We start from the raw sequence: 72,089 nt of genomic DNA, 5'->3' as shown, positions 1-72,089 counted from the left end.
GTGCCCTATGATGGCGCGAAGGGCAGTCTGTGAGAAATTTTGGTTGAGAGTGTAATTTAACCATGCTTCTGGAGGAAGGAAGGGTGGACTTGAGGGCTGAGCGGCTGTTGTACGTTGAAATCCAATCCCATGTTGCTAGCTTCTTCTTTGCGTGTTGTGGGCGCTGGATTAACTCTTCTTCAAGTATGCCTGCTTCAGCCATAATCAAGTTTAGCTTAAGCTTCCATGCATGAATCAGTACGTTATCCGTGGATTCTTTACTTGGCTTGAGAATGTTATATGCGGGTATAGAGGAACCAAGTAGTATCTTACGTAAAGTTGATAAAGATTTCCAGACGATTGTCATGTATATTGAGTTCAGAGCTAACTCATATCTCAGTGCTGATATTGAGGTGTAATTCGGAAGATTCAAAACACGTCTCCAAAACTTTCCTTCCAAACGGCTCCAGACATTATGATCGATGTTCAAGGCAGCTTCACCGCCAAAGGTTATTGTTGGTATTACTTTTTGGAGGTAGAACATGATAACAGGCGTGATGGAAAATTTCCCATATTCAAAGTTGATTTTGGCCGCTTGAAGACTCAAGATCTTTGTTTTAGCTATCAAGTCATCTATCCAGGCAGCTTCACATAGCGAGTCATGGACCATTGCACCTAGATAGCGGATCGACTTAACGACATCTAGGGCTTTTTGCTCTATATGCCAACGGAAAGATTTATCTTTCTTTGACATGGATCGTCCAATGCAGATAATTTTTGTTTTCTGTGCATTCAAACAGAGCTCATTGGCGGAAGATGTTGGAGGCCGATTTGAGTCTGGTCGATGCATTTCAATCTTTGTCCCTCGTTCACCACTTGCTATTATACTGCTCTTTACTGGCAATAAACCCCCTTTACAATGACCAATTTTCCCCACCACTTTCCACAAAATCCTGGTGAACCTGTAACACCATGGGAAACGTGGAAGGAGGATTTTGTAGATAATGTTACTGCCATTAATGGCCCACACTTTAATATGGAGAGGCGCAGGGCCCTCCTCATGCATTGTTTGCGATGAGGGTAGAAGAATTTTGAAGATCCTTCCTAAGCATTGCTCTGACTACAAGGCTGCTGGGAAAGGGGTAGATTTACCTTCACCTTATGAGGTCATTTAAAAAAGAATTGACAAGCACTATGAAAAAAAAGGTCAGCATCACCTTACAACATTACCATTTCAGCACTAGCTAACATTCCAAAGATGAGTCCATTGAGGCCTTTATTACAGCACTTAGGGAATTGGCAAACACCTGCAATATTGTTCTGTCGTATAATGAACGCGTACGAGACCAGTTCATGTTGAAAATCAAAGAAATAAAGATAAAGGAAGAAATTTGGACAAAGGGGGACCCTTCTCTAGAGGAGGTTTTAGACATTGCAAAACGTGTTGAGCATATGTTATGTTGTGTCAAGCAATTGGAAAGTAAAGATTGTAAAGGTGTTTGTGTCACCTCCTCTGAAGATACAAAGAAACGGTGTAAAAAAAAAAAATAAGACGGTGATGAAAGGGGATGATAAGAGGTTTTCTTGCTCTGTGGCGTCAAATTCGTGAAACACCAGAAGTTGTTTCAGGTGTGGCAGTTCCTCCCAAATATCTAATAATTCCTCCTGCCAAGCGGGCAATGCCCCCGGTCCCACCAATCCACTGCGGGACACATTATCCTGCCTCGGACGCAGCCGCGACGGGATATGCACCTGCCCTGATAAAGTCAGGCAGCTTCCCAACAGAAGTGGCAGCTACAACGTTGCTCTGGCTAACGCTTCTGGCAGCCACTGTAACTTCCTCTTGCAACCCTCGCAAGGCTTACAAACCTCACCGGAAGTTGCAGTGCCAGGCCAGCCCTGATAAAAGGGTCCTGAGTGCGCCATGATGTTCAGACATGTGAACACGGTTCACACACACGCCATGTGTTGCTGCTTCTTGACTAATCTGCAGTACCCGTGAATGCAGTTGTGCGAAAGATACAGGAAAAAGACGATTTGATGTATGGTGCGGGTGCTGTTTGGGGCATGTGTGGTCTAGCGACGGTGTTAACGCCCACGCAGAGTGTCTGGATTCTCAGTTGGGCGGTGTTGTGTAGCAAAGGGCACCTGCCCCTTTAAGTGAAAACGAAACTAGGACCAGGGAAGGGAGGGGCGGGAGGAAGGGAGTGGGGGAAAGGGGAGGGAAGTCAGTTGGTGTAAGAATAAAGATGAGTAAAGACGTGCCTGTTGTCTGTGACGTTCTTTTATGAATGGGCATAGACCACCCATAACTAGCGACGAGCGGCTGCACCCGGCCTGAAGGAGGCGGACCGTGGTGAGGAACCCAGCCACAGTGCGGCACGGTCGACGGAGGCGACACGCAGCAGGCCGTAGGTGAGGGTAGGAGAAACCCTACAACGTTAGCGGTGCAGAGGACCGCCAGCGACAGAGCATGTTGAGCCTACACCATCTGGAGCCAAAGGGGAGCAGGCAGATGAAGAGGAGCAGCCCGCAGCAATGTTGGTGGAGGACCATCCGGAGCCCAAGAGGAGCAGCCCGACGCGCCGGAGAAGCCCGGCGGCGCTGCTGGTGAGGAGGGCCCCCCAGAAGAAAGCAGAGAATTCCAACATCGTCCTGAGCCCAGGAGAAGCGGTCCAGAAACCAGGGGGAGCGGTCCGGAAAGCAGGAGGGGCCCAGTAACAGCAACGAGCCAATGTCAGGAAGACTAGACAGGAGCTACAGCTGCAGCGGCAGGGAAGGAGGAACCACATGGAGAAGCAGCACGTGTCGGAGAGGTACAGAGACAGCCCGAGGGGCGGAGTGAAGCGGGAGAACACGCTCCAGCCCATGATACGTACCCGCAGTAAGAAAATCACTAGAAAGCGAGGATCACTGGCATATGAGCCTTAAAGAAAGGACTATCCAGTGGCCCATAAGTCCACTAGAAAGCGAGGAGTATCAGATTTCCCACAAAGGAAGGGCACATCAGAAGCAGCGACAAACAAATCCACTAGAAAACAAGGATCATAGGCATATGAGCCGCAAAGAAAGGACAATCCAGTGGCCCACAAGTCCACTAGAAAGCGAGGAGTATCAGATTGCCCACAAGGAAAGGGCACCTCATAATCAGTGGCCAATAAATCCCCTAGAAAGCAAGGATCACCAGGCAGCCATAAGGAAAGGGCGATCCACGAAAGCAAAGACAGACCACCCGCGCTCTGCCAGCCCAGAGGCACGCGCCCGGGGTCAGAGACCAAGAAAGAGTGAACCAATGCAAACATTTCCCAATCAGGGAGTGCGGCAGCAGATGGGGCCATACCCATCAGAGCAGGGATAACACTCACCAACCCAATATCACTGCTACGCAGACTGAACCCCTTTGCACTCGAGCCTCAAGAAAACCAAGGTCAGAGATGGCAAGAATGGATGGATGAATTTGATGAATTCATGAGAGCCATCGGAAATCAAGACGCACTGAACAAGCTAGACATCTTCACTAACGTAGTGGGCAAGGACATCAAAAGCGTCATCTAAACCATCCCAGCCCAAGAAAGAACGACATACCCGCTGCTAATTACCGCAATAAATGGACTCCTAGTGGTGGTATCAGAGACTATGTGTGATACACCGTTAACCAGTGCACCCAGGCACCCCATGAAACAATAGGCCAATTCATCCTACGCCTTCAAAGAAAAATAACAATGTGACTTTGCGAACTTCAACGATGATGAAGCCATCCGGCTGAGTGTAATAGAAGGGTGCGTATCATCCCAATTTAGGAAACATCTGCTGAAGAAGCCCTTCCCCGGCAGGAGATAGCAGAACTGGCAAGAGTGTACAAACGTGTCGATGTTCAAGCTGCCAACATCGAAAACCCGAAGAAACTAGACACGGTAGCGGCCATTACGACAAACCCACAAGGGCAACTTCACCAGTTCGGCACCTCAGCCCGACAGGACTCCTGGAACCAAGCACGTCGAACTCAACCAGAGAGACAGTGTTATCGCTGTGGGTTTGAATTTCCCCACAAAGGAGAGTGCTCGGCAATCGGCCAGATGTGCATGAGATGCAGCCAGGAAAACCACTTTCAGAGCATGTGTCGCGAAAGACCACCACTACTACCAGCATACCGGCTTCTGACCCAGGTAGCACCGTACAGACAATATGAACCAGCAAGGCCACTCAACATACGACCATACCCCGAGAGGGACAACACCAGAAACAATGCTTCCAGAAACATTACACACCTCGGATTCATCCGAGCTGTAGAGAATCTGCAAATGGAGCCAACAAATGAAACGTACAACGACCTGGAACAAATCTACCAGACACAGACCGTCCCCGATGAAGATCCAAGAAAGAAAATCAATGCCTGACACCCATACGAGAACCCTCCGGTCGAGGAACACCCGCTAGGGACGAACCAATACCCGGAATACGACTGGTACAGCAGAGAATGTGTCTGACTCGTCCAATGACAGCACAGCACCTCGAGTAACAGTACATCTGGGAGGGATCGACACACCGTTTCTTATTGACACAGTTGCGTTGCAACGGTCAATTTAATGAACCAGAAGACATACCAGGCGCTCGCCTAGGCCTACCCGCTACTGCCATCACAGGCTCACATCTTTCAATGGGGCGCAACCCTACCCCTGACATCCAAGAACCATTTCCTGTGTGACCTAGTACACAGAGGCAGAAGAGCATCAGTGGCAATACACGTCATCCACAGCCCAGTGACAGGGAGATGCCTCCTAAGCTATAAGACAGCCATTGCGCTACACCTGATAGACATTCGCTATGACCGACCAGTCAGAGACAATTCAAGGATTCCCCCCAACTGCCCAGGCCATACGGGCAATATCCCAGAGGGGGCTAGACCTTGAGACACGGATCTCCGCTTTCCCTAACCTGGTCAAGGGCGTCGGCATGTTGACGGATACTGTGATCAAACTACACATTGACCCCTCCGTACGACCCATACCACAACATCCCAGAAGAATCGGATTCCACCTACAAGCCAAAGTGACGCACGAGCTATAGCTACTCCTCGACAACGACATCATCGAGAGTGCCGATGGACCCACCCCATGGGTATCCCCACTAGTGGTTGTCCCCAAGACAGACCGACGCCTCCGCGTCGACATGAGAATCCCCAACACAGCTATCCAACGGGAGAGACACCCAGAGCCAAACATCGAAGACATGCTGGTGAGACTCAATCAGGCCACCAGGTTCTCGAAGCTGGACCTAAACCAAGGCTACCACCTGTTAGTGATTGACCCTGAATCCAGACCAATAACGTTCACGACACATGAAGGCCTCTTCCGCTACAAGAGGCTAAACTTCGTGATCTCGTCAGCAGCCAAAATATTCCGAGAGACCATTCGAAGACTGATCAGCCCAGTGACCAACGCTTTTAATTACAGCAATGACATGTTGGTCTTTGGAGTAACACAGGAACAACATGACGAGGCACTGAAGCAGGACTGCCACATCCTCCAGCAAGCAGGTCTCACACTCAAACGGCCCCAAGTGTGAGGTCAACAAACACATTCTGTGCTTCTTTAGGCACATTTTGTCGGACCAAGGCATCAGGGCAGACCCCGACAAAATTAGTGCCATCGTCAACCTAACAAGCCCGAGAGATGTGTCTGAACTGCGCTAATTCCTAGGCATGGCAGGATACTGTGCACGGTATCTTCCCCATTATGCGACTCTCACCAGCCCCTTACGACTACTCCTAAAGAAGGACCAACCATTCACCTGGGATGAACAGTGCCAACAAGCGTTCTTCACGATGAAGCAGGAGTTAGCAACCAACCGCGTCAGCTGGCATACTTCAACCCACAATGGGACACAGAAATAACGGTGGACGCCAGCCCCGTGGGCCTGGGAGCCATATTGGCCCAGACAAATACATAACAGAACTCTGAAATGCACGTGGTCGTGTAAGCCAGCAGGGCGTTGAACCCCATTGTGCAAGCCTACTCCCAGGCGGAACATGAGAACCTGGCAGCAGTCTGGGCATGTGAAAAATTCCACCATTTCATTATCAGCAGGGCCTTTATGTTGGTTACCGACCACCAAGCCCGGTTGGCCCTCTTCGGAAACCCCAAGATTAAAGATGCCGCCACGCATCGAACGCTGGGGCATCCGCCTCCAGGAATACTACTACACCATCGTCCAAAAACCCGGAGGTGAAGCAAACCCGGCCAATTACCTATCAAGACATCCTGACAAAAACCCAGACAATGAGATGCAGGGTGAAGCAGAGGAATACATCGCTTACCTGTCCCTGAACACCCTTCCCCCAGCCATCACAACAAAACAATTTGTGGAGCGCAGCCGAGCTGATCCCACGATACAGGCTGCCGTCCAGCTAACAAACACCAACAGGTGGCGACAGGTGGCCACGGAACACTTTGAGCCGGGGGAGGGGGATGAAGCAGACAGGAGAGATCTATCAAGAATGCCGAAGATACATGGGGAACTGGCCAAAACAAGCCAAGGAATGCTACTAAGAGGAAATCTACTAGTCGCCCCAAGAGCCCCAGGAAACCCCTCGTCATGATCGTGCAAGAGGGACACCGTGGCATAGCCAACACAAAGAAAGTACTACGCAACCAGGTCTGGTTCCCGCACATGGACACCATAGTTGAGGACATGCTGAGGCACTGTGACCCATGCCAGATAAATGCGGCAAGCTCACCTCCATGCCCAATCCAGACAGTTCCCCTCCCCAAGAGACTGTGGCAACGGGTAGCCCTTGACTTCTACGGCCCGCTGGAAGAAGGAGGCTACCTCCTAGTGGCAACTGATAAGTACACGAGATTTCCCCTAGTGAAACATGTACAATCTACAGCATTCCACCAAATTCTTAGCCGTGATAGATGAACTGTTCAGCGAATGGGGCATCCCCAACATCATGAAAACAGACAATGGCCCACCTTTCAAAGGCCAGGAGTTCGGGAAGTTCGCAGCACATCTCGGGTTCCACCACCAGAGGATCACGCTACTGTGGCCACAGGCCAATGGCATGGTGGAGCAATTTATGGCAAACATCAAGCGACGCACCAAAAGGCTGTGGCAGACCAAACATCCATGCCCCAAGCAATCTCCCAAATGCTGAGGAGCTATAGACATACACCCCATGAAGTGACCGGTCGGACACCGGCAGAACTGATCATCAGATAGAAGCCGCGGACCAGACTACCACAGCTGGAAGACTACACCCTGGCAGAGGATGCCGAAATAAGAAAGCGAGAGGCAGAGAAAAGAAAGAAAGAAAGCCAAAGAGTGGGCCACTCAGAAACGGAGAGCCAGAGAACCCCAAATCCCCGTCGGCGAAATTGTGCTAGTCAGACAAATCCAGAACAGGAAAACTGATTCCCGATACAGACCAGAGCCCTTAGTGGTCACGGAAATCAAAGGGCCAATGATCACAGCCAGGGAAGACCAAGGGGAAATAAAAAGAAACGCATCGTTCTTCAACAAGATGTTCCAGGAAAAACCAGGAGAAGATGAAACCCTTGAAGAGGAAGTACCCGAAGGCCAAGAGGCGCCTCCTGAAGAGCCTAAGGACCCCCCGCCACAGGCGCCGGGCGACGACCTAGGCAACCCATCATGATAAGTAAGGCGGGGATGTTGTGAAGCAAAGGGCACCTGCCCCTTTAAGTGAAAACGAAACTAGGACAAGGGAGGAAGAAGTCAGTTGGTGTAAGAATAAAGAGGAGTAAAGACGTGCCTGGTGTCCGTGAAGTTCTTGTATGAATGGGCCTAGGCCACTCAGAACAGGCGGCATAAAGTACACAGTGCTGTTTGAAGCACATGGCATGTTGCTGGATGCCTGGGCGATGTCTGAAATGCAGTGTGCTGGTGACGCAAAAGGTCTGTTGCTGGTTGCCCATTGAATCTGTCTGCTATACCTGGGTGCTTCCGGACGCAAATGGTGTGTTGTGTAATGCACCGGGATGTGGTCTGTAACACATGGTTGCTGTTTGAATCAGAGTGTTGCTGGATGCATGATGATAGTGTCTGAAATTTGAGTATTTTAAAACTGTGTGACCGGGGTGCTGTTTATCGTAAACCAGGCTGTTGGGAGGCCAGGTTGTGCTGATCGATGCCAGGGCTTGTCTGAAGGTCAGGGTGCCGTTTGAAATACAGTATGATGCTGGATACACAGTGTTACTAACTGAAGTACCCGGGTGCTCTTTTGAGCAAAGTGTGCTGCTAGATGACAATAGGTGCTAAAATGAGTACCGCGCAAAGTTTAACCCGAGAGTTTGTGCGATGTCCATGGATACCGTCTGTAGTACATGGGTTCTGTGTGAAGCTGTGTGTTTTTGAATATCCAGTGGGGAAGTCTGAAGTACGTGTGTGCTCTCTGAAACTCGTGATATTCTGGGTACCCAGGACATGTCTGAAGTACTTTGTTGCTGTTAGAAGTGCAATGTTATACCTGTCACCCAGTGAAGTTCAGAGTACTTGTGTGGTGTTTCAAGGTGCCAAGGGGTGCTGCTGTTTGAAGTATACAGGTGTTAGAAGCACAGCGTGTTGCTGAATGCCGAGGGCTGCGTTGAAGATTTCATTGGTGCTGTTTGAAGCACAGGAATTTGATGAGTGTCCTATGGTGCTGGCAGTGTGCTGTGTGTAACGCATGCTGTGTTTCTGTGTGACCAGTGCATGTTGGAGGTCTTGTTTGCTAATACAAGTACAAGGGGTTGCTGGTTTCCCAGGGGTACTTTCTGTATAACATGTGTGCTGTTTGAAGTATTGTGTTACTGTGTATCCAGGAGCTTTGCTGCCAGTGCTAAAAATTGACATTTTTCTTTTTACTGAAGATCCCATCCAGCAGGGGATGAGGGGAAGGTGAAATAGGGGCCAACACTGGTTGCTGCTAGAAGCACAAAGGTGTTGGCAAGATATGGCAAAGCAATGACAGATACTCCTGGTTAGGGAATAGTTTCTTACCTGTAACTCCATTTCTCCAGCATTGTTATCTTTCATGGATTCACATGCTTAGAATATTCCCTGTCGTCAGACTGGGACCCCTCGGTACACATATATAGCCTTTTTCAAAGGAAAAACTTTCGACACTTTTGTGTCCTATCTACGTACTTCTAGGACCCGCCTACGCATGCTCCGCAGGCCGTACTAGTATAAGAGGGCCGCCCCCGCGGCTCCCCTTCAGATTTCGGCCCCTCCAAAGTAGGAAGGGTTAAATTTATCACATACATTACATACGGGGAGGTTGGCGGGCGCATGTGAATCCATGAAAGATACCAATGCTGGAGAAATGGAGTTACAGGTAAGAAACTATTCCCTTCTCCAGCATTGGATCTTTCATGGATTCACATGCTTAGAATAGATTGTATAGCAGTAACGCTTGAGACGGCGGTGAGAATGTAATGTAACAATATATATCCTCACCCTACTACACAATGCATATCTCCCGTAGGGATAAGTTAAGTCATATAACATTGCCCACATAAAGTATATCGCCCTTAAGAGGGTAGATAACCGAATCTCCACAGGGAAGAGCTTACCTTACTGAAACAAATGGCGCAGGACAGCTCTTCCCATCTGCACCTCGTCTGCATGCTGCCTGGCAAGGCAGTAGTGGCGGGTAAACGTGTGGGGCACTGACCATGCCGCCGCGAGGCATATGTCCGTCAGCGGAATCCCAGCCCATAACGCTGTTGAGGAGGACATCGACCTTGTTGTAGAATGAGCTCTAGGATGTCCTTGTAGTGGCCTTCCGGCCTTAGAGTGACAAAACGCAATCGTCGACGAGACCCATCTAGCCAGTCCCTGTTTAGAGATTGCTTTTCCTCTCGTCGACGGACCATATGCGACGAACAGTTGCCGAGTAGCCCTGATGTCTTGTGTACGATGTAGGTAAAATTTCAGGGCCCTCTTAACGTCCAGGGTATGAAGAGTTTTTTCTGCTGCCGATGATGGAGTGGCGAAGAAAGTAGGCAGAACCACGGATGAGTGTTTGTGGTATACCGTCAGAACCTTCGGGACGAACATAGGGTTAGTTGTCAGGACTACCTTGTCCTTAAAGAATCTTAGGTAGGGCGGGTCCACGACCAGCGCTTGTAGTTCCGAGATACGTCTGGCTGATGTGATAGCTATCAGGAATGCCAACTTCCACGAAATTAATTTTATGTCGGACGTGGCCATAGGCTCGAAAGGCGGTTTCATCAAGCCTGCCAACACTGTGTTGAGGCTCCACGTCGGGGGAAAACGTTTCACCGGGGGAAAGGCTCGAAATAAACCCCGCATGAAGTGTTTTACCAGTCTGTCACTGAATAGAGGAGACGACTGCATCTTCCTTGTGAACCTCGAGATGGCTGCCAGGTGTACCTTTATCGACGAGGGGGACAATCCCTTTTCTGCCAAGAGGAGCAGGTAAGGTAGAACTTGTTCCGGCGTCACCAACAATGGTTGTAGGCCCCGTTGTCCTCTACACCATTCACAGAATCTCTGCCACTTATAGGAGTAAGATTTGTTAGTAGAAGGGGCTCTAGCCGCCTGTAGAATTTTTTGGCAATCTTCTGAAATGTCTAAGGCGCCGAACTCCGAGAAGTCAGGAGCCAGGACGTAAGGTTGAGACTGTCCGGGTCATGATGCCACACCGTGCCTCTGTCCCGGGATAGAAGGTACGGGACTTTCGGAAATGCTATGGGATGTTCCAGCGATAGATGGAGGAGGTCTGAGAACCACGGTTGCCTCGGCCAGTATGGAGTCACTAGAATCACCCGGCAATTGTATCTGCGTATCCACTGTATTGTTTTCCGTATGAGGGGAAACAGGGGAAAGCATAGAGGAACATGTCCGTCCATGGGAAGGAGAACGCCTCCCCCACCGATCCCTCTTGGGGCCATCTGCTTGCAAATTGCTCGCATTTCTTGTTGTCTTTGGTCGCGAAGGCATCCAGAGGGGGGTGACCCCATTTCTCGAACACTTTCCTCAAGTGACCCGTGTCCACTTCCCACTCGTGTATCTGGGCCATGCTTCTGCTGAGGGAGTCGGCTTGGCCGTTCCTCACTTCTGGAAGGTGATGAGCCACGAGGGAAATTTCGTGTTTCGATGCCCAATGCCATGTTTTCTGGGCTTCTATGGAAAGAGTCCTCGATCGTGTCCCTCCTTGTTTCCTCAGATAAAACATGGCTGTTGTATTGTCGGTCAGTATTCGCACTCGCGAACTCTTGATGTGTGGTAGGAACGCCTTCAAAGCCCATCGTACCGCTCTGAGTTCCAGTACGTTTATGTGTAGGAGTGACTCCGTTGGAGACCATCCGGTTAGGGACGCATCCGTAACTACGGTGCTCTGAAACTCCGGCTCCTGTAGGGGCACACCGTTGCTCAGATTGTGGGAACTCTGCCACCACTGGAGGGTCCGACGTAGCTTGTCGTCGACGGTTATCCTGTCCGACCACGATCCCTGAGCCTGTGTCCATCGGTCCGCGAGGAATTCTTGGACTGGCCTCATGAATAGTCGACAGTTTCTCACCAGATGGATGCAGGATGCCATGGCCCCCTCACTGAGATCCTGGTGTTCCGCCGTAGCCGGGCCGCTTGTTGAATGAGTCTTGAGGTCCTGTCGAGGGAAGGTTTCACCAGCCCTAACTGAGTCTCGAACTGTGCCCCCAAGAATACCAGCGTTCTCGATGGCCGCAGAGAGGATTTCTCGAAGTTTATGGCGAATCCTAGTCGTTGTAGAAGCTGCCTGGTGGCTTGCAGACTTGTGTTGGTCAACGCTGGGGAGGATCCCCTTACCAGCCAGTCGTCGAGGTATGGGTATACATGGTGGCTTTGCTTCCTTAGCCAGGCAGCCACTGGAGCCAGGCATTTTGTGAACGTTCTGGGGGAGGTCTTGAGCCCGAAAGGAAGAACCGTGAATTGGTAGTGAGTTCGCCCTATTACAAAACGTAGGAATTTCCTGTGTTTCCGACACATTGGAATATGGAAATGCGCGTCCTGTAAATGCAGGGACGCCAGGAAATCTCCCTTTTGAACTGTGCGGATCACTTCCTGCAGAGTGAGCATCTTGAATTTTAGGCTCTTTAAGGACTTGTTGAGATCGCGTAAGTCTAGAATGGGACGCCATTTGCCGTTCGGCTTTTTTACGACGAAGTATCTTGAGTAGACTCCTTGACCTCTCTGTGATGTTGGAACTAATTCTATCACGCCCTTCGCTAACATGAGTGTAACCTCTTGTTGCAGTACCTTCATATGGGACTGAGCGGTGAACGCAGGTGGAATTTGCGGAGGGTTGTGTTTGAATTGCAGAGAGTGTCTGTTTCTTATGGTGTCTAACACCCATTGGTCCGTCGTTATCCTTTCCCATTCGTCGATATATGCTGAGACTCTTACCCCCAGAACGGCGCGTGGTATGTCACTGCTGATCTTTATTTTGCTTGTCTCTCGACGACGATGGGTATGATGGTCGTTTTCTGGAAGACTGGAAGTTTCGTAGACGTTTAGCCGATTGTGAGGCACGTCGGTATCCCTGGGAGGGGTAAGCCGATCTGGCAAAGGATCTGTCTCCAGAAGAGAATCTCGAATTACCTGAAGCCCCTCTAAAGGGACGAAAAGACTTGTAACTTCTGCCACTCTGGAGGGCACCCAATGAACGTGCCGTGTCCGAATCTTCTTTCATCCCTTTTAGGGCCTCGTCCACCTTCTCGCCGAAAAGGTCTCCCTCAAAGGGCATATCTAAGACCTTGTAATGCACCTCTGGCCTGAAGCAGGTACACTTAAGCCATGACTGCCGACGCAATACCACCCCATTGTTGACTTGCTTGAAGCCTGACTCAGCGAGATCCACCGCAATGTTTATTGCGTGATTTGAGGCTTCCTCACCCTCTCGGACCAGTAGCATCGCCGCTTTCCTCTGTTCTTCTGGAAGATGATCAAGCAGCGGAGCTAATCTGTGCCACATCTCGCTATCGTATCTGGCCACAATTGCCAGAGAGTTTGCGGCCTTTACTGTGGTCGCTCCCACGGAGAGCACTTTCTTGCCAAAGGCATCTTGGCGTCTCGCCTCGTTCTCAGGAGGAGTCGTGGACTTGTGCTGTGCCTTTGCCTTCCTCGCTGCTGCCGCCGACACCACCGAGTCCAGTGCTGGTTGGGAGGATAAACACTTGGGGGTAGACTCTGGAGCCTTAAACTTTTTTTCTAGGCGTCCTTTCACTGCTGGTTCTGAGAATGGGTGTCTCATTGTCTGCAACCCCTCTTTCCATACATGGTCCAGTATTGGTATCGAGGACACCGACCTCCTTCTCTTGCCCATGTGGTCGAACAAAAAACAATCCTTTTTCTGTTCTTCTTGGGACAGACCAAATTCTTTGCATGCCTTCTCCATCATAGAATGGAATGACGCGATGTCGTCCGGAGGGGACGGGTGAGCTGGGCTTCTGGGGTTTTCCAACTCCGCCTCCGACTCCCAGGTAGGATCCCTGGAGGGGGATAATGAGATATCCGACATGGCCCCCCTGTCAGACTCCGAATCTGGCAGCTCACTTTCCTCCTGTGCCAGTGTTGAGATTGGCGTGCGTGGGTGCGTCGGTTGACGGGACGGGCCCGGCTCATCGACGAGTGACTTTGGCAGGCTTGCCTGGGGTAGTCGCTGGTCCAACGACTGCAACAAGGACTGAAGCGTGGACAGAATATCCAACGACAAAACCGATTGAGGATTGAGGAGAGGGGCAGATACCGGTGTAACGGAGGCCCTCGTCGACGACTTGTCAGCCGCTCGTAGCCCTAGGTCTGCTGGGCCAGCAACTCTCTCGTTCTCGTCCTCCGAGGACAGCAACATAGCTTGTTCTTGTAGCAAAGGCTCCGGGGGGGTCGGGTCAAAGACTTCAGGCCTCCTGTAGGATCCCCGTCGACGAGGCCCTCGTCAACGCCATTGTCGACGGGACGGTGGATGCCCCCTGTGCAAGTGGTAGGGAGGCGGTCGATGACTGGACCGCCGTCGACGACGAAGACTTCGCAGGTGGTTTTGGCGGTCCCGCCTTCTCCACACTGTGCCCGCTTTTACACGACTCTCGACTCGTGGTCGATCTGTGATGATCGCCAGAGGAGGATTTCCTTTCCTTCTCATGCTTTTTTGATGAGGATGATTTCTTTGCCGAGGAGTCTCTAGTGGAGTGACTTCCAGGCGACTCTTTTTCCGACGGTCTAGATTTCTTCGTCGGCGGTTCCGACGAGGCCGCTCGGCGCGATGTTTTCGCCGACTGTGTGGAGCCCACCTCCGAGGGGGGGTATGCCCCCGCTCCATCATTCAGCCATGCCACCAGGCGTCGGTTCCGGTCTTTGAGGGTTTTTTGAGAAAACCCCTTGCATATGTCGCAGGTATCCGCCGAATGGTGAGGGTGGAGGCAATATATGCAGTCCATATGTCCGTCCCCCTCGTAAACCTTTTTTAAGCCGCATGTCGCGCATGGACGGAACAGCGCTTTACCTGACACAGAGGACATTACTCGAAATCCAATGACGCAACCTAGTACAAAACAGTAGGACAACACGAGGAGATCCCACTACTTTGGAGACGGTTGAAATCTGAAGGGGAGCCGCGGCGTAGGCGGGTCCTAGAAGGACGTAGATAGGACACAAAAGTGTCGAAAGTTTTTCCTTTGAAAAAGGCTATATATGTGTACCGAGGGGTCCCAGTCTGACGACGGGGAATATTCTAAGCATGTGAATCCATGAAAGATCCAATGCTGGAGAAGTTGTAAAATTGTCCAATAGCATGATACTGGGGCTGCGGGTTCACTGCGGTGTAGGGTCTCATGCTAAAAGCTGATGGAAGAGATTTTGTAGGACCTCTGGTTAAACATCACAGCACACAGTATGCCCATATGTTGTGTTTATACTGTACCACACAACAAAATAAAACCTTTATTGTCCAGGTGTATAGCTCAAGCCCAACATGCTCGCCTTGAGAAAAAAAAATGACTGTGTCCCTCATCTGGCATGAAGAGTTCTATACATCACAAAATGGTATTATCATAATCATCATCATTATTACTTGGTTGGGAGCGCATTTTATGGAGAATTGTCTAAGCTGCCTATGTTGAGATCGGTGCCAGTTCAGGTGCTATGACGTTCCAGGGATTCACAGAGTGGTGGCTTATAGGTGCAGTTATTATTTTTCCACAACACATATCTGACAAATGTTTTAGGCTTGCTCCACGTCGTTAAAGCTGTGATACTATAAGGGGGAAGGCCCCATTGTTTATGTTTATCATTTGTATAGCGCACCAGGTACCCTAAGGCTTAAGGGCGCATTACACTTAGTGCTTCGAGGTTAGTGCTCAGTTGGTGGCTTTAGCAGGAATCCGTGTCTTGTTTAAAGTTATGTAGTATAGGAACATGATGAGCGACTGTCTTTTCTGGCACCATCCAATCTATTGAAGGTAGTCTGCAGTCCGCCTGAGGGGTCAAGTGTACATTCGGCGTGATGTGGCCATGCTCCGCATCACACCTAATAGTTTTGCTAAATACCTGTGATGGTGTTCCAACCTGTTGTGACAAGGGATGAGGACTGAACTACGTGGGTGCACTTGAAGTATAGTGTGTTTATAGAAGCCTAGGAGAGATTTTTCAAGTGGATAGGTCTCAGGGATAGTGTGTACCTGAATGCCAAATGGCAACTGTAGCACAGAGTGCTTTTTAAACCCCACTGTGTATTGCTGGGTGCTCATGTTTGCTGTCCGGACTCCATAGGTGCTGTTTGAAGCAATGTATGCTGGTAGATGCCAGTGTGTGTTGCTGGGTGTCCCTTCATGCACTCTAGTGTACATAGGTCCTGCAAAAATCAATGTGTTGCTGGATGCTACCCTTTTGTTAAGGGTCCAATAAATAATGACCTTGAGCGTCTATTTGTTACACTCTAAGGAATGTAGCAAGTGAACTGTGATGCGATATGCAATCAATCAAAATTAAGTTTATTCAGATAAAACCCATAAACCAGTGTAAAGCAATACAAATATACATGATTCAAAGAGATAAAATACAATATACATAATCACAGTAAAAACACATTGATTAAAATCAATATGGTTCAGTTAAAGTGTATTTAAATTGAGCATCCACCATGCGTTTTCGTCTATGCCATGCCTTTCTCAGAAATTCTAGACAACACCCAGCAACAACTATACATTCAACTCGTAGCAAAAAAATGAGTGCAGGTCGGCATTGATTAAATTAGCTTCTCTAAACAATGGGCTGATGGTCCTTTTCCTAATGTCCTCAGAGCAGGGGCAAAATGCACATGCGCCAACCCCGCCAATTTTCAGAGAAACATATGCCATGATAATCAAATTCTGACACCCGTGGAATGATTTTTTTTTTTTTTTTTATGGAACAGGGCTCCTGGTTAAGGACCTATTCTGCCCAGGAGGGCTACTTATATAGAAAAACACTTGTATAGGACCTATTCAAGTGTTTTTCTATACCCGTGGAATGATGACACCATTGCCTACCACGTTACACATTTTACTTTTTTTGCCCATCCCGTGACTGCATGCCATCACTGCCGACTTCCTAGTGTTAACTGTTAACTTCAAATTAGACATAAAGTCAGTGGAAACATCTATTAGCTGCTGGAGGACTTTCGGGGTATGGGCAATTAAGACTGTATCATCAGAGTACGCCAATACTGGAAGTGTTTTCACACCTACCCGAGGATAGTCTGCCTTGGAGTCCACCAGGGCCCTGTACAGGCCATTAATATACAAATTAAATAATACTAGAGCCAGGACAAAGCCCTGGCGGACTCCCAATGTAACCTCAAAATAACCTGTGCATTGCCCCTGTTCCCCAAAACGAACACAGTGTTACGCTCACCTGGCTCCCACAGAGGCGTCGATCGGAACTGGACAGCTGCGGTCTCCACCAATGTGACGCGTAGGGCCGAAATGACGGACTGGACTGGCCCACCTAGCTTCGTTTGCTTGGCCCGTAGGAATATTCTTCTGCAAATGGAGAAAGGGAATTAACCACCTGTGGAGTTGAGCGTAAATCCCCCCACCCCCGCTGTTCTCCCCACAGATCACCTTTGATGTCCCCTCTTATAGTCTCACCTAATGGTTTGAAAAGATGAGCTCTCCATCCTGCATTGAGCGCAGGGGCGCGTTGATAACCAGTTGCTTCACTGGCTCGAAGGAATTGGTGAGTTCCAGAACAATATTGACTCCGAGATTCCCGGCAAGACGCCGTAAGTATAAAGTTCGTAAGAGTTCAAATGCCTGACTTTCACTCTTGCCGATTCCTTGCAGGTTGCAGCTTGATCCTAATGAAGAGTTCCTTGTGGCAACCGGTAGTATTCTGGTAAGGATTTGTATTTTCCAACACAGTTCGATGAAATAATGTGAATATGTAACCTGTTGCTTTCTCCCTTATTCAGGCGCTGAGAGAAAGTATGAAGTCTCGGGGAATAATACCTCCGGCGGTAAAATCAGGTAAGTCTATTGTGGTGAGGAGGGTTCCCCTCGTTAGTCCCTTTGTTTCACCTTGCTGTCCTTTTGTGTCCCCTTAGGGGCCGGGGTTCAGCGAAGATGCAGTGGAAGCTGCGCCGACCCGTGAAGAGGAATAGTACCCCCGGTGGTAAAATCAGGTAAGTCTATTGGAGGGTAACTAATATTCCTCTGTGTATTCCCTTGGCTCAACTTGCTGTTCTTGTCTTCTCCTTAGGTGCCGGAGTGCGGCGGGAACATACAGGAGGATGCGGTGGAATGTGAAGATGCTGCGAAGGCCGGTGAGTTCAGCGCGGCGCTCCAGCAGGCGAGGCGATGCGCATAAAATAACTTCTTTCTTCCAGCTCAAAGGCGCAATGGATCGGGAATTCAGGTAAGGATTAAAGGTATTGCTCTTGTTCTAACCTTTTCTCCTTCTTTCTCCCTTTTTCTAGGAGCTCCAAACTCGAGGCGGGCGTGGCAGAAGGCTGGATGCAGATTTACAGGCACGATGAGTGTTACGCTGCTGGATGCAGAATAACGCGAAGCGTGTGCTGCTCTTCGGGCGTGGTTTAAATAGCCTCCAAAGTAGTCCCAGGTAAGTATTCCTCCCCAGCCCCGCCCGAGTAAAAAATAGTCCCTAAGTAAAGTAGTCCCTTCCAAGCCTCTTTTGGCTTGGAGCTCTTGCAGCATGGTCTGCATCAGGTAAGTTTGCAGCATGGTCTGCATCAGGTGAGTTTTAATCTATGAGCCTGGCGCCTATGGCGCCAGGACTGACTCTCCATATGAGCCTGGAGCCTTAGGCGCCAGGACTGGACCTAAATAGCCCCTAGCAGGGGTTGCTGGGCTTGCTTAGGATAACTTGATGCCTGCTTCCGGGGTTGCTGGACGTGGTCTGGGTCCCCGGGGGTAGGCATCATGACACACAGGCCCTAGTGTCCTGTGACAGACATCCGAAGAGCTCCTGGTCCGCGATCCTAAAAAAGATTACGACAGTGCATTAAACTGCTAATATAATAAAACCACATACACTTGTGGGGGAACCACTTCCCAACGCTTGACTCCGCTCCTGGAGATAATCGGAGGCGCAAAGGGTGTAAACGCAAAGATAAAAGAAGCCCCCCGGTGACACTCAAGATGGCGGCGCCCGCCAGAGAACCAAACGCTGAAGCATATTGTAGCAAGCACAGCTAGCTCGTTCAAAAACAAAGGTGCGCCGCCACAAACAGCATTCCCCTTGGGAAGGGCGGAATGCCAACTCTCCGAATCGATCAAAGACAGCAGTGGCGTACCGAGTAGCCGCGCAGCACAGCACCAAACAAACCGGAGCGGGAGGTGCCGACACTGTGAGCCGCCCAGAAGAGCTGAGAGGGGAAGGCGCTGGACACTGGAGCAGCTGACAGGGCGTTGAAAGCCTTGCTCCGCGCAAGCGATCGGACGTGCAGGGACCTGCACGTCGCATCGGGAAGGAGCGGAGAGAAGCGGCTCCAGCAACAATCGCTGAGACCGCGTGAAGAAGCTGACAGTGACCCCGGCCGAGCGGAGTGAACGAAGACCCAGCGCCCACGGGAAACAGTGAGTAAGAAAAAGCATGGGCCGCACCCCCTCCATACTGCTAATAATAAAGACACAAGGGTGCGGCTGACTCCGCGGCCCACACAGCCCTCCAGCCAGGGGGAGAACCCAGCCGGATCTGCAAGCCCAGGACCGGATTGAGGTACTTGAAGAGGAACACGAGTGGGGCGCCGCGGGCTGAAGGCCGGGGAAGAGCATTGGGCACAAGCGGAGAAGGGCGGACATCCAACATGAACCGCGGGCGCAGAGCGGCCACCGCCTAGAACGATAGTGCTACTCAAGGCAATCGCTGCGTCTCAATGTGCCTTGCACCCCAGCATTAGCAGAGCGCTAACACTTGCCCTAATCAGAGGCGGCAGAATATAGCCACACCAGGCTGTCCAGCTTTTGCAGTAACACACACCGGTGGGACTTGCAGCAAAGGGACTCCAGCTCTAGCACAAGTGCCACAAATTTGGACAACAGCCCCACCCCCACCAAATGGCCAGGGCCAACATAAGTGGACACAGGATCTCGATGTCAATAGCAGGTAGCAAGCGCGCCAAATCATGACAAACAGTGTGGCAGCCAGTTAACTTGCAACTGGCCCCAGGAACACCCACCCCCATGAGCAGACCGCAGTGAGGCAAGCAACACTAAGAAGATGACATAACGGGAGCAGGGAGCAAACAAAAGCAGTAAACGCATCAACCTGGGCCGCACCCAAGCCAATTGGATTGGGAACAGGATCAAATGAAACTAAGAAGCGCTGCCCTAATCTGAAACTGCCACGCACCCGCTAACCGAAACGGTCCACCTAGATCTATACTTGGGGGAGAGAACACCTGCAGAAGGAAACGGGACCACCATTTGGGCGATAGGAAAACTACGGCTGATCCGCCACAGTGAACTGAGGGACCTGAGGAGGGAGAGGTATGCTCCTAAAAGCAAACTGAAACCGGTGACAATGGACTCCTTCACGACAGTTAGACCCAAGCAACAACCACAATAAGATACCACAACCGTGGAGGAACTGCCACCCCAAGGAGAGGACCCTAAAGACATGCAAGTCCTACAAGCAATAGCAGCTCTCCGCACATTCATTGACAATAAAATAGAGGAGGTAAAGGCGGATATGCAGCTCATGTGCCGAGACGCCCGCAACTTGAAAGAAAGGGTGACTGTAACAGAAGCCACCCGACAGGACAATGTTGAGAGCACCCAGGACTTAAAGATAAGAGTCCAAGACCTGGAACAAAAAGTGTGGAGACTGGAAGCGTGTTCCGAAGACGCTGAGGGACGCACCCGTCGGAATACCATCGTATTCTAGGTGTTCCAGAAGATATGGAAGGCCGAGACCCAACGGAATTTATTGAAACAATGCTACAACAAGAAATTGGACCAGGGAAACTCTCCCAAGGGTTCTCGGTAGAGGAGCCCACAGATCATTACAGAAGTGTCCTCCACCAGGGTCACACCGCGACCTATAATAGCCAAAATTCTAAATGTTTGTGAGAGAGAAACAATACTGCGGTACTCGAGAGAGGGCGGGGAGATCAGGAGAAAAGACTCTACAATAGTCATGTACCCCGACTATACTCCCACAGTACAACGAGCAAGGAATTCTTTCATACCAATAAAAGCAAGGCTACGGAAACTCAACCTTAAGTACATGGAAAAGCGATCTTCCTTGAGAACCCCAGCCGCAGCAAACATGTGGCTCGAACATAATAATCTTGCGGATGGCGATGAAGAACCAATAAAGGCAGACGTGAGATAATCAAGCACCTACTACTGCGAGGAAGATCGGTCGCTCCCACAACAATAAATGGAACAGACAATTATACCGCACTTGAAATTTACCAAAAAGACAGCAACATCAGACAGGAGCTCAAAGGACCGCGCATGAAAACGTAAAGTGACCCACCCATCCAAAAACTGCAGGCGGTGCGCCTACACACCACCCGTTCCGAAAGGCCAGGAGTGGCCCAGAAGGGTCGGGATCCCCTGAGCGCTGCAAGTTGGAAGCAACTGCTAGGGACAGTTATAAGTTGTGTTATTTGTTTTCCTCATTCACCAGAATGAGAGTTATAAAAGTTGGTAAGTCTCCAAATCATACCACAGCAGAGGCGAGGGGAGCGGCGAAAGGGGCAAACATGCTAGAGCTAGGCAAGCACGCGGGAATGGCTGATGGGGGTCTGGCTGTAGCTGCAATCAACCCTGCCAAGAGACCGGGGTACCAGAACCCCCCCCCCCCGAACCACTATGGCAACTAGAATAAAAATAATGACATGGAATGTGAGGGGCTTGGGAACTTATCTCTGGAGGAACAGAATTAAGTCCTACTTACATAGGAAAGGAGTGCAAATAGCACTACTACAGGAAACACACGGTACGGCGGAATCCATGGCTAAATTGCGGGAACACTGGGGTGGGCAGGGAGTCAGAACCACCTATTCCAGATACGCCAGAGGGGTATACACTTAGATTCACCCACAACTCCCATTCCACTTAACTAAGTCGGAGAAAGACCCTGAGGGCCGGTTTGTGATAATATGGGGCCATATCGAGCAAACGGAGGTGTGTATAGTGAACTCTTATCTCCCCAATAATAACATCCCGGCGCATCTGAACTCGATGTACGCCAGAATCACGCAATATAGAAATGGTCTCTACTTTTGGGGAGGAGGCTTTAACTGAGTGCAGGACCCGGAGCTTGACAGGTCCCTGCCCCATCCAAAAGGCCCTTCTACGGCTACATCTGCCCTAACCTTAATGACGAACAGACTAGATCTTGCAGACACATGGAGGGAGTTGCACCCAGCCACACAAGGCTACTCATACTTCTCGTCCCCACACGGCCTACACACGAGATTAGATTATGTCTTTATAAGCAAGGGACACCTATCACAAATCGATGGGGCACAGTACCTAGGGAGAACCATCTCAGAACACTCACCACTTTTGGTGGAATGGAACCGCACTGGCCCTAGACCCACCATCCCTGCATGGAGAATGCCAGTTGAGGCCTTGAGGCATCAGGCGTTCAAAGATGCACTACAAGACTTCATAGATAACTTCAATGAAGTAAACATGGGAAGTGTCGACCACATGAGCACAATCTGGGATGCCCTAAAAGTAATAATAAGGGGAGAAGTCATAGCAAAAGCGGGAGGCATCCGAAAACAGCTGCGGGGAGAACTAGACCAGTGGGAGCGAGAGGTTGAAAAATTGGAAACCACCCCCATAAACACCCATCAGAGGGAAGCCAACCTTAAAATACTTAGAGATAAATCCACAACAGCATGGAACAGACTGGCCAAATATGACTACACTACTAAAACAAACAGAGCACACATGGAAGCTGACAGACCGAGTAGGCTACTGGCCTGGCTATGCAAAAAGGAACACCCCAGAAACACAATTACAACAATACTAGACACATCAGCAATATGCATCAAACGCAACAGAGCATAAATGACACCTTCAAACATTTCTACGAGCACCTATACTCCCACAAGGACCAGGTCCCTAGGGAGCAAATAATGGATACACTAGAGGAGATAGGATTGCCCAGACCATCCCCCACACAATCCGAAACACTAGACGCAGATATCACAACAGAAGATATAACTGAAGCAATTAAATCTCTGGCCACTTGCAAAGCTCCTGGGACCAACGGGCTACCCACGGAGTTCTACAAAGCATATGAGGCTTCCCTGACACCCCTACTACACGAGGTCTTCCAAGAAGCACACGAGAGAGGGATACTACCCGACAGTATGAGACCCTCGTGATCCCGATCATCAAGCCCAACAAACCCACTGACAAATGTGATTCTTACCGCCCACTAGCCATGCTCAATTATGACGTGAAAATATTGACTACAATTCTAGCTAAGAGGTTGTCTAAACTGATAGGCGATATTGTACACACGGACCAGTGTGGCTTTGTACTGGGCCGAAACACAACCATGAACTTGCGCAGACTGCAACATGTCATGAAGCAAACTGATACAAACACGGAACCATATGCGCTACTATCCCTGGATGCCATTAAGGCATTTGATTCCATATATTGAGAATGGCTGGTGGCCGTCCTTGAAGGATTCGGCTTTGGCCCGGGGTTCATTAGATGGATCAAAATCCTTTACACCAAATCAAAAGCAGGGAAATATGTATCAGAGGCATGGGACATATGCAGAGGCACCAGGCAGGGCTGCCCGTTATCTCCCATGATTTACATACTGGGACTAGAACCCATCGCCATTTACTTTAGGAAGCAATTCTTTGACGCAGGGATATGTCTGCGAGGGGTGGACCACATCATCTCACTCTAAGCGAACAATGTATTGCTATATATTAGAGATCCACATTCCAACGTGCCAACCATGCTAGACGTCTTGGATAACTACTCTAAGGTCTCAGGCATACAATTGAGCAAGGTAAAATCCTGCCTCTTTCCCCCAGCTGGTCTAAAGGGTAAGAGCATAGAGGAACTTCCTTCGGTGGGGATACAGTGGGCGACCACCTCATTCAGATACCTTGGAATCCAAATAATGCACAGACCTGAACTAATGCATGAGCATAACACGAAGGCAGCAATCCCTGCGCTGCGCAAATCAATCGTTTTCTGGGCAAAACTCCGCCTGTCAATGATGGGCAGAGCCTCAATAATTAAAATGATTGTCGTCCTCAGATTCTTATACGGGTTCCAAAATGTGCACTACTACATCAATACTCCTTTCTTTCGCCTGCTTGAGGCAATAATCCGTGAATTTCTGTGGGGGAAGGGCAGACACAAAATAGCGCTTTCCACATTAGTCCTACCATACAGACGGGGGAATCCAACTCCCAAACCTAGAAAAATATTATCTGGCAGCACAGCTCAGCTTCGTGACCAAGTGGTTAGCAGACAACACTACATCTGAAACACCCCTACTACAATCCATGAGCTCCCCGATACAACTAAGGGAACTGATTTGGTCCCCCTGTCAACTGTTGAGAAAAGGCACCCTTGTTAGCCACCGTGGGAAGGAAGATATGGCACAGAGCAAAGGCGCTTACCCGACTAAAGCACCCATACTCCCCAAAAATACCAATGATCTTGGACCTATGCAAAACAGACACTGACCTGCAGCACATCAGGCACTGGGAAAGGAAGGGGGTCTACACTTGGGGAGACTTGTATGCTGATGGCTCCTTCAAGGAGTTCACAACACTGCAGGAAGAAGATGGCATACACACAGGTCAATTCCTATGGTATCAAAAGATATGCATCATAGCGCGAAACAAATGGACAACATGGCCAGAGGAACCTGAATCAGACCCCTTAACTACATTGCTGTACAACCTGGGCGAGGAGTGGAAACCAGTGTCCCAAATATACTGCCACCTAAGTGACATTCCTAACCCACGGAGTGCAGAAATGAAAGGCAAATGGAAGACAGATGTGGGTCGAGAAATAACAGATGGGGAATGGGGCAGAGCACTAACGTTTCCTAAAGCGGTGTCCAGAAACCATAAATTCAGGCTGATACAACTAAACATGCTGCACCGAACATACCTAACCCCATGCAAGATGGCAAAATTCAATAAGCAAACGCAACCTAACTGTGCATGGTGCGGGGCAGATAGGGCGGATCTACTCCACATGTTTTGAGAATGCGCCAAGACGCAGTCCCTTTGGGACAAAATAAAACAAACAAGCGAGGAGGCTGGCTTGACCAGGTATAAATGGACCCCGGACAAATGCCTCCTGGGAACATACCCCAGACCAGCCAAAATCAAATACCTGGCAAAATTAATGGACATAATGTGCATACTGGCAAAAAGAACTATTGCAATGTCCTGGAAGAAACCTGCAGGGCCACAGTATAAGGTGTGGTACGCAGAACTAGAGCAGTAGGTGTACGCCGAAACAAAGGCATGGGAGGACAGTTTTGCCAGATCCACTGATGCTTCAAGCAGGACACTAGCAGCATGGAAGGAAATCACAGGAAATTTATTCCACCCTTCTGATGACAAGCCCCCATGAACACAAACAGTCTGAAAAACATTGATCTGTAACCAAAGCTACGACGTCTCAGGGAAGTCTGGAGACAGCCCAAATGGGACCACATTGGCCAGAAAGCCCCCCGTGCCCCTCTTGCCCGGCTACCCTTCTCATGCTAGTAAACTTGGACCCACCTCTTTGGGTCAAAGCTAGGAGACGGTTAATGTTGTTTTGTTTTAAATTTTAATGTTTTATTATGTGATGCTTATAATCCTTTAACCACTGGCATGCAGTAAGACATGCAGAATGTAAAATGATAAATGCCAATAAACTAATTTAAAAATAAATGAATCATTTGTAACACTTTTAATAACTCAGCCGGGCAGCCCATAGACCCATGCACCTGCCATAACAGCGCCCTATCCACTTTGTCAAAGGCAGCGTGCAGGTCCATGAAAGCCAAATAAATCGTTTCGCTCTTTACAAAGGCGGGGATGCCCCTACCAGGTAATGATTCAGTGCTTGATCACGTGTGCCCAAACCTGGCCTAAAACCATATTGGATCTCAAAAGGACTTATCCAGTCCTCTAAGTGTTGCAGCATAACACGTCCAAAGTCCTTGAAGGAGGTGTCCAACAATGAAATTGGCCTGTAAACTAGAGGGCTTCCAGGGTCACCCTTTTTAAATATAGGGTGAATAATTGCGCTTTTCCAAGATTGTGGGTATACTCCTGTTTCCAAATAGGAGTTAAAACAAATTGTCAAGAGTGGGGCCCACAGTTCTAGTCCATCCTTATATAAATCTACTGGGACTGCATCTGGAACTGGGGCTCGATTGTGCGATTGCTGCTTAACTGCTGTCTCCACCTCCTTTAAAGTCAGCCATATTGGCGAAAACCGATCTCCACGCTCATACCTAAATACCTGACCGTGGTACAGGGACGTGTAGTGGTCAAACTAAGTTGCGATATGCGCTTAATTATGTAGGCCAGACATTTTTTTTTAAAGGTTTGTCTTTAGGCCACGCCTATCAAGTCTTAGACCACGCCTATCAGGCAAGCAATGCCTCCAAATGAGGGGGGCCCCCTCAATTTCTTACCCCCCTAAAAGCACTGGTGGTAAGTGTGCGGGAAAGGGACACTTCACCAAGTGTTGCCACAATTCTGTGAAAAAGTTGGTAAAGGAAATACAGGAGAACACAGATTGAGGGATCTGAACAACATAACTCAGAGGAAGAATCCTCTGGGATTAGTTGGTCAGTATAAATCTTGATGTGCCCGCAACAGTTGATGGCAAACCTCACTCTCTTGTGCAGATCAATGATACTATAGTTAAAATGCGTATTGATTCTGGTTCAGACTATACAATCGGCAACAGGGAAACCTGGCAGTCAATATTTTCTAATGTTAGCTTTAAGCCATCACATGTAAGGGCCAGTGCATATGGTGGCTCAAGAATTTAAATGTTGCGTTGGTCTCTGGCAACTTTGGGTTGCAAAGGTAAAATGACAAGAAACAAGGTTTACGTCTCTGACAAAGGCAGATGCCTCCTCCTGGGATGTACCAACAACTGGATATGGGCTTAACTATCAACCCTAAAATTCCAGGTTGTGTCAAAACTTATCCTCTGCTCCACAAAATAATGTCACTGATGTATTCAGAGAATATCTGGTTTGCCTTAAGGGCAGATACAATAAGATTAAATTAAAGAAGGGGTCCAAACCTGTTACTTCTAAATTAAGGTGCGTTCCAATTGTGCTAGGGAAGAAGATTACTAAGACATTTCCAGACTGATGAAACAGGACATTATAGAACCTGTAGAAGCTTCAGAGTGGTGTTTCCCCAGTTGTGGTGGTAAGCAAGCCAAATATAAGTGTAGACCTTAGGGCACGGACCAAAATTGTGTTGTGGTCGACTGCTTTCCACTCCCAAACCTCAGAGAGTTGGTCAGTCTTACTGCTGGGGCCAAAGTGTTTTCCACCCTTGACCTAGCATCAGTTTATCACCAAATCCGGTTGCGTACCGATTCCTGAAATCTCACCACCTTTATTACACAGGATGGTACTTTCCAATTCAAAAGAATGCCCTTTGGCCTAAAATCTGCAACTGCATTTTTTCAAAGAATGATGAAAGAGGTTATTGGTGATATTCTGGGTGTGTTCTATTATCACATAATATTCATGTTATGGAGTCCTCTGCCGCAGATCACAATGCCAAGTTTAAGAATGTGTTAAATTAATGGGTTACTCACCGCAGTGACCACCTTACTCCTAGTCCATAGTCCCCTTTCCTCCATACTTATGGGACATCTCTCCGTCCTGTGCGACGGGACCGGAGCACTTTGTAAAAAGCATCCAAAAATTGTTAAAAAATGTGTCCTTCCTCTCTTTCTTGCGTGGGGCCTGGCACGCAGCCGTAACCCCGCCCACCTTGGCTCCGCCCTGCGCATCGCCCATCAGTCCTTTTCTATCGCCTAGTCAGAGACCTATTAGCAATAACAGAGGAACCTTATTAGAGGGGACGGCGGGCGGGCGTATGGAGGAAAGGGGACTATGGACTAGGAGTAAGGTGGTCACTACGGTGAGTAACCTGGTTATACTCCTACGTCCCGTCCCCTTTCCTCCATACTTATGGGAGATTCTCAAGCACTCCTTACAGGAACTAAGGATGGATGGAAATACCTCTTAGTGAAACAGGTTCTTCAGCACAGCCTGACCAAACTGAGCATCAGCTCTTGAGCGCATGTCAAGACAATAATGCTTAAAAAAAGCAGATGGGGAGGCCCAAGTAGCTGCCCTAGCGATGGACTCCCAGGGGACATATTTCTGAAAAGCAACCGTGGCTGCCTTGCCCCGCACCAGGTGTGCATGAATACCCTTAGGAGGTTTCAGCCCTTGGACGGTGAAAGACTCTGTGATGCAGGCGGCGATCCACCGAGAAATAGTCGCCTTAGACGCCTGCTTACCCTGAGGGTTACCGAAGGTCACAAAAAGTTGAGAAGAACTCCTAAGCTGAGAAGTCCTGTCAAGGTAGAACTTGAGCTCTTCTGACATCAAGACAGTGCAGAACCCTTTCAGCCTCTGAGGCAGGGTTCGGAAAAAAGACCGGTAGGGAGATCGACTGATTCAGATGGAATTCAATTACCACCTTCGTTAGAAAGGCCGGGTTTGTCCGTAGGACTACCTTGTCCTTGTGAAAGACCAAGAAAGGATGCTCCACTGACAAGGCCTGGAGCTCACTCACTCTCCTTGCTGACGTAACGGCGACCAGAAAGGACACTTTCCAGGATAGGTACTTGAGGTCCACCGTGGCCATGGGTTCAAAAGGTTTATGGCACAGCGCCGTCAGGGCTACATTTAGGTCCCACGGCGGGTGCGGACTACGAACCGGATGGTAGAGGCGTGTCATGCCTGCAAAATGCCTCTTAACCACTGGGTTACTCAGAGAATAAGAGCATTGGTCTGTAGAAAGATAAGCGGAAACCGCTGAAAGGTAAGTTCTGCATGACAGAACGTGAACACCCGACTCTGCTAGGGAGGACACGAAGGACAGCATTGTGTCAATCGTAGCCACCCTTGGATCCAACTGCTTTTCCAAACACCAATGACAGAACCTGAGCCATTTACTCCTGTATTGGGATCTGGTCGAGGGTTTACTGGCTGCCTGGATAATACACATGTTATCCGTAGACAAGCTAAGATGCTCTAAAGACTTGAACTCAGGCTCCATGCCGCCAAGCTGAGCGATTGTGGGGAGGGGTGCCACATCTGCTGTTCCCCTTGATGAAGAAGATCGAGGGTCACTGGTAACCTGATCGGCGGATACACTGACAGGTGTTGAAGTTCTGAGAACCAAAACCTGGCCAGCCACCACGGGGGTATGAGTAGAAGGGAACAGTTCACCGAGTTCTTCAGCTTCCAAATTGCTCGATGGACTAGAGCCAGAGGCGGGAAGGCGTAAATTCTCACGTTGTGCCATGAAATCTCGAGAGCATCCCCCAGAGAGGAGGCTCCCAGCGCCCCTCTGGAGGCATACTGAGGAAGCTTCTTGTTTACCACTGTAGCGAAGAGGTCCACCTCCGGTGTGCCCCAACGCAAGAAAATCCATGAGAGGACCTCCGCCTTCAACTCCCACTCGTAGCTGACCACTATCCACCGGCTGAGGGCATCCGCTGTGACGTTCAGCTGGCCCGGAATGTGCACTGCAAGCCGCCAGACACCATGAAGCACGGCCCACTCCCATATCTGGATGGACAGGTCCACGAGGGGGGGAGACTTTGTTCCCCCTTGCTTGTTGATGTAATACATTGACACCACATTGTCCATGCATATGCGGACCACCTTGTTGGCAATGATCGGTCTGAACGCCCTGAGCGCTAGGAAGATCGCCAGAACCTCCAAATGATTTATGTGCAGGAGCTTGTCCTGAGGCGACCAGAGGTCCGAGACCTGAAGAAGATCTAACGTCGCACCCCACCCCAGAAGAGAGGAGTCCATCGTGATCATCACCGTGGGGGCTGGGTCCTGAAACCCCGCACCCACCGACAGGTTGCTGAGAGATGACCAGCAATCCAGGTCCACTCTCATGGAATCCGGAATTATTATCAGCTTGGAATCCGGGTCCGCAGCCTGACGCCAGGAACTCCGAAGAGCCATCTGGGTCCATCTCATCTTGAGACGAGCAAGAGGAAGAGCCAGCACGCACGAGGCCATGAGGCCCAAAAGCCTCTGGAACCACCAGGCTGACATGCTCTCTTACTGCGCAAACATCTGACACGTGGCTAACAGATCCGCCATTCTGTCCCTGGCAGGTACACTCTGCAATCGATCGTGTTCCAGTAAAAACCCAGGAAAATCAGGTCCTGCGAGACCGTCATGGAAGATTTCCGCCAGTTCACGGACAGCCCAAGATGGAACAGGAGCTGAAGGAGAGAATGGAGATTGCCCGCTGCCAGCGGACAAGGGCTGCGTAAGAGCCAGTCGTCCAAATACGGATACACATGGATACCCTGGAGACGAAGATAGGCCGCAATCACCGACATCATCTTCGTGAAGACACGCAGCGCCGAGCTGAGGCCAAAAGGAAGCACTCGAAACTGGAAGTGCTCGTCTCCCAAAGAGAAGCGGAGATACCTCCTGTGTGGGTTCCAAATCAGGATATGCATGTACGCATCCTGAAGATCCACAACGCTGAGCCAATCGCCCATCTGCAAGGAGGAGTGTATCTGGCTGGGCGTGATCATCTTGAATTTCTCTTGGGGTAGGAAAAGATTGAACTGGGAAAGGTCTAGGATGGTGCGCAGGCCAGCCTGGTTGGGTTTGGGCACCGTAAAAAGCCGGGAGTAGAAGCCCTACCCTCGCTCCCTAAAGGGAACGGGTTCCACAGCTCTGAGGTCCAGAAGTTTCTGAACTTCGGCATTGAGAGAGTGCGAGCATGACAGCTGGAAAGAAGGGTTGAGGGGTGGTGTAGGGGGTAGAAGTAAGCGGAAGCCCGCCCGAGCGACTGACAAGACCCATCTGTCTTCTGTGATGGTCCGCCACGCCTCCCAATGAGAGGCAATGCGTCCTCCCACCGGGGTCTCGTGCGAGCGCAGAAAACCCTCATTTAGTAGGTTTATCGGTGGCGGTGCCACCTGAACCTGAGGAGGGGGCTGAGGAGCGGGAGAAAAACCACGTCCGTTGTTGCCTATGGCGGTTATTCCCCGCCGGGATCCACTCCGCGAGATTTGCGGTCGAGGAAGCCCCTAAAGCCAGAGGAAGGTCGACTTTGCGACACCGGTCTCTGGGTTTTGAAAGGAGCCTTAACCAGGACAGACAATGACTTAGCTGTCTGAGTGCTATCCTTCGGCTTGGTGAGCTCTACATCCGTTGTAGAATGAAAAAGCTCCTTGCCATCGAACCGAAGGTCCAACACCTTGTCCTGCACTTCTTTTGAGAATTTAGTGGCATGCAGCCACGCCTGCCGTGAGGCATCAACCTCCAGCATGAGGCCCAGAGCCAAGGTGTCTACATGATGTGCCGCAGCCTCCAGGAGATCCTGGGCCAAGACCCTGGCGTCGGATAGGCCCCCTTTAAAGTCTTCCAGCTTCTCGACCGGGATAAACTCCTCAAACTCCAACAGATCTTTCCACATCCGCATGTTAGCTCCCGCTAATATCAATTCAGCGTTGGCCTGCCTGAGCTGCAAGGCCGAGTTGGCGAAGATTTCAAGGGAGTCTAGGAGCTTGTCCTCCTTTCCCAGAACCTGAGTAGCCGTCGTGGAAGAGGATGCTGCAGGCTTTGACTGCAAAGTGGCCGCAGCCACCACTGTGGAGGAGGGGGGCGGACTAGACGACAGGGCCACCTCTTCTGACGAATGCAGCCTGTATCTCGCGGCAATTTTCTTATTGACAAAAAGTCCAGAGTGTGGCTTTTCCCAGACTCTGCAAGAACAGGCCGGTACGCTCCAAAGGAGACAGGGTGAACGCCCCAGAAAGCACGCCTTCCTGCAGAGCGGGTGCCTCAGGCACTGGAACATCTAAGAAGCTCATCATGTCCAGTACCCGGTCATGAAAAGCTCTGATAGAGCGGGGAAGGTCCTCGTTGTCCTGATTGCCTTGGGCGTCATCTGACAGGTCAGGATCCTGCTGAGCCGTGTCAGGCGCTGCCTTGTCCACCGGGGACAATGGAGGCAAAGGTGGAAGAGTCGGGGGAGGCACCGTAGGCAAGGGAGGCACCGGCGGAACCACCGGAGGAACGGGTGGAGCCGGAGGCGCAGGTGGACATATCTCCCTGAAAAGCCCTTTTAAATATTCCCACATGGGGTCGGTACGCATAAGCGTTTGAAATTTACCGAAAAAGGAGTCCTCAGGAGACTATTTCGGAACCTGAGGAGGCCTCTCATGAGGTGGACAGATCCAGGGACGTAACGGGGACGGGTGCCACACTGGCCCCTCCACTGACGTATCCACATAAATCAACGGTACTGACCCTGCAGGCAACAAAACATTGTGCGGAGGAGGCATCCGGGCGTTCCAATCGTAAACTGGCCGATAAGGATGCGCACAAGGGAATCTATGTTCACCCAAGGGACCAAGCCCTACACCTGAGGCCGATGGTGTAGTTGTAGGGGTAGCACCTAAAATGGCCGCCGTGGTCGTGGCGGGAACGGGCACCATTTTGTCCTCATCTGAGGGGAACTGCGACATGTGTGGAAGTGAAGCAGGGGTCCCCGTCGATGGATCAGGGGTCTTAACTTTAGCCTTAACATAAGGAACCTCGGCAGAGCCGGTAGTGTGAGGCCTGGAATGTTTTTGTGACATACCAACCGCCAACTTAGCCTTCGAAAGAAGGACCTCGGCACTGCCGGTAAAAGAAGAACTTTACTTCTTTGCCCCCTCAACAGGTCTGGTGTCACCGTAAGAGCGGGAATGGTAAGCAACAGCTTTCACCGACAAGGGCTTGTCAGGCCTCTCAGAACTGTTGGTAGCTTTAGCCTCTGAACGAAGGACCTCGGACCCAGGCCCGGTAACAGCCTTATCTGCGCGGGCCTCGAACATCCGTTCGGTAACAGCAAGCCCACCCAAGGCCTCGGGCAGCACCCCGGTCTTATTTTTGAGGGAAGCCGACAGAGACCTCAGAGCGAGCTCCAGTATCCCACGACTCAGTAGATTTGGGTCTACAAACAGCCCCCACAGGAGGGGCCTCGGAGCGTACTCCGGTATCCACAGACCGCTTACGGAGACCCTCGGAGAAAACTCCGGTAGAATTATTAGGCCCAACGGGTACCTCAGGGCGAACCCCGTTGGCAGAGCGATCAACGCCCCTCCCGGCCCAAGAGGAACCCGGAAATGTATCCCCCAGGCTGGGGTGCTCTGAAAAGTAAAGAACTTACCGGGTGTTTCTTCTTCTCGTCGATGAACGCTGTTGGGTGTCCTGACCCACGTTTGGACTATTATGCTGCAACATTTGGTGCTGTGGGCTTAGAAAATCCAAGATGGCCAAAAAAGCCCACATTGCGCCAGAATCCAGGAAAACTGCGCAGTTTTGGCGCACCCCAAAATGTTCCCCTGACCTGCCACCCACCAGTGCGAGCGTGATGGGCCAGGAGTGCCATGGGTGAAATGTGTGCCAAAGGAAAAACAGCAGTGCCGGTTGGCTCAAAATGCGCTTTGAAATCACCTTTGTTTCTCTGAAATGCAAGCTAAAAATGCCTAATTTAAACATTGCAAGATATTCAAAAATCTCACTGAACACCAGCAGACATTTGGCAGAATGTATTCTTGTGTGCATACAAAATCTGGAAAGATGAATAGCCTAAAACAATGCTTATAACAAAACTGGCTGAGCTGTGGATGTCAGCAGCTGAAGTGAAATTGGACTGAAAGACAATAAAATCTAAATGTTTAAAATAAATGAGTGACCTACTGTTGAGTGTCGCATAGTTTGCAACTGTTAAATGTCAGTTTTGAACTTAGAATCAGCGTTCTAGCTGCATGTGTAAAAATTGTAAGTTTGATTTGGATGAAAAAAAACTGGGAACAAAAGTGACATTTGGCCGAAGCCTGGCTTGAAGAGAGTGAATTCTGCCCGGCAACTACCCCCGACAGGAGTTGAAACTTGCTCAGCCACTCTTCCCAGGCCTGGCTGCATTCCGCTGCCCCCACCAAAGGGAGATGACACCTCTCTGATTGGATTAGGGGAGGAGCAGCTGGGGACTGCAGGAAACTGAACAATGAGCCTTCCTTGGCTCAGGCAAATGTTTAATTAGGGGGGGGGTTGTAAAGGGCTTCCTCTTGAGAGAAACTGGGAGGAGCAGTGCCTTTGTGAGCAACCTGAGCTGGAGGAAGTGGACAAACCAGAAATTCCACCATGTGCTTTGGGATACCACACCCCTCTGGGCCAGAGCATGACTTTAAAAAGATGGATAATTCATAGTACGGACTTGTCAAAATTATATAATTAATATCATTATTCTTGTGATTTTTCTGTGAACATTTTAAGAGGTGTCAGAACTCTGTACCACGTTCTGTGGCAAAACCCCATGAATTATGGAGATTGCAGACACGGGGTTCACGCTAGAAAAATGAAAATTTACTGGAATGTGTGTAGAAAGGCGGTGTACATCTGTGTCATTTTTGGTAAAAATCCAATATTGGTAAACCAACCAAAAAGCGCAAAATGCTGTCATTTCTTAATCCAAGCTCTTAGAAACATCAGAGTTGGAACAGAAACTACCTTATATGATATATAATGTGTATATGTAATGTCAACCACTTGTGTATCTGGGAAATGTGTTTAGTTATGAAAATGAGTTTCTAAGTAAAAGCAAAGGGGAGTGTTCTTTCTGTATGCCATAAAGGGGACACCAGATGACTCACTGCTCCCTTCTCAAATCAGGTCAAAGAGAAATCCTTGACCTATCAAATCGTGAGTGGGTTGGGCAAAGAAAGTTAGCATCCACACCCATTTTCTAAAGAGATAAAAAGAGCCACTGGAAGCCAGACAGGGACATTCATTTTCCAACCTTCAACTGAATTCCTGCGCAGCACTCTGACAGAGAACTTCACTCCAGAACTTAAAGCAGAGAGGCCTGGACCACCAGCTAAATCCTTTTTCAGCAGGCCTTCAGAATCCAGCAATCCAACCAAACTATTCTACAGCCGGACAAGCTGTTGGATTCTTGCCAAGAACTTTTGCCAGAACCGGTAGCAGACCCAGAAAGCAGTGCTGTATCCAGAGAGACCAGACCAGATCGCTGTGAGCAGAACCAGAGATCCAGACCAGCAGAGCAGAACTGTCCCAGATAGCTGTGACTTCAGAACCAACCGCCTGGAGTCCAGTCCCAACCTGACCAGACCCTGACGGCCTATTTCAAATTCATAGTGTGTGTACTCAGCCAGAACTGTGCAAAACCAATCTCTTAGCTTAGAATAATCTGATTCAAAACATTTGAACCTGTCCAGAACTGCATCATAGGAATCGTGTGTCCCTTCTCCGATTTTAAACCTGTAAAAGTGTCATTTGCCATTTTGAATCATTATTTCATTTCTGAAAAACTACCTTCATAAAATCGTCCGTATCTCTTGAACCGTTTGTGCTAGGAGCGAGTTTTAACTTTCATTTTAAAGCTAAGATTCTAGGCTTTCCAACGAACCCAGCCGACTTGTTTATACTCTTTCCGTAATCGCGCTCGACGCACTCGGAAAAAGTGCCGCCATTTGCGATTTGGCTCAAATTTCTTCACTTGTCAAAATACCAGCTTCTTGCTTTCCTTTGCTGAAATTCGTTTGCAACCTGACAATCATTCATAGAGCATTGCTAAAGTGATCCTGAACTAATTTAAAGTAGCTATCACCCACCCTGAATCTCTTATAGGGAATCAAAATCATTTTTAGCATATTTTTCCCTTCTTTGCATACCACATTTAAAGTACTTTGCCTGTGTTTAAAATCATCCCTGTTTCTCTAAACTTGCTGGGGGGAACGGGAACTGAATTGCATGTTGATTGTATCCCTGAAAACTGTGTGCTTTACTTCCATCTCCTTATATTGCATAAAGGGGGGGAGCGAATTGCCACAAGGGGAAAATGAACATATTAGCTCTTGTTGAACCCATATCAGTTTATTCCTGTGCTGCATTTTTCCATCACTGCATTCCTTGAAATCATAAAAGTATTCTCAGCTACCTTGTTCTTTCCATACCAACTCCTAAGTAATAAAATAAGTGTGCTAGTATAACATTATCCATTGTTGATCGACATTATACTCATAAGTGTGATATCAAATATTAATTTATTATAAAAGTGTGATATATATATATATATATATTGTTTAATTATTCAATAAATCTTTTAAATTGCAAAACAAACCTACTTGTTGGCTCAGTGAGGTCAGGGGGATTCAAAGAGAGGGGCGTTATATAAGGGTTTATCATCCAGAGTATAACTTGTCATAAAAATATATAAATAAGGGCTTCCCTTGGGCGTCCCAGACGAGGCACTGACTTAGTGGGATTGTTGACTTGAAGTCACTTAACAACGCCTGAAAATGTGAAGGAAGAGTTTGTCAGAACACCTCCTCCCACCGCTCCAACCGACATTGAAGTGCCCGGACCGAAAGGGAGTCGCAGTAAAAACAGGAGTCCCAACGGTGATCCGGACCCAAGCACTCTAAACAAAGAGGATGGGGATCCGCCCTCGCGAAACGACGGTGACACGATGAACAATCTGGAAAGTCTAGTTTGAACGACATAGACAGACTAGTACACGATCGCTAGCAAGAGCTAGAGAGGAAAAAAGGGAAGAATATCTTCCGAGGATGCAAGTGCGTCCAGTCCCGAACGGAGAAAAGGACCGATAGGCGATGCGTGGGGCGGATCCAAGGTGGGCGGCGTTATGGAAAAATGTTGGATGCTTTTTACAAAGTGCTCCGGTCCTGTCCCACAGGACGGAGAGATGTCCCATAAGTATGGAGGAAAGGGGACGGGAAGTAGGAGTATAAGTGACAGAGGTCTCACCCTCCATAAGTCCAAATGTTATTTCAGGACCTCACACATTGACTATCTGGGTCACTGTTTATCAGAAAAAGAAATCTCACCTAGAGAGGGATTCATTTCCTCCATATTAAAATCTGCACCACCCAAAAATAGGCAAGAAGTCATGTCATTTCTAAGGTTAGTTGAGTATTATTCAAGGTTTTTGAAAAACTTTTCCAACAAATACATACATATTAGAAATGTGTGTAACAAAAGGTCAAGTGTTTGATTGGAACAGTGTGTGTGATTATGAGTTAAATAAAATAAAGAAATTCATTTCCAATGCCCCAATTCTTTCACCATTCGGAACAGATAAAGACACAAACATAACGACTGGCGCCAGTGGCACTGGAATAGGGGTGGTGCTTGTGCAATCAGACAAACAAGGTGACACTATTATAGCCTTTGCCTCTAGGGCCCTGAAAGAGGTAGAACAAAGGTACTCAGTTATTGGGAAGGGAGCTCTGTCTGTAACATAGGCAGTCAAAAAATTCAAAACCTTTTTGTGGGGTAGAAAATTCTCCATTATCACTGATCACAAACCGCTGGTGGCAGTATTTATGTCAAAAGTGTTAGGTGGAGTTTCAAGGCGAATATTGAACTGGATGACATCCATACAAGGTCACGACTTTGTTAATAAACATGTTGCAGGTAAAAATAATGTCATAGCTCACTATTAATCCAGATTTTCGGTTGACAGAGATGATGAAGACTTTGATAAACCAGTACAAGAAGTGCTCTGGGTTTGTGGAGAATCTATACCTTAAAAGGAATGGGAGAAGTATCAGGAAGAAGATATGGAACTTAAAAAAGTAAAATACTTTGTCCTTAATGGGTGGTCAAGGTGGACACCTGAGTGTGGATAAGGATCATTTCATAGAGTAAGAAATGAATTGAGCATTAAAGCGACACAGATGGTTAGAGCAGGACGGGTTATTCCGCCCATTCGTATGAGGAGAAAGCTCTTACAAGTAGCCCATGATAGCCACATGGGGATTTCCAGGACAAAGGGTATTCTCCACTCAGATTATTGGTGGCAGGGTTTGCACTCTGAGGATGAAGACATGATTAAAAGAAGGGTATCACATGCTCTTCATCAGATAAAGTATTTAGAACACATGTCCAACCATTGAAACCTATAGAATTGCCCAATATTCCCTGGGAATACATTGCCTTATATATTTTGGGGCCGCTACATTCTAGAGAGGGGAGAAAGAAATATGTGATAGTTATGTTTGATCTATATTCAAAATGGGTCGAGGTATGTTTCAGTGTAAGAAGCTGACTAAAGCAGTGGTCAAGTTTATGGATGACATTTTTCAGAGATGGAAATACTCACAGACAATGGTTTCCAGTTCACCTCTGGATTAATGAAGAAGTTTTGGGATAAAATGGATGTTGTACATCACAAATCATCTCTCTTCCACCCCTTGACCAATGGGATGGTGGAGAGACTTAATAGAACATTGATGCAAAATATTCGCATGTCGATTCATGCAGACAGAAATTAGGAGGATGACATTGAGAAGCTTGCATTAATTTACAAATTATCACCTCGTGTCACCACAGGATTAGTTCCATTTGAAATATTGAGGAGGAAAGCTATGACCCATGAGTCCTCCACGGTTAGGGAGAATGAAATTAATTGAGTGTAATGAGGAGGATCTGAGAGAGAGAGAGTTAAGAAAATAAAAGAGGCAGCAATGGATGTTTACAATAAAAAATTCAACACTAGGCTATCAAGGGTGAAGCACAGTGACAAGGTATGGGTCAGGCGGTCAGTGAGAGTTCTCAAAAGTGAAAGCAAATTCAGTGGTCAATTTGAGGGTGGATGATGCAGTGGTTTTAAATGATGGTCAAACTTGGAATGAAAGCAGAATTGCTGTGCGTCCCGTTAAGTAAACACTTACTTCTGGGTATAGGAAGGGAGGTGTGTTATATATTCCAATCACCTAATCTTATTTTGTAGAAATATGTTATATTTATATGTGTCATAAATGATTATGCAGTATTTCCTTAAAAGGAGTTAACATCTGTTGTAATACAATGCATTTTTTATAGAGAGAGAGAGATGCCAAACTGTAGTTATAAACATGCTATGGATACCAATACCATGTAAGGAGATAAATATTCTTTGTAACGGCAATAAACAAACTTGGTGTGGTTCCTGTTGTGACTGTATTAAAAAACATGTTATGTTCTTATGCCTTGTTTAACACTGTATATGTTGTTGTTGCCATTTATCTGCCAAATCATAATAAACATGTTATCTGATCTCCTTGGAGACCTGCAACCTTCAGAAGGTTATACAGGACTGTATATAAGTGGACATCACCCTCCCTTCCCAGGATACAGCATTGGCAGGAGGGCCTTCATTTTTATAAGAATAAATACTTACCAGAAACGTACCTTGACTCCTGTGAGTTCTTCACTTTACTCGTCACTGTCAGCATATTCTGTTGACTTGCATGTGGCATTCAGGTCGCCTAGGATACTCTTGTGTCCCATATTCCTCTTGCTTTGACAGTGATCCTTAATTTTGCCAAAAAACGTTTCCAAAGATATCACTCTCTCGTGCCAGTAAATGTTCATTAACAAAATCCGAACTGATCCAACTGCAGCATTCACTCCAAATTCAGTTACCAGAGACCCGGTCTGAGAAACCATCTCTCTCCAACTTCTGTTAACCCGCAGCCTGATTTTATGAGTGTAATGAATCCCCCCATTGGTCTTCCTGCGACACCTTTCTGGGCAGCCTGGAAACACGTAGTGTACCCATCCACACTCGGGGGTGTTGGTTAACCAATGTTTCTGTAGGCAAATTATCTTATGCCTTCTTAGAACTGTAATTAACTGGATGTTTTTGAACAGAGCACTGTGTCCCCTAGAATTCCAGGACAATATACTGGAAATGGATTTTCCTGCTTAGGGACATAACTTCAGTTTTTTACTGCTAGAGAGGATAACTTTGGGCTTCCTTGCTTCTGTCACGTGAGAGAGCACACAGTACCTAGGACCATTCCCGCACCCTCCCTTCCACCAACATCACCTGCATCCATGAATTTGATCGCCCTTTGGTTACCCCCTTTGTTGGGAAAGGTTATAGTAAATTCAACATCACTTTCGGGGAAGGTTCAGAACGTCCTCTTCTCTACATTTATCAACATGGGACACATCAATTTCTCTCACCACTAGGCCTAAGCTTCTTAAATGTGAAGTTTCGCTTAAGATTGCCTCAGCAACCAAGGTTGAATCTACGTGAATAGTAACAATATTAGTACGTGTAGGGTGTATAAACACCACATGTTTCATATCCCTAGAAGCCCGCGGCGGGGCAAGGGCGAAGTGTTTGACGGCCCCCACGGATCCTCCCTGCAGCTTCCTGTAACTGGCCACACCCCCCTGGATGTATAAGCCGCACCGGAGCCCCGCAGCGGTGAAGCTCGCGGCGGGGCAAGGGCGCGGTGTTTGGCGGCCCCCACGGATCCTCCCTGCAGCTTCCTGTATCTGGCCACGCCCCCCTGGACGTATAAGCCGCACTGGAGCCCCACAGCGGTGAAGCCCGCGGTGGGGTAAGGGTGCAGTGTTTGGCGCCGCAGTTGTTTGGCGCCGTAGTGGGAGGCCAGTCCTGGATTCGCCCGGGAGAGGAGGGAGAAGCAAGTATAAAGAAGTAAGTGCGGGCAAGGGTCTGTCTTTTCTGGCCAAGAGAAGCCAAACGATGGTGTGGACTGCCGCTCTCGACCCTGTTAAGCCCCGTTAAGCCCGCAATGCCTCTCCTTAAGAACCTGCGAAAACACTGAAAGCCCAAGGCCCACCAAAGAAACCCCCCCCTACGTCACCAGAGCTTTCGTCTTTTCTCCTGCCTTCACTTTGTCCCAAGGTGTGTCCCGAGCCTGCCCTCCAAGAGAGTGGGCCTAAACCCAAGCGAAAGGTACTGGCTGTAAAGAGGATACGTCCCCAGGACCATAAAGAAGCGCCAGCTCGGACGCCATAAACATTGACCTAATTCCTGGGGGTGAACCCTCTTCATGTTCCCCCCCCCCCGCTTTCTCAAGTCAGGATAGAAGGGGGCTGTCGTGCACAGCTGCCACGGAGGAGCAGCACGGTCACCGAACATGGGATAAAGGAAGGTCCCATATCCACCAACCGAGGCAGTCTGTTTGATCCATGCAAACGATAGGGCCGTATTGTAAAGACTCAGGAGGCCCAGGCCAACGGAGGAAGGGCCTGCCCATTCTTTGCAGAAGAGCTCTGTCTCCCTGTCCCAACCATGAGTTTCAGTCCCCCCAAGATGCTCTCCGTCAATGGAAATCTCTGTCCCGGGACGGAGTTGCCGGTGTTCTACGAGGGGGGCATTGCAGGAATGGAAGAACTAGTCAGCAGCCCTCCCTCAGCGAGCTCCACCCCTGCAAGCAACTTGGTGGTTTTGACCCCACCATCAGACTTGAACAATGGTGCTGGCCTCGGAATGGCTCTATCCAACTTGCTCATGGTCTGCATGATTGCCGAGGGCAGCCCACCTACTGATGCCCTTGTGCGCAATCTCCCTTTGTGTAACAGAAGCTTCGGGAGTGAGCATGCGTCCACAGTGAGCCCATCGGCCAGCCCATCTCTTCACCCTTCCCCACCCTGGGTGTCTAAGTACCAAAAACGCAAAACCTCCGCAGATGTAGGGTTGGTTATTAACCCCCCATCCGAGGTTGATCTGTCACACGGGGGGTGTAAGTGTAACCTGGCTGAATTGGCTGCCAACAGAAATCTGCTCGTAGCCCTTATAGCCACTCAGGCGAGGGAGCAGAGGGAGGGGGAGCCCATTCATATTCCGACTGCTTGTAAAGGTCAAACTGTCTTACCTCTGGCACATCCAAGAACCTAGTCCTTCTGAGTCCTGTGACTATTGCCCCAATATCTTCTTGCCCTAGCCCCTGCCTGACGTCTGGATTTGTACAACCAGCCATGGGAAAAACTCCCAGTGCAGGGGGCACTAAGCACAGCGAGCACATTGGGGTGGCGGACTCTGTGTCTGGTCAGCAAGATCTTAATTGCCCCAAACTTGGGGGGAAGAGCGCCTGTGGTATACGGTACAGAGGCGAACCATTCCAGCACCCCGCTCAAGGTTGGACTGGACGGCCTATTGTGCATCTTCATGGGGTACATAAATTGGAAAGCAACATGCAGGAGTCCAGGGAAGCACTTGTAAACAAAAGCCTACACTGGCTACGGTCTGTGAGAGGCTGTTCCTTTGTGACCAGGGAAACTTTGGCGCGATGTCGCAGACTGGCCAGTTCGGGCAAGAGCTTGGTGGACATAGTGGAACTGGCCTTCTCGGACTGGAGTCTGGCGAGCAGGGTCTTAGGCCAATGGGGGGGGCGGGAGGGACACCTAGGAGCGGAATCCTAATCAGCCCACTTTTACATTTAGGCTCTGAGTACCCCACGAGGCCATTGCGGAGGTCATACCCCCTGTCTGGGGCTAACCTCATTCCCCAGGGCCGCGATCGGACAGGCTCCCTGGGGGTCAGGCCCAGGCAAGCGGTGTTATCCTGAGGGTGATGGGGTCATTTGTTTCACCCTCGCTTTCGCTCAAGTGACTCTTTGATGCACCAATCTTTGAGGGATTGTGGGATGTAATGGGGACCTTATGGGTGACTCTTTTCTCCCTCCCAGTATCTTCTGATCTATTGTATTTGGATATGGAGCATAGACTAATTCTTTTTATGTGTTGTGATTTTGTTTTTCTTGTGGTTGATGGATTTTTGAAATCCGAATAAACTTGTTTGACTGACATATCCCTAGTGTTGAGCCCATATAAATTTGGAATCTCCAAAAACACTAAGCTGGGGTCATCCCTAAAGGCACTTTAGATTGTAAACATGCGTCTTTGTGGGATAGACCCCACGCAGCGAGTACCAAACTTGAGGGATACTGGACCTACTACATTAGACTCATTCAAATGCTGTTCCTCCCCCAAGTTAACACTTTGACCACTGGCACTCATTAGTATGCCAAAAACCTTTTGTTTTTTCAGGACCACTGGAACTTTTCGTTCACACACCTTAGATGCAGTAAAAGCGCACAATTTAGCATGAAGAAAATCTGCACTTGTATTAACTGCGCAGTTTGCAACAAATTGTGTCGAAGGGATGGAACCAAAACCAGCAATGAGTTTTGAAATACCCACATTTTGTCCTTCCAGTATGCCCCCCTTTCTGAAATACTCTCAATAGAGGGGCGAACTTCCATATTTAGGAACGAGCACCCTTCCAAGGGGCACTGGAGGTTTGTTGTAGTGGTAGCCAGTGGAGTTCTATCTTTAAAGTTAGAAGTTGGAACTACGGGTAAGTTAACAATGTCAGTTTGCATTGACACAGAGGCTCTTTCAGCAGAACAGACATTTATCTCTGTCACTGCTACTGCAGGGGGTGGGGGCCATTGGTCCCTCTGAGTGGCAGTGGATATATGGAGATGTGTGGCTGTACTATGCCCGACCAGCTGTATAGGCGCCGTTCTATGGGTCTCAGATGAATTATTTTCTGATATGTCGGCTCCCTCTGAAAAGCTGTCCACAACACCCTTTGAGGAAATTTTACCCACCGCAACAGCAGATTTTTTGGCGGGGATCGTTTTTCGAATTGGCAAATGCATCCATTAAGGTCCAGTTGCGCAAAAAATGTTCTCAATTATTTCTCGTTATTTTGCATTTTGCCGTTTACTTTTTCCCCTTTTGAGTGTTAATGTTGTTACGCTTTTCTGTTACCTTTTTATGTAGAGGCTCCAAAGCCCCACTGGCCTCATTCTCAACCACCTGGATGTGAGACTCATTGCTCACAATTTGTGGGATCATAATTGTGTCTCTCATTATTTCTGACTCTGCATGTTTCATCCCCTCTGTGTTCTGAAGCATTTGAATAGCCTCCGACTGGTCGGACAAACACCTCTGCTGTGAAGTATTTTTGGGCAAAAAAAGCCTCAAGGTCGGCTTCATTGGTTGCTGTATCCATTTTCCTTTGAATCGCCCGTAAAAAAAATTGTATGGTGATCCCACTCACATTTAATTCCAGCGTATAGCGAGACAAAGGGTGAGAGGACGTAGTTTAGGGCAATCAACGCCGTCTCAGAGTTCAGGGAAAATTTGTTTCGCAGGTGTTGGGCGGAGTCAAAACAGAACAATAGTGCAGTTTGGACAAGGGAGTAGAGGAATAAGAGATGGCCGAAGTGTCTGATTCATCGTCAAACCCTTTGAATTCCGAATAAATGGGGGGTGATTCCTGATCATTGACGGTAGTCTCAGTGACAAAACTGACCTGATTGTCCATTAAATTAGCTAAATCCTCATTAGCTTCAAACGTGTTTGCCACTGCAGCATTAGACCCACTGACTTCAAATACCGTCACACTCAGTTTATTCAGTGTATTTTGTACTTCATTACCCCCACCATTCGAGGTGTGGAAACACTAAGGACTCCTTCACTGTTGCCGGGGGAAATAGGTAAAGGTACATTTCTGGCCATTTCAAACATCTGTTCTGCTACTGTAATGTCTGTGTGCTTGGCCAGATTGTGAAGGGAATACATCTTGTGTCAAGTGAAGCAGAATTATAGGGAGACAAGAAACGCTTGAATCACAGTATTTGCTTGACCTGTGCCGTCTGCTGAACTGCAGAACTGCTGTCTCACTTGTCTTCACACTGTCTCCAAATTGGGTCATCCTCGGCCCGTCGTGCTGCTGTCTGCTGGACTGCGACTCTCCGCCACTCACTGCCGCAAGTGCTGCCACGCTGGATCAAAATTTAAACTTCGAGCTTCCAGGCAGGTTAGTGGCTCGCAGAGCAAACCGGTAGATACCCTGCAGACTTTGCAGGTAGAATGTAATCCCCTTTCCAAAACGGCACAATAGTAAAAACAAAAAGCAGGTCCTCTGTTAACGCAGTCTCCACTGCAGGACTGCCACTCTCCGCCACTCAGTCTTGAGCGCTGCCGCGCTGGATCCACATTTTAAAGCTACGAGCTTCCAGACAGGTTAATGTCTCGCAGAGCAAACAAACAGGGAGTTAGCTTGCAGTGCAGCCATTGCAGGTAGAATGTAGAGCACATTCCAAGCAGCACACTGTAAAAACAAAAAGCAAGTCCTCTGATAACGCAGTCTCCACTGCAGGGCTGCCACTCTGCCAGGCGCTGCTGGGCTGGATCCAAATTTTAAAGCTACGAGCTTCCAGACAAGTTAGTGGCTGCAGAGCAAACAAACAGGTAGATCCTGCAGACCTTGCAAGTAGAATGTAGAGCACTTTAAAAAACGGCACAATGGTCAAAACAAAAAGCAGGTCCTCTGTGAACACAGTCTCCACTGCAGGACTGACACTCTCTGCCACTACACTGAGCTGGCTCATCCATAATGGGCAAGGGTGCCTGTGCATTGATACCCCTTCGCCCATTATGGGAGAGCCACCATTGGTACACCCTCAATGAATCTATGTACACTGTCGGTGTGGCTGGAAATTAAATACTGCTGACTTTGAAGCCATGTACATGAACTGCACTATTGGTAATGCAGTGATGTTGAGCACATTACAGGATCCATAGATACGCCCTACAGTGGAAGGCTACCATGGCAGCAAAGCAAGTTGAGTGACTGTCACTGAGATATAATATATTTAAAACTGGCTGTAAATCTTGTGACTTTTTACAATCTTTTATTAAAAAAAACAAGTGCTATAAAAGGTGTTCAGCCAGCGGAAGGGTTAGGCTGGTTGCTTGCTTATATTCAGGGCAGGGGTGGGGGTATTTCTTCCCATAGTGAAAATCAAAAGTTGGCACCCACGAACCCACAGTTTAATTTCCCAATAACTGCTGTCTGTAAATAGAAGCATTTATTTGTGCTAAACAAATTTACAAGCATATCATATCTTTAGAAATATATTGTGTGATGAAACACAAAGGAAGGGGAACAAAAATCACAGGGTATTTGTGTGATAGTAGAACAAAAAAAATAAACACATTTAAAGAAAAGTAGTGAATCTAAGTTTAAGAAGCAGGTTTCATAGTCTTTCAGCTTAACGGTATTCATAGTCCATTGATTTCCATGGTGACCTTTTCAGGCCAGAAGAAAGAGCACAGGCTATGCAAAGAAACCTGCAAACGGGTGCGAATGATGGCTGGGCGAATGAGCACCTTTAAGACTACTGGAAAGTGTTTGTTTGCCGGATAGGGGGCAGGACACCAATAAGGGGGGGGGGCAAAGCAGCAAATAAGGGGGCAATTACCACCCTTTGACCCCCTTCTCGGGACGCCTATGCACTGGAGATGTGTGTCCATCTGCAAATGCCATCTGACTACCTAGATCAAGAGTGCACAACATAAGGCCCGCAGGCCAGATGCAGCCCTTCACTTATGGCCCTCCAAGCCATAGGAGTTCAAGAATAACGTGCACCCTTCTCTTTTCATTTCTTCTCAAAAAGTTAGAGAACAAACACAGAAATAAGAGGCTGACACCTTCAAACTCGTTTATTTATATACATCCAAGTCAAGAGAACAAAATCACCAAACCAAAGGGTAAGAAAAATAGGTAGGCAAAGCATTGCTTAATTTGTACCATTAAAAATAATTGAAGCCTAGAATTTTTGACAAAAAGTGAATGGCAAACGGTTACAAGCTTCACTTGGGTAAACTGCCAACTTCTTAAACTGAAAAGGCTTTTTCTTAAAAATGTTTACAATCTTCTAAAGTACACAATAATTATGTTTTAAGGGGACAGCATCTGAACCTCAATATAAAAGGCCTAATTCACAGAAGCGTTTTACAATGGCAAAACCCCATTGGATAACGCTCTGTGAATTAGGCCCAAAGTGTTTTTTCTTCAGCTGATAGTATTTCATTTTTTATATTAACATTGTATTGGCATAAGGGAAACTGCAATCTCATTTATTCCTTTAAAAGGCCTGCCAAAACTCTGTTAGGCAAACAGTACACCACGGTCTTGGGGTTATTTTGTCAGCACCCTTGCTTTGTTAACCACAGGCCTCAAAGTTTTTTCTCTAACAAACAGTAATGTTTTCATTATGTTCCATAGGAATATTATGGAATTTCCAGTAAAATGAAGAAATAGAACAAGAAAGTCAATACGTACATTTCAGAATTCACCTATTGCTTCATTTCATGTTGACATTTTCTGGTCCAAAAAACCTGCACTACCACCCATTTAGACATTACGGCCCAACACAGAAGAATTGCAAATTACATCTGGCCCTCTAGCAAAGCCATTTGTGCACCCCTGACGTAGATGCAACATTCCATTCATTTTTGGCTCACAGTATGTGGCGTCGAAACATCTAAAAGCATCCAGAACGAACAAGAATCTAAAAAATCACAGAGGTGCTTTCCAACTTATTAGAGCCAAGATACAAAAAAGCATTAAAAGATCACCCTGGAGCACGCCAACTTCATACCAAGGCATTGAAAGTCAAACATGATGACTCGCGGTCTTCAAATACACCCAGCAACCACGGACGGCACCTAAACTTGGTAACAAGTTTCCGTTTTCAAGATCCTTCTCACACGATCTCATCGGTTTTCAACAAACTACCCTCATAACATTCCTAGGAAGAACCACCCCAACATTTCCTTGATCCGCTCCTCTAATCAGCACAGCAGCACCCCATCCACGAGTGCTCTCTTATCTATGCAAACCTGCTCATTACCAACCAGGCCCCGATCTTCCCCCAGCACATGTCCCTTTATTGCATTTTTAATGACTCTGTTAAATAAATTATGTTGGCAAAACAGGGAAGATTTACACAAGCAGCACATGGGCCGCTCCGAGAACTCATTAAAGTGGGAAAAGGGAAAAATAAAATCGGCAGAGGTTGTAAATTAATTGCGCTGGGTTTGTCTGCCGTCACATATATTTGAGGGAGAAAAAAAACAATTAGTATATTTATTTAGAGTGAAGAAATAAAACAGGCCTCCCTGGGCATTCAGAAGCCATATCTTATAAGGACAGGAAACGAATCCGCGCTCAAACTGTAAATTAAAAACTGGCGAGAAAAACACACAGGAAAGAAGCAATGCACAAATCACTCAATAATATTTCACGCCGTTCAGCGATGAACCGGTTCAGTGTTTTATCTTGAGTGGCAGCCAAAAGTGGCATATTATTCACAAAAAAGAGCTTGTACTGCTTTGAGGATAATAGAAGAACTGACCTGACAGGCACATGGGAGCTGGTTTTGTGGATCAATGTTGGCCTGGGATATTGCAAGTTGCAACAATAAACCAATTCTCAGTACCTGCACCGAGCACCATCAGAAAAGGGGGAACAAGGAAGCGCCATTTTGTCCATGCCTTTTCAAAACGTGGCCCAGTATATGCAAAATACACCATTTGTCACAAATATTCTCAAAATCGCCCATCAGCTGCTACTTAAGGAGTTTTTCATGAAAAGTTACTAACTGCTGTTATATCCGCCCTACGTCCCGCAGCGCGGTGACGTAGGGCAGCTAAATAAAGGCCCCGCCCCCTGGAGTGGGAGGCAGTTCCGGGCGTATGCAGGCCAGCGTGTGTGTGTGCTTCTTCCGCGCTCCTGCCCCCGCCGCGCTCAAGGCAGCGCGGCCTCCTGGACCGGAGCCAGCCCCTCGTGCTAGGCCTCCGGGAGAGTAGCATTCAACAATGGCGACGATGCCACACGGACGCTCCGTGTAAATTTTTGGACACCCGGTGGGGGCCCCCACGATCACGTGAACCCCACCCCCCAAAAAAAAAAAAAAAAATTTTCGTCACTCCCCTCCCACACCTCATCCTCAGGGGGTGAAATATTTTTTTTTTCTTCTCGCTTGCCCCGGTCATCACCTGCACAACGTCTCCTGCATGGCACAAGCGCCAATCAATCGGAGCACAGGTGCCGGTAGGAACGGGTACCACGTGGAACACTGCCTCACCACAGGGTGCGCACAAACCCGGAGGGCGGAGAATCGGTGACCAAGCGCACGCAACACCATGGCGACTGGGTCATCTACCCCGGGACCCTCAACACCGTCCAGGATGGCGGCAAACCTGTCAATGGCGTCACCACCGCCTCGCACGCAGGGGAGTTCGTCGACGTTGATCCAGCCATTCGACCCCTTCACAGACCCATCATCCAGTGGGCCCAGATGGCAGCTATGGCTACAAAAGTTCGAGATGGCCATGGAATGTAAGGACATCACGTCACCCAGAAAGATGAAGGCTCATCTACTCCTCAGCGTGGGCGACGAGGTGCTGCGCATCTTCAACTCCCTGGATGTGGATGAAGGCCAGGACGCATACCGGAGTGCAAAGGACGCTCTAACAGCACATTTTCTCCCGCAACTCAATCCAGACTATGAAACTTTTATCTTTTGCACGACCATCCAGGCAACCGATGAGACTCTCGACGCCTACCACACGAGGCTGAGGAAGCTGGCCATGTCGTGTGAGTTTACGAACACTGAAAGGGAGATTAGGAGGCAAATCATAAATGGAATTCACTCGGAGAAGCTGAGGCGTCTCGTGCTCAGTGAAAAGGGCATCCCTCTACAACGCATCCTGGAACTGGGTCGGCAGAGGGAGCTTGCCCACTCCAGGGCCGCCAACATGGAAGCGACCCTACAAAAACTCCAGCCGTCACCCTCCACAGCGAAGGTCGCCCAAATCTCGGACAGACAAACAACAAGAAGCGAAAGTGGCAGCGGCTACACCCAGAACAGGTGGCAGCCTCGAGCACCAGGCCCAACAGAATGTGGATGGTGTGGGGGTCAAAGGCACGGAAGGCGAAACTGCCCGGCGCAAGGCACCACGTGCGGAGCATGTGGCAGGAAGGATCACTACGCGTGAGTGTGCAGATCAGCGAACACGCCACTACAGCCTCCGCAGGAAAAAGGGCCATCGAAAAAAAAGAAACAAGCCAGCGCGAGGAGGGTTGCGGTAGTCAACTCCTCGACGGAAGAGGAAGGGGATGACCTCTCAGCCCTACGACAAACAGCAGGCACGGAGAACGAAGGAAAGGGCCGAAAGGTATTCCTAGTATCGACACTGAACCAAGGGCCAGCATCGTCGAAAAGAACCGCCAGGCGACGAAAATGCGTGGTCAACATACAAGGCCAGGACATACAGATGACCATTGACACGGGGGCCTCGGTAAACGTCATGCCAACCACCGTTTTCCAAACCCTCGTGCCACCACCCGAGCTAAAATCCACAGACACTCGGCTATTTGCCTACAGCAGTCGGAGACCCTTACCAGTCATCGGGAGGTTCCGCACCACTCTTGAGCATGGCAAACAGAAGGTGTGGTCGAAGATCTACGTTGTCAAGGCGGGAATTGAAAGCCTGCTGAGCGGAGATGCGGCTGAAGACCTGGGCGTGGTCAAATTCATATGCCACATTGACGACACGTCCGAGGTCGAGAACTTCCTCAGGCAACACCCTGAGCTACAGAAGGGGATAGGCTGTCTCAAGGGAAAGACCATCAAACTACATATTGATCAATCAGTGCAACCACGTGCGGTAAGACACCGAAGGACACCGTTCCACATGAGGGAACAGGTTGAGAAGGAGTTAAGGTCACTCGAAGCTGCTGGCATTATCGAAGAAGCCACGGGACCAACACCGTGGGTCTCCCCGATGGTGGTCACCAGGAAGCCCAAACAGCCTGGGAAAGTTCGGATCTGCATTGACATGCGCCTGCCCAATGCAGCCATAAAAAGAGAACGACACATAACACCCACAATTGATGAGATCATCACCGACCTCACTGGATCGTGTGTGTTCTCGAAGGTAGACCTAAAGGCGGGGTACCACCAGCTTAAGCTCCACAAAGAGTCGCGCTATATCACCACCTTCTCAACCCACCTAGGTCTGAGGAGATACAAGCGCCTGAGCTTCGGCATATCATCGGCCGCGGAGGTTTTTCAACAGACCATCCAGGAGGTCATCAGAGGCATACCAGGGGTATTGAACGTGAGCGATGACATCCTAATACATGCACCGGACACCAAGGAACACATCACGAGACTCAAGACACTACTGGGCAGGTTGGAAAACGCCGGACTCACAATCCATCGAGAGAAGTGCGAGTTCCTAAAACCGGAAATAACTTTTTTGGGATACAGCATCGACCGCACCGGCATATCACCAGACCCCCAGAAAGTGGCGGACATCCAAGCTGCCAGTCCCCCAACGACTCCCACCGAGGTGCACAGTTTTCTGGGAATGGCCACCTACTGTGGCAGATTCATTCGGAACCTAGCGACCCTATCTGAACCGCTGCGGGAGCTAACGAAGGCCAGCACCAAATGGGACTGGGGCCCCGAATGCCAGAAAGCATTTGAGAGCATAAAAGACTCCCTATCAACTGATACCAAGATGGCCTACTACGACACGGACCTCCCGACAGAACTCTTTGTGGACGCCAGCCCAGTGGGACTTGGAGCGATCCTGATGCAGGTCACGAAAGACGGCACAAAAAGGTCGATTGCATATGCATCCAGGGCGCTCACAGCAACGGAACAAAGGTATTCCCATATAGAAAAGGAGGCAATCGCCGTTCTATGGGGGTGTCTACACTTCCACATGTACCTATATGGGCGTAAGTTCACGGCGATCACCGACCACAAGCCCCTACTACCAATCTTTATTGGGTCCTCGGCGCACCCACCAGCCAGAATCACCAAGTGGCTGCTACACCTCCAGCAATATGACTTCGTACTTGTATACCAACCGGGCAGTGGCAACCCCGCGGACTTCCTGTAGAGACACCCACGACCAGCCACCCAGCAGGAAGTGTTAGTCGCAGAGGAAACGGAGGAACACATTTGTCAAGTAATCCACACCATGAGGCCCAAAGCGATAAACATTGAGGACATTGCAACAGAAACCCAAAATGACCCCTGTTGCGATCTGGTAAAAGATGCCATCATGTCAGGCAACTGGAAAGAATTAATGTCGCACACACGCAACAGAACCGAGGGGGCCAAGGAGTTCCTAGCAGGCATGTTCACGGTTCGACAAGACCTCTCAATCACTGAAGGAGGGCTCCTGCTAAGGGGTGACCGCATCATCATACCCCCAGGGCTGCAAGACAGAATAGTTGCCCTAGCGCATGAAGGACACCAAGGGCTCGCAAGAACAAAGGCCCGGGTCAGACACAGGGTATGGTTCCCTCACATCGACGATCGTGTCGAGGACCTAGTGAACACATGTCTACCCTGCCAAATAACGAGTGGGCCGCCAGACCCAGAACCGATCCTGTCGGCCGAGCGTGGCCGGGCACGATGGGAAGCCATCAGCATTGACTTTTGCAAAATCAGAGAGGGTCTACATCTACTGGTGGCAATCGATGATCACTAACGCTATCCAGAGGTCGAGATACTGGAGTCCACCGCCGCGGACGTGGTCATCCCGGTGATAGAAAAGATGTTTGCCACCCATGGCCTGCCCACGACCATTAAGAGAAACCTTCCACCCATCACTTTTGTGGTCAGTTTGTATCACCTTGTGAGAGAGGGTATGCCCAGACGTGGGTCCCTTGCTCGCTGCGCCACAGGGAACCAGGCTGCACCTCACTGAGGAGGTCCAAAAAGGCCGAAACATGTCTGGGGTTGCTTGGTTTTCTGTGCAGAGGGGACCTGGCCTAGCAGTTCGGGCTGGGCTGCTACCTTCGGTGGCGGCAGCTGCTGACTGATTTGCACATGGCTGGTCCCCTTTTGCAATGGCGCAGACGGGCTAAAAAACGGTGGTGTGGAAGGTTGCCCAGAGCAATTGCCAGTGGTTTAGATTCATTCGAAACCTTCCACCCATCACTTTTGTGGTCAGTTTGTATCTCCTTGTGAGAGAGGGTATGCCCAGACGTGGGTCCCTTGCTCGCTGCGCCACAGGGAACCAGGCTGCACCTCACTGAGGAGGTCCAAAAAGGCCGAAACATGTCTGGGGTTGCTTGGTTTTCTGTGCAGAGGGGACCTGGCCTAGCAGTTCGGGCTGGGCTGCTACCTTCGGTGGCGGCAGCTGCTGACTGATTTGCACATGGCTGGTCCCCTTTTGCAATGGCGCAGACGGGCTAAAAAACGGTGGTGTGGAAGGTTGCCCAGAGCAATTGCCAGTGGTTTAGATTCATTCGAAACCTTCCACCCATCACTTTTGTGGTCACGACCATTAAGAGTGACAATGGACCCCCGTTCACAGGGGAGGAATTCAGGTCATACCTACAGGAACTGGGCATTAAATACCACCACATCATGCCAAGGTGGCCACAAGCTAATGGGGACGTCGAGCGATTCATGAGGACCATCAACAAGGTACTCAGAGTATCAAAGGCAAACGCCAGCCCGTGGAGGATCGACCTATTCCGGTTCCTAAGGAACTATCGGGTCACCCCCCACAGCACCACGGGCATACCACCTGCTGACCTTATGTTTGGAACTATCATAAACTCATCGATTCCCCATCATCCAAGCAGGACCCCTGACGACGTCGACAATGCACGCGTGGAAGCGAGGAGAACACGTGCCAACGCTCACATGAGCGTCAAGAGAAGAGCAAGGCCCTCAAACCACAGAGTGGGTGACCAGGTCATCATGTTGCGAAATCCCACGAAATCCAAACTAGACACCAGGTACGAGGAGCTGCCATGGACTATCAGCAACCGGCGCGGGACCATGATAACTGTCACCCGGGGAGGTCGGAAAGTAACAAGGAACGCCTCCTGGTTTAAGCCCGTGCCTCAGCATCTCTGGACGGACTGCGAGGGGCCTCACGACGACAACGAGCAACAAAGCAGCGACGTGCCGGCGCAAGACCCCGAGGAAGAATCCGCAGGGGATCGCAGCTGGCAATCACCGAGACTGCCCAGCAGTGAGGACACATGCAGCGAAGGTGAGCAGACTTACGAACCGAGCGGGGGCAGCCCCCAAGCGAAGCGGTACAGTCTGAGAAAGACCACAAGACCGCCTGCAAGGCTGAATGACTATGTATGCTAAGCCAAGAACAGTGGCTGGAGTTTATAGTTGATCACGTTTGTTTGTGTTGTTTGTTAGGTTGATTTGAAATAAAGGAGGAATGTTATATCCGCCCTACGTCCCGCAGCGCGGTGACGTAGGGCAGCTAAATAAAGGCCCCGCCCCCTGGAGTGGGAGGCAGTTCCGGGCGTATGCAGACCAGCGTGTGTGTGTGCTTCTTCCGCGCTCCTGCCCCCGCCGCGCTCAAGGCCGCGCGGCCTCCTGGACCGGAGCCAGCCCCTCGTGCTAGGCCTCCGGGAGAGTAGCATTCAACAACTGCTCTTCAGGAAAATGGTCCACTTATATATGTACTCAAGCAGTGCAATGTAAACATATGGGTCGATAACTCCAACCCCTCCTCTCTCATTGTCTAGTGGAAAACATGGTTCACCTCTACTTTGTGCAACCGGAGGATAACAGCACTCACTAGACAGGTCACACTCTCTGTCCCATCTAATTCCATCGGCAGGTAAAAGGTTAAAGGGGTAGTTTGGTCAGAAATGTTATGGGTCCAATGGATCGGGCATGTATTTCAGAGCATACATCGATGTTTCTTAAGAAAACTTCCAAGGCAACTTCCCCAAGTTTTTCTCGTTTTAACACATGTAAAATTGACGGCTCGGGTACTGCCATCTTGTGCTATCCTTATCTGTTGATCTACTGCCCTAGGTTCAAGTGCCCTTGCAGCACTGATTTAGTTCGCCTGCCCCCCTAACGCTGACATCACTAGACGCTCAGGATGAGCTCCACCTATTTCAACGACGGTAGTGGGCAGCGTAGCCGAACGTACCATGTCATCACCAACATCATAACGTTATCTAACGCAGAACCAGGAACTTAAACACACATCCAAAATACACACAAAACCTGTTTCTTTTTACAAAAAAGTTATAGAGACCTTTCTTTTGAAGACAACAGCAATAGTCGGGAGCGTAACAAGTAGTTTTCATTTTGACACAATGCTGAAAATAGTTAATTAAGCCCACGAAAACTTGGTTAACTTTTTCGAATACCGTTCATAGCTAGCAAACTTTGCATCGTTCTCATTTTTGTGTAAATACAACACTTTCACATTTACACGTTGCTCCTTGTTACTGCAACTGCGAAAGGACAGATTGTTGTCTGGGGATCGTCCCAGATTCTCGTTATCACAGATGCGTTGTTGATGATTTTTGCCCAAATACTGTTGAAGAAGCCGTCGGCCAGGAGGCTGTACCCATGACAGGTGCACATCGGGATCATATAACTATATAAAATTGAAATGTGGAAACATTTCAGTACCCACTTTATAATTGAATATACACCGTACATTCTTATGTTAACGATCAATTTAAGTTAGAATTAACACATACCATGTCTATTCTTTGCGTCAAATTGAACATTCATCCGCCATAACGTTCATCATGTAGCACACATCACACTTTACATCCACACTTGCATAAATATTATTTAAAATCCTGCTTACATTGTGTTTTGAGATTCCATTCTTCTGATGTGAAAGAGGCCCAAATGCTTCGAAAGACAGTTTTTAAAAAATAGAAACTTTACTTTCTGGCATAAGCTTTCAATATAGTGAATCTTACCATTTCTTTGTGGATTTTCGACACATTTGGTCCTGAAAATTCTTTTAGTGCTGTGTATTGAAGGACACAACAATGGGATCCTTCATCTAGCGTTCACAGCGTGCTAGAGTCTGTTTTTGGTAACACATGGCACAAAAATTAACGATATTAGTGGTGATCAATCAGTGTACTGAAAAACAACGAAATATTTCAAGTAAACCACATATGACAATATTTACTTCGATTTTAACGGTATCCAAGCACCTGTTCCCACTACATTTACGTTTTCTTTCCAAGATGACCTGAGGCGTGGTGCACACAGGCACGTTTCTCCCTATATGTGAATAGTATATGCCCCCAGCTCTCTGCTTTGAGAATTGTTTGCCCAGCAGACAGTTGGAGTGAGAGGTATTGTGAAGGAGAGTAGTTTGTGACAGATAGCTGCAGGTAGTGTGTTCCCATGCTCCAGACAGCCTTGTGGATGATGCAAATTGTCTTGAATACGGGGATCACAGAAGAGTGTAGAGGCACGAACAGTGGAGTCGAGGTGTATGTTGAAGTCAACAAGGAGTAGTTTGGAGGCAGAAGTTAAAGTAGAGGGTGTGAAGTCATCCCATTCAGAAATCAAGAGTGGGAGGGGGTCTGCACATAGTGGCAAAGGTGAGAGATAGAGTCGGGGAGACACCAAGACTTTCAAAGGAGGAATAGCGCTGGGTGGGTTTGAGAGAGGTAGGGACTCAACTCAGGTGAGATCAGGGCGACTACACCGCCAGATCGGTTGGCCGAGGCTTGGAGAGTATCTTGTAGACATCATTGAGGACAGAGTCAGAAGCAGTGACAGAGCTGGCATTGAACCACGTCTCAGTGAGAGCGAGGATGTCGAGATCACAGTCTTCAAGAAGGAGGCACATGTCAGTAGAGGCTTACTAGCTTCTGTGTAGATCTAGTCCCCCAATCATATTGATATCTGCATGGATGCAGGCGCGCCTGGTTGTCCTCAACATGTGGGTCTCCACAGTAATATGTAAATGTGCAAAGGTCACAGGTGCATGTTCATAATTCACATTGGCAATACATATTCCTTCGCCCATTATTTCAATGTTGGCTAACACTGTGGCACATAAACCTTTGGTCTATTGCAATCTGCAGCCACTTATCATGGTTCTTAATTTCCAGCGTGTTCAATCTTCATTTACTTTATTGATTTATTTATTGGTCATTTGTGAAGCGCCTCAACCAAAAAATGGTGTTTCAAGTCACCACAAGACCAAAAAAGGGTGGCGGGCCAAGGAAGAAAATAATTATGATATGATAAGTCATTTATGATGCCCCTGTACACAGGTGTTTCTAGGCGTGACAAGACAAGGAAGGGGAAGACAAAGGGGAACAGAACAAAATCTTACTAGGCCTTGTCTCATTAAGATTGTGCAAGTGCAGGGGGAAGGGAGAGGAGAAGTGCCAGGGGGAAGGAAGAGTGCAATAAGCAAGCTCGAGTAAGTGCCGCCGGGGTGGCCGGCTCCAAGTAAGTGCAAGTAGGCAGGAGACTGTAGGGTTGCATATACAGTGAATAGTGTGTGGTAGGCCCGGCGGCAGTACATGGGGCTACTGGTCATGAGGGAGCCTGTCCGCATAAAGTTCAGAAGATGGCCAGGCAATCAGTTAGCAAAGCAGAACAAGAATATCAGCAGGGGAGCGAGAGAGAGAAAGCAGGGGCATAAAGGAAGGTCTTCAGTTGCTTCTGTAATCTTAGGTGTTTCTGCTCAAGTTTGAGAGAGGCATGGAAGCAGTTCCAGAGGGAGGCACCAGCCGAGGAGAGAGTTCTACCCCCCATTGTCTGCCTGGAGACGCGTGTGACTCTCAGAGAGTTGGAGGTGGATGAGCGGAGGGCTCGAGAAGGAAAGTGCTTAGGAAGAGAGAGTTGGATGTAGTGTGGTCTCCAGATAGCCTTGTGGAAAATGCAGAGGGTCTTGAACTTGATCCTTGCAGCCTCAGGGAGCCAGCTGAGAGATTCGATCCCTTGGCTTGAGGCCAAGGACAAGTCTTGCAGTCCTGTTCTGGATAAGTTGCAGAGAGCAAAGTGTAGCGGAGGGAAGATTTAGAAAGAGGCTGTTGCAATAGCCCAGCCTACAGAGAACTGGGGCTCTTGAGACAGTGAGCTTCAGGAGGAAATTGAGAAAAGGAAGATTACCTCTCAGGAGGTGCAGCTGGTGGTGGAACCTCTTACATACATCTTCGAAATGAGGAGAGGAGAGGGTGGAGTCGAAGATGACAGCAAGATTTTTTGCATCGCCAGAAAGAGCAGGTAGAGGGCCCAGGGAGGGCGGCCGGAGTGGAAGAGGGAAAGCGGGAGCAGGGGTCCCAATGAGATGGATCTCAGTCTTACTGCCATTAAGGCAGAGATCGTTGGAGGCACACCATTCCTGAACTGCGGATAGACAATCGGGAAAAAGCGAGAGAGGAGGCAGCGCAGAGCTTGAAGGAGAGCCGAGTGTCATCCGTTTAACACAAAGTTAGGAGAGAATGTAGAGAAGAGGTGGGCCAGAGGTGCCAAATAAAGGTTGAAGAGCAAGGGTGAGATATGCGGTCCCTGATCTTGAGGCCAAGGATAAGTCTTGCAGCCCTATTTCGGATTAGGTGGAGGGGGCCAAGAGAGGAAGCCAGTAAATCAAGGAAGAGGCTGTTGCAATAGTACAGCCTAGAGATTACCAGAGCTCTAGAAACATTGAGCTTCTGGACTAAAAATGGGGAAACTGAGGATACCTCGAAGGAGATGAAGTTCGAAGAACAAGTTACTTTCTTACCTGGTAACGTTCTTTCGATGGGATGGTCCGACGACGTATTCCATATCTATGACAGGTAATGTCCACAGCTGTGCTGCTTCGGAAAATCTTTGGCGTCTGCGTCCTGCGTCGATGACGTCGATGCGCCGTCCCCGAGGACCTCCTCCGACGGCCAACGTCACCCGATGTGATAAGTAGGATGCACGACGCCCATAGCCTCAGTTATAGTTTTTTCCCAGAACGTGTGCCACCAGTTTTCTGCCAGCAGACACACAAGGCCTTGCGGAACGCACGCTGCAATCGCAAAAGAAATTCTGCAGCAGGGAAGGCAGGGAGGGAGCGATATGGAATACATCGTCGGACCATCCCATCGAAAGAACGTCACCAGGTAAGTAAGTAACTTGTTCTTCGAGGGGATTGGGTCCTCCGACGTATTCCATATCTATGACAGACTCCCAAAGCAGTACCAAGCAAGGAGGTGGGAAAGAATTTAGAATACAAATTTAGCATGCCCAATCAAATTGCGGAATAGAGAACTGCCTTGCCAAAGGCCAGATCTTGCCCCCTGATGGAATCGAGGGAGTAGTGACGTACAAAAGTATGTACTGAAGCCCAGGTGGCTGCATCACAGATGTGACGAATAGGAACTCCCCTCTACAGGGCAGTAGACGCAGCCACTCCTCTGGTAGAATGGGCCCGCAAGCCAGCCGGAGGGTCCTTACCTGCCAAGCGGTAACACTCGGAGATAGCCAAAATAATCCAACGAGACAAAGTCTGTTTCGTCACAGCTTGTCCCAAACGCTTTCCAGCGTAACCAATGAAAAGTTGATCGTCCACTCTGACCCTGGACATGCGCGAAATATAAAAGCTCAACGCTCTCCGAGGATCAAGCCTATGGAGCCTCTCCTCTTCCTTACCAGGATGTGGAGGAGGATAGAACGCCTGAAGAACAACCTTCTGGCCCAAATGAAAATCCGAAATCACCTTCGGAAGAAAAGAAGGACGAACTCTAAGGACAACCCTGTTCTTGTGAAACACAGTGAAGGGTGGCTTAACTGAAAGTGCCTGTAACTCACTCACTCTGCGAGCGGAAGTAACCGCAACCAAAAACACAGTTTTCAGAGTCAACAGCCTCAAAGGGCAAGAATGTAAAGGCTCAAACGGAGCACCCATAAGAAACTTAAGAACAAGGTTCAAATCCCAACCTGGCACCAAAAAAGGTGATGGAGGGAACACATTAGTGAGCCCTTTCAAAAACTGCGAAATTAAAGGAATCTTAAAATAGGAACACTCTTCAGACGGGCGCTTAAATATGGACAGCGCCGCCAGGTAACCTTTAATGGTCCCCACTTGCAAGCCCCTGTGAGCCAAAGAAAGCAAAAGGGACAAAACCATGGGAATGTTGCATTCAAAAGGATCCACATTCTGAACTCTGCACCAGTCGCAGAACTTTCTCCAACAGCAACGGTACAGAGACTTTGTTGCCGGCCGCCTGGCCGAGAGCATCACCTCCATCACGTCTTCAGGGAGGTCCCAATCCTTATACCTCAACCTTTCAGAAGCCAAGCGTGAAGATTGAGGGATCTGACCTCTGGATGGAGAACCTGACCCCCCTCCCGTGAGAGCAGATCGTCTCGGTAGGGAAGACGACGTGGAGGGCAGACGGACAACTCTAGAAGGTCCGGGTACCACGTCCTCCGGGCCCACGCCGGAGCAATGAGGATCATCCGGGAACCGAACCTCCGTAACCTCTGCAGCACTTGCGGGATAACGGGGACTGGAGGAAATGCGTACAGCAGTGGGAATGACCACTCCACCACGAACGCGTCTCCTAAGGCTCCTTTTGGAGGAAATTCCCACGAGCAAAACCTTTCGCACTTCCGGTTGACACTGGAGGCGAAGAGATCCACTTGAGGGGTCCCCCAAAGGGCGAAGATCTCCAGGAGAATCTGCTGAGCCAGCTCCCACTCGTGAGAGATCGTGCTCTGCCTGCGCAGAGCGTCCGCCGTCTCGTTGTCGTCTCCGGCCAGATGAACGGCTGAGATCGAAACTTCCTGCTGGATCGCCCAGAACTCGAGCTGCATCGCCTCCCTGCACAGCAGAAGTGACCCTGCCCCCCCCCCCCTTTTTGTTGAGGTAGTACATGGCCACCGTGTTGTCCGTCAGAATCAGGACACTCTTCCCGCGCACAGTCGGCAGAAAAGCCTTCAAGGCTAGCCTGACGGCCCTCAGCTCTAACAGATTCATATGGAGTCTGGACTCTGACGGAGACCAACGACCGCTGACTGTCAACTCATTGGCATGAGCTCCCCATCCCGTGAGGAATGCGTCCGTCACGATCGTCACCTCAGGCCAGGGCTGCCAAAATGGGGCCCCTTCATAAGATTGCCCTCGACGGCCCACCACAGAAGGTCCTGGGCTACCGAGGGCGGCACCTGAACAGGGTCCGACACCCTGCCGGAGGACTGAGACCACTGGAGCTTGAGTGCCCACTGCAAAGATCTCATCCGCAGACGAGCCTCTGGCACCAGAAGAATGCAGGATGCCATGAGGCCGAGCATTCTCAAGAACTCGAACGCTGGGAGAATCTGGGCAAACTGAAATTTGTGCACCATCTGCTGAATGTGAAGAGCCCTCACCTGAGGAGGAAAACACTGCCCCAGGGACGTGTCGAGCACTGCTCCGATGTACTGGAGCCGCTGCGTTGGTGTCAAATGGGACTTCTTTAAATTGAGGGAGAAGCCCAGCCTGTGAAGGGAGTGGCAGGTCACGGACAGATGATCCAGGACTTGCTCAGGAGAGCTCCCCCTGATCAACCAATCGTCCAGGTAGGGGTAGACGTGAATCCCCCCTTTCCTGAGATGCGCTGCCACCACCACCATGAGCTTGGTGAAAACCCTCGGGGCGGAGGTCAATCCGAACAGCAGGACCCGAAACTGAAAGTGCGAGTCGCCAACCGCGAACCTCAGGTACTTCTTGTGCTTGGGATGGATCGGCACATGGAAGTAAGCATCCTTGCGCTAGAGAGACACCAACCAGTCCTGAAGTTGAAGGGCCTGGAGGACTTGAGAAAGAGTCACCATCTTGAACTTGTCCTTCCTGAGGAGTTTGTTCAAACCGCGCATGTCCATGATGGGTCTCAATCCCCCGTCTTTCTCTGAAATCAAAAAATAAGGGGAATACCATCTCTTGTTCCTCTCCGCTATAGGCACCAGTTCTATGGCGCCTTTCTCCAGGAGGGCTTGAATTTCCTGCGCAAGGAGCGGATCCGGACTCTTCAAAGAGAGGTTCCCTGGTGGATTGTCGTGAGGCCTCTGACGAAAAGGAAGACAGTAGCCGTGGGTTATGATCTCCAGAACCCACACATCCGAAGTAATGGCTTGCCACTCTAAATGATGCTGCGCCAGCCTTTCCCCAACCGGCGAACCATGGGACCTGGCCTCATGACTGAGTGGTAGCGGCTGCGGCGTTGCCTGAGGGCAAAGAGGCAACTGCCCGAGCGGCCTTGGCACCTCGAGTACCTTTGTTTCCACCTCTGGCACTCTTACGATGGCCTCTTTGACTGCTAGCTCCTCTCGCTTTACTGAAGGACGAGTAATAACGAAAGGAACCTCCCCTCCATTGCCGTCCCCTAGGACGAAAAGGCGGAGGTTGGCGAACTGCAGCACCCAACGATTTTGCTGCAGCTTTGGAGGTCTGCAACCTCTCAAGGCTATCGTCAGCCTTGCTGCCAAAAAGGTGTTCACCGTCAAAAGGCATGTTGAGGAGCCGGGACTGCACATCAGGAGCGAATCCAGACTTCCGCAACCACGCAAACCTGCGCATTACGGTGCTCGCCACCATGGACCGGCTGACACAATCCGCCAAGTCCAAACCCGACTGAACGGCCTCACACATAGCATCCTTGCCATCCTGAACCATAGCAAGGAAACCATCCCGTTCGTCCCCTTCGGGAATATGATCAGCCGCTAATGCAACACAGTTCCACAGAGTGTGTGTGAAACGAGACAAGGCACATATGGAGTTGGCCGCCTGAAGCGCCATAACCCCCGAAGAAAACACTTTCTTTGCCCAGCCGTCAAAATGTTTGTCGTCCCTATCCGGAGGGATGGTAGGATACGACGCCTGCACCACCAAACTCTCCGGGGTGGGGTGCCTAGACAAGTAGCAGGGGTCGCTGCTGGCTGGACGGTATTTTCGCGACAAAGACTTGCCCACTGCCGGGAGACTCTCAGGAGCAGTCCAAGCCGCCGCCACCCTTCTCTGCAGAGCCATATGAAAAGACAAAACCGGGTCAGTGGGTGGACCGAGATCAAGGATGTCCGTGAGATCATCCTGAACGAACTCCCCTGGGGGAGCTGACCAACCCAAGTACTTGGTAACCCGAGACATAAGACGCCGATATGAAGAATCAGCATGAGTGCCAGGCTCTGGCCGACAAAACTCCCCCTCCGGAGAGGTGTCCAGTCCACTGGCATCATGCAGCGACTGCCTCAGGTCATCAAACTGGCTATGGCCCGAGATAAGGTCATCTGGAACCGTAACCGGAACCAGGCCGCCATCAGAGCCTTCATCACCCTCTGAAATGTACTCCAGGCGGGGAGAGGAAGACCTCTGCGGACCAAAGCAGTGCCGGACCTTAGCCATAGCCTTTCTAGGGGCAAACCCTGTGCCACGGGGCCCCTTCGACACCACCGCCTCGAAACGCGCTGGCGTCGACAGAAAAGGCGTCGAGCGAATCAGCGTCGACGTCAGCTGCAGCGCCGCCAGCATCGGCGGCGTCGACACAGTCCTCGAAGCCAGAGCTCCGAGCGTGTCTCTCGACAACCTGTGCGCCGACGGCGTCGACGACCCCCTCGGAGGCGGAGCCTCGAGAGAAATTGTCGACGACCTCGGCGCCACAGGCGTCGACTTCTTCTTCGAAGACGGCACAGGATCACGCGGTCTCGAGCGCGTCGAGGACCGGGACCTTGAACAGGCATGGCGAGAACAGCTACCATTGCTCTCGACCGGTGCCGACCGACCCCACTCGGAGGCGCGGACGGACCGGTGCCCAGCGATTCCAGAATCGCTAGCATCTGCTTCCCGAAGGAAGCCCATTCCTCCGGTGTCGCTTGCATGGAGGGATAAGCGACCCGCCGACGGGCGGAGTCCTCGGAAGCGGACGGGGAAGGCGACCTATGCCGGCGCTTCCTGGAATGCCTAGAAGAGGCGGAGGAGTGGCGAGACCGACTCCTGGAAGGAGACCCACCGGAATTCCGATGACGACGCGGAGTCACCCCTCGAGTCATCAGTCGAAAGCCCCGCAGACCTCGACTTCCGGGGCTTAGACACCCGGCCTACCGACAGCTTCTTCTTGCGTTCCCGCAAGGCCTTTGCAGTGAGCGACTGGCAGTCGACACAGTCGTCCATATCGTGGGCCTCCCCGAGGCACCAGAGGCAGGCGTCATGCGAGTCCGTGACCGACATCTTGGACCCACAGTCCCCGCAGTTCTTGAAGCCCGGACGCGGGGTCGAAGATGAGAAAGACATCACCCCGAACAGGTCTTCACAACAAACCGAACAAGTTCAACGAACCGAGAATAGAAAACAGCAAACTCCAACGAGTCGAGGCGTACCGAGATTCACGAAGCAAACACATTCGCGGAAAAAACGGAACTGAGGCTATGGGCGTCGTGCGTCCTACTTATAACATCGGGTGACGTCGGCCGTCGGAGGAGGTCCTCGGGGATGGCCCATCGACGTCATCGACGCAGGACGCAGACGCCAAAGCTTTTCCGAAGCAGCACAGCTGTGGACATTACCTGTCATAGATATGGAATACGTCGGAGGACCCAATCCCCTCGAAAATGGCCTATCTTGGCAAGCTCCAGGATGTGAGGAAGGAAAGAGAGAGAGAGAGGAGTCAAAGCTGACTCCAGGATTTCTGGCTTGAGAGGAATGGGAGGGAGGAAAGCTCAAGGAGGGTGGCCAGAGTGAATTGAGGAAAGAATGGACAGCAGTCCTAATAGAAAGGGATCTCAGTATTGCTTTCATTGAGACAGAGATCATTCGAGTGAAACACTTGAAATAATCAGACCATCATTTATTGTTGTAAAATAACCAGGTTACTCACCGTAGTGACCACCTTACTCCTAGTCCATAGTCCCCTTTCCTCCATACTTACGGGACATCTCTCCGTCCTGTGGGACGAGACCGGAGCACTTTGTAAAAAGCATCAACATTTTTTTTCAAAAATGTGTCCTTCCACTCTTTCTTGCGCGGGGCCCGGCACGCAGCAGTAACCCCGCCCACCTTGGCTCCGCCCCGCGCATCGCCCATCAGTCCTTTTCTATCGCCAGGTCAAAGACCTATTAGCAATAACAGAGGAACCTTATTAGAGGGGACGGCGGGCGGGCGTATGGAGGAAAGGGGACTATAGACTAGGAGTAAGGTGGTCACTACGGTGAGTAACCTGGTTATACTCCTACGTCCCGTCCCCTTTCCTCCATACTTATGGGAGATTCTCAAGCACTCCTTACAGGAACTACGGGTGGATGGAAATACTCCTTACTGAAAAAGGTTCTTCAGCACAGCCTGACCAAATTGAGCATCAGCTCTTGAGGTCATGCCAAGACAATAATGCTTACAAAAATCAGACGGGGAGGCCCAAGTAGCTGCCCTAGCGATGGACTCCCAGGGGACATATTACTGAAAAGCACCCGCGGCTGCCTTGCCCCGCAGTAGGTGTGCATGAATACCCTTAGGACCCTTAGGAGGCTTCAGCCCTTGGACGGTGAAAGACTCTGTAATGCAGGCGGCGATCCACCGAGAAATAGTCACCTTAGATGCCTGCTTACTCTGAGGGTTACCAAAGGTCACAAACAGTTTAGAAGAAGTCCTAAACTCGGATGTTCTGTCCAGATAGAACTTAAGAGCCCTTCTGACATCGAGACAATGCAGAACCATTTCTCCCTCTGAGGTAGGGTTCGGAAAAGAGACCGGCAGGGAGATCGACTGATTCAGGTGGAACTCAGATACCACCTTCGGCAGGAAAGCAGGATTTGTCCGAAGGACTATCCTTGTGAAAGACCAAAAAGGGGTGCTCCACCGACAAGGCATGGAGCTCACTCACCCGCCTTGCTGACGTAACTGCGACCAAAAAGGACACTTTCCAGGATAGGTACTTGAGGTCCACCATGGCCATTGGTTTGAAAGGCTTATGGCATAAAGCCGTCAGGACTACATTTAGGTCCCACGACGGGTGCGGACTACGAATTGGCGTGTCAAGCCTGCAAAATGCCTCTTAACCACTGGGTTACACAGAGAGTAAGAGAATTGGTCCATAGAAAGGTAAGCGGAAACCGATGAAAGGTAAGTTCTGCATGACAGAACATGGACACTTGACTCCGCTAAGAAGGATACAAAGGACAGCACCGTGTCAATCATAGCCCCCCTTGGGTCCAACTACTGTTTGCTTAAACACCAATGACCGAACCTGAGCCATTTGCTCCTGTACTGGGACCTAGTCGAAGGTTTCTTGGTTGCCTGTATAATACGCATATTATCCGCAGGCAGGTTAAGATGTTCTAAAGACTTGAACTCAGGCACCATGCAGCCAAGCTGAGCGATTGTGGGGAGGGGTGCCACAGCTGCTGTTCCCCCTGGTGAAGAAGATCGGGGGCCACTGGTAACCTGATCGGCGGGTACACCGACAGGTGTTGAAGTTCTGAGAACCAAAACCTGGCCGGCCACCACCGAGATATGAGCAGAAGACAACAGTTCACAGAGTTCTTCAACTTGCAAATTGCTCTGTGAACTAGAGGCAGAGGCGGGAAGGCGTAAGCTCTCATGTTGTGCCATGGAATCTCGAGAGCATCCCCCAAAGAGGAGGCTCCCAGCCCCCCTCTGGAGGTATAATGAGGAAGCTTCCAAGAAGTCCACTTCCGGTGTGCCCCAACGCAGGAAAATCCATGAGAGGACCTCCTGAAGGCAGAGGTCCTCTCATGGATTTTACTGCGTTGGGGCACTCGTAGCTGACCACTGTCTGCCAGCTGAGGGTATCCGCTGTGACATTCAGCTGGCCCGGGATGTGCACTGCAAGCAGCCAGACACCATGAAGTACAGCCCACTCCCAAATCTGGATGGACAGGTCCACGAGAGGGGGAGACTTGGTTCCCCCTTGTTTGTTGATGTAATACATCGACACCACATTGTCCGTGCATATGCAGACCACTTTGTTGGCAACGATTGGTCTGAACGCCCTGAGCGCTAGGAAGATCACCAGAAGCTCTAGATGATTTATGTGGAGGAGCTTGTCCTGAGGCGACCAGAGATCCGAGACCTGAAGATGATCCAACGTTGCACCCCACCCCAGAAGGGAGGAGTCCGTCGTGATCGTCACCGTAGGGGATCGTCCTGAAACCCCGCACCCACCAACAGGTTGCTGGGAGATGACCACCACTCCAGGTCCACTCTCATGGAAGCCGGAATCGTTATCAACTTGAAATCCGGATCCACAGCCTGATGCCAAGAACTCCGAAGAGCCGTCTGAGTCCGCCTCATCTTGAGATTAGCAAGAGGAAGAGCCAACACGCACAAGGCCATGAAGCCCAGAAGCCTCTGGAACCACCAGGCCGACATGCTCTCCAACTGCGCAAACATCTGACACGTGGCCAACAGATCAGCCATTCTGTCCCCGGCCAGGTACACCCTGCAGACGATCGTGCTCCAGCAAAAACCCAGGAAAATCAAGTCCTATGAGACAGTCATGGAAGATTTCCGCCAGTTCACCGACAGCCCAAGATGGAACAGGGGCTGAAAGAGAGACTGAAGATTGCACGCGGCTTTCAACGGGCAAGGAATGCGTAAAAGCCAGTCGTCCAAATACGGATACACATGGATACCCTGCAGACGAAGATAGGCCGCAATCACCGACATCATCTTCGTGATACCAGTTCAGCATTGGCCTGCCGAAGTTGCAAGGCCGAGTTGGCGAAAATCTTCCTCCCAAGTGAGTCAAGGAGCTTGTCCTCCTTTCCCAGAACCGGAGTAGCCGTCGTAGAAGAGGATGCTGCAGCCACCACCGTGGAGGAAGGGGGCGGACAAGATGACAGGGCCATCTCTTCCAAAGAATGCAGCCCGTATCGCGCATCAATTTTCTTATTGATAAAAAGTCCAGAGTGGGGCTTTTCCCAGACCCTGCAGACCTCGGCCAGAACGTCCTTCTGTGAGAACAGGCCGGTACGCTCCACAGGAGACAGGGTGAACGCCCCAGAAAGCACGCCCTCCTGCGGAGCGGGTGCCTCGGGCACCGGAACATCCAAGAAGCACATCATGTCCAGTACCCGGTCATGAAAAGCTCTAACAGAGAGGGGCAGGTCCTCGTTGTCCTGATCGCCCTGCGCGTCATCCGACAGGTCAGGATCCTGTTGAGCCATGTCAGGCGCTGCCTTGTCCACAGGGGACAATGGGGGCAAGTGCGGAAGAGTCGGCGAAGGCACCGTGGGCAAGGGAGGCGCCAGCGGAACCACCGTAGGAATGGGTGTAGCCTCTGTAGAAGGGAGCTTGGACCTAGGTCCGGTAACAGCCTTATTAGCGCGTGCCTCGAACATTCGTTCGTTAACACCAAGCCCGACCAAGCCCTCAGGGCGAACCCCGGTCTTATTTTTGAGGGAAGCCGATAAAGAGGCCTCAGAGTGAGCTCCGGTACCCCACGACTCAGTAGAACTGGGTCTACAAGCAGCCCCCACAGGAGGGGCCTCGGAGCGTGCTCCGGTATCCACAGGCCACTTACGGAGACCCTCAGAGAAAACTCTGGTACAATTATTAGGCCCAACGGGCACCTCAGGGTAATCCCCGGTGACAGAGCGATCAACGCCCCTCCCGGCCCGGGAAGAACCCAGAAAGGTATCCCCCGGCCGGGGTGCTCTGAAAAGTAAAGAACCTACCGGGCGTTTCTTCTTTTTGTCGATGAACGCCTGAAAATGCGAAGGAGGAGTTCGTCGGAACACCTCCTCCCACCGCTCCAAACGACGTTGAAGTGCCCGGACCAAAAGAGAGTCACAGTAAAAACAAGAGTCCCAACGGTGATCCGGACCCAAACACTCTAAACAAAGAGGATGGGGATCCGCCCTCGTGAAACGACGGTGACACGATGAACAATCTGGAAAGTCTAGTTTGAACGACATAGACAGACTAGTACACGATCGCTAGCGAGAGCCAGAGAGGAAATAGGGAAGAAAATCTTCAGCGGATGCAAATGCGTCCAGTCCCGAACGAGCTGAGAAAAGGACTGATGGGCGATGCGCGGTGCGGAGCCAAGGTGGGCGGGGTTACGGCCGTGTGCCGGGCCCCGAGCAAGAAAGAGAGGAAGGACACATTTTAAAAAAAAATGTTGGATGCTTTTTACAAAGTGCTCCGGTCCCGTCCCACAGGACGTAGAGATGTCCCATAAGTATGGAGGAAAGGGGACGGGACGTAGGAGTATAAATCATTTTGACGATTAAAAATAGAAAACGCAAAGTAGAAATGTTTATGCCTATCTAGTGACATTACTTCACAAACAGTAAATAATTAAAAAGCAAATGTTTTATCAATTACATGTCAAGTCACATACTACTTCATTTTTTGTACAATGAAAACAGCTTGCAGGCACTGTGCGAAAGCTTCAAACTGCCTTTGTTAAACATTGTAAAGAGAGCCACACATCATTTAAATCTTGTAGTCAACCTTTCCACAAGTTCAAGTTTGGTAGGGCAAACCTCTTTTGCAATGTTACGCGGCACAGTCAGGGCCCTAGAAATAATATCTGGATCAATTCCATGCGTTTGCACGGCCAGCACATTCAATGTCAGATATCTCACAAATTCAAAATCCACCTGCTGCTAGATCAGCTTTGCCACCCACTTTCCGTTTCTTTTAGTAAACTCCATGTTGTAACGAGGCATCCCAAAAATTCTAGAAATTTTTGCTTGTCTCTTCCAATGTTCTCATTGTGTGCAAGTACAGCCAGTCTTGTTCTGGCCTCCATACCATCTCAGCGAAAATGTAACCTTTTAGTCTGTACTTTAGGCACATATTGTGGAACACCTCCAAATCTACGGTGTGGCAGAATTCGGTAAGTCCCCTCATGTCTCTTGAAAGGATTTTGTCAAAAACAATCTTCTCAAGTGCTGTGTGAGTAGGGGGGCCTGTAACCAACCACCTTTTCTTACACTCATGCTCCCTGCTCAATGGTCCATGTGCACATTCATGGAAATTGTCGTTTTCTTGCCAAAAGTGTACCTTACAACAATGGTTCATCACTGAATGCCATTTTTCAAGCAGAATATCAACAGACCCTTGACAAGTTTTTAAGCACCACCAAAAATGATTGCTTGCAGACTGTGACCAATTTAAAATGAATTCTATTATGTCTGGGAACAGCTCTCGCATCGCCTTGGCAATTGAACCGTGCCTGTCAGTGGCTATCAGGTCTATGTCCATTCCTGTCAATTGCAGAAGTTGAATGGATTTGATGAAACCATATTTTTCCATGTTAACCGAAGATGTACATTCAGTTAGTTGCACAACTATGGAACTCACTATTTTTTTGTTTTGGTTTCCATGTCTTGGAAGTGGCAAGTACATTATTTAGCAGAAGAACCAGGACTGTTGCACTGTCCATCAACAGCAAACCAGAGCCTTTTGCCAGCGAGAGCATTGTCCATTGACAACTGTTCGAGTGTCCATGCCTGGCTAATAGCGGGGAACAAGAAATCCTTCTGATATTTGTAGTATTGGGATTTTGAAAGGTCCCACAAAGTTAGAAAAACTTGAAAGTGTACTGAACGTTGATCTGCTAAACAACAATGCAGATGAACAATGTACATCTCCAGCAGGCACTTTTCCAAGTATAGGTTGAGCAGATCATGAAAATGAGTGATGGTGGTGCACACAGCTACCCTTGATCTGCAAGTTGGTGCCTTTAACTACATGAAACAAAACTCCACCAATGGCTCCCCACACACCCTCTGACAGAATTTGGGATCACATTTAACCATTTTCATGTCGTCGATCGGGCAGCAGTCAAATACAATATATTTTGGCTTCCTTTAGTATCCAATCGTCCAGAGGTACAGTGGATTGCGATTCCATTGAGGGGGATAAGTCCTCAACACTAGGAAGAGTGAAGTCCTCATCACAAACATAATTGTCAATTAGTGGCGAAGATGCTTCAGTTATTTCTGTGTGTGATACTTCCGATATGTCCACATGTATTGGGGAAACAGGGAAAATGTTCAGGTTCCTAATAGAATTTGTTTATAGGGGGTTGATTGTGTGGGCGCTTGTGCAACCAATTCAGAAACATCTGCTTTGTTGGATGTCTCTTCTAGGTGACCTTGTGTGATATAACAATGATCTAGGCGTACTTTCCATGGGTCACTGCTAACATTTTATTCAAATTTCGGCCTCTGGGATGCTGCATCACGACACTGAATTTTGCATGAACCGTGCTCAGCCTCAACTTGTAGCTGCTCCCATGTCACGTCTGTTTCGGAACCAAGATCTTTGGTTAGGGCTTATGCTCGTCTTCATGCTAGGCCTCTAATTTAAGAGCTAAACATGCTTAGTGTATAGCACACATGCAGAATAGATCAATTACAACTTGAAAATGTAATATCAGTGGAGTAAAAGCTAAACATTTTTTTAAAAAACCTTTATGTATGTACCCTTGTTTCGCGGATTTTCCTTGAAACTGTCAAATTGGATTTGCCGACCACCAAGCCAAGCTGAAAAACAACATTTTAAAATTGTATAAACCTTGAAATTTGCTCTTCCACCTGAAGAATCATAAATCTCTATCTAAATATAACAAAATGTCACTACGGAAGCAACTAAGACATATTAAATATTACATTACTGTTAAAATGGATAACTGATATTTTACAATATGTTAAGTATACCTCTTGGCCATGTGTCTCTTCAATTTCCTCCACTTCAGTAGCACAGTCCTTGTACATAATAAATTCAAAGAACATTGAATATATTTTTAAACAACTTAATGTTAATAGCTTTAAATCTCACAAAGTACATCTTGAGAAAGTGGTTTAATGATTGTAGATCTTGCAATATGAGTTAAACTATCTACAAAATTAAGTTTCATCCTCCGATTAACATTTTTAAATCAATAATAACAGAGTCGAACAATGTGTGTAAGTGTAACATTTTAAAAAGACATGAAAACTTTACCTGATAACCTTCCGAGATGTCGCAGGGAGTTGGTTCGAGTTCACCCTTGAAACATATTGATTAAATTGTATCCCCTTTAATGCGTTGTAATGATATTTTGTTTCACCTATTCCGTTTTTCGCTAAGCAGCTAGTTTATGAACTAAAACAAACACAATATGGTGAAAGAGTCTATGTTATTCAGTGACAAAGTACATTTTTCTGAAGGTGTATTTTAAGTGTTGCATGTGTTTCTGCGATAAATACATCAAGGTTGTTTTTGTAATGCTTTGCAATTTGCTGACATTATTGCAAATCACCGCACAAAATGGCCACTTAAATGTAAAAAACATATTGTTAATCTATAACCATTACTATAAATCAATACATTTTCACTTCTCTTACCTCATCCTCTAGATCGGTTGCAGTAGAAGAACAGTACGTTGTCGAAGTTTCAGGCTCTGCCTATTTAATAGTAATTGAAATAAGAAAGATGTAAAAGCAAAATGTAAAACAAATTACATTAAAAGGGTTGGTATTGACAAAAAAGCCTAAAAGTTAACATTAACAGAAAATTGGCTCTCTGCAAGTGTGCTGTCAGTAATAGCATTTGGATCCTATCAGCTGTGCTTACCTTTCAGCAGCACTGCGAGCTGCTTGCTCTTGCTGCTCATTTCGTCTCCGTTCCCAGGAGGGGCAGAGCTTCATTTGGTCACGTGAAGGATCACGTGACCCCTCAAGGAAGACTTTTATTGACGGCATATCCGCCCGTGTGGCGTTGGAATTAGCTCTCTGTGAGTGTGCTGTCAGTAATAGCATTTGGATCCTATCAGCTGTGCTTACCTTTCAGCAGCACTGCGAGCTGCTTGCTCTTGCTGCTCATTTCGTCTCCGTTCCCAGGAGGGGCAGAGCTTCATTCGGTCACGTGAAGGATCACGTGACCCCTCAAGGAAGACTTTTATTGACGGCATATCCGCCCGTGTGGCGTTGGAATTAGCTCTCTGCGAGTGTGCTGTCAGTAATAGC

This window comes from Ambystoma mexicanum, chromosome 13 (genome assembly GCF_040938575.1).
Source record: "Ambystoma mexicanum isolate Mex_15411 chromosome 13, UKY_AmexF1_1, whole genome shotgun sequence".
In the NCBI taxonomy this organism is placed as follows: domain Eukaryota; kingdom Metazoa; phylum Chordata; class Amphibia; order Caudata; family Ambystomatidae; genus Ambystoma; species Ambystoma mexicanum.
Note: the sequence above shows the minus strand (reverse complement) of the source record.